Source organism: Lissotriton helveticus, chromosome 2_1 (genome assembly GCF_964261635.1).
Source record: "Lissotriton helveticus chromosome 2_1, aLisHel1.1, whole genome shotgun sequence".
In the NCBI taxonomy this organism is placed as follows: domain Eukaryota; kingdom Metazoa; phylum Chordata; class Amphibia; order Caudata; family Salamandridae; genus Lissotriton; species Lissotriton helveticus.
The window spans coordinates 1,298,251,180-1,298,323,268 of record NC_136059.1 but is presented as its reverse complement, the minus strand read 5'-3'; positions in this window follow the sequence as shown (position 1 = coordinate 1,298,323,268).

Sequence of the window (72,089 nt, the reverse complement as noted above, 5' to 3'; positions counted from 1 at the left end):
GATTTCTAAGAAAGTATACAAAATGTAGAAAGTTTAGCTAGATAGAAAGGTATAAAACCTGTCCTCATGGGCAGGAGGGTGCTTCTTCACTTTCCAGGCTCTGATTGACGTGACATGCTGTCGGACTTTTGGCGCACGTAAGGACAGCAGACTTTAAATGATTTTTCCTTTCTAGGTGGAGAGAAAATAGTCAGGGAAATAGATTTAGGGAATGGAAACTGTTATTTACTAATATTCATGCTTTCTGTTTTTGCCTTGAAAGTCTCAGTCTAATAAATAATTTCTTTATTAAAATGCTGCTTTCCTATTTGCTAATAAAATAAAGATTACTTAAAGTAAATGCTTATTTCTTGAAAATAAAGTTAATTAGATTTGAAAAGACAAGCTGGTCTTGTTTATTCATGGTCTAGTTACCATTAGTTGATTCATTCGCCTTAGTGGCCTAATTAAAATGATAAATGCTTAAAATCATAGTAATAAAAGCTAAACTGCAGTTGTTTATAAATATGTAAATAGTTTGTGAATAGTTTTGATTAATTAGGTCACATGATTCAGTCGTTCTGAAATTGTCTCGTTGGTTTATGGGTCTTTGTTAATGATTCATGATAAATGGTAAGTATTGTGGTGTTAGGTAACGTTGGTGAGACAATTTTTCAATCAGAGCGCTGGATCACCTCATTCGGTCTTTATAAAAGGTACAAGAGAAAACAATGTGTGTAGTGCTTTGGGTCGACACATTGTCACAGTGACAATTTACGAAAGGCGAAAAACAATCATTTATGTTAGTAAAGCTAATCAGGAGGTGAAATATGTCCATTCCAAAACGAATTCGAACAAACCTATGATAAGGTTGCATGTCAAACGTAACCAGCATTTTTTGTTTTTACACTAGGATTCAACAGTTCTGTGGATAGCCCTACCTTCTCAAGCAGTGACAGACATTTCACCTTTAATTCCCCTTCAAGTGATACATACCAGGGATTCAGGGTGGTCAAAATATTCTGGATGTACCACGCCCCTGAAGGTGTTTTTGATGTATTTCAGACAAGGTATTTAAAGGGCAAGAGGGTATTTGAGACAGACTCTGATAATATCATGATTAAGTCTGGTATGCTCAGATGCCAAAATCTTATGCCAAAGCAGAATTGGCTAGATCTTAACTATGTCTGTTAAGAAAGATGCAGCATGACATATGACTGCAGAGCTGCTACTAGGAACTTAGAGGAGATGCCTTAAAAAGCATTTCCCACCATTGTTATGGTTTGGCAATTGATATTACCTCCCACTCCCACCCGCTATACTACAGTGGGCAAACACTTGGCTTTGTAAATAGATAGCATCTGTTTGGCGCCTTCTTCCCAAGTTTCCTTCCAAACCTCAACAGGGCAGTCATACATTTCATGAACTGAATGGTTTCTAGCATTGATGGCTTGTGCCCATGAACCCTCCTTATCAAAATCCAAGTAGGAAAAGATTGCATTAGAACAGATCTCGGCGCTGCCTATAGTTATGCCTTTGCACTTAAAGGACCTGCTCCTGCACTTCATAATGCAAGTTTGACTATGATTGACTAATAGTCCTGAATCCTGTATAAAAATGGCAAAGTTATTGAGTAGACGCTGCAGACCCAAAGGTGTATGGGCCATGAGTGTGGCACTGTCAGCGAAGAGGAAAGCCGGGATTGGACAGTGACCAATTTGAAAGCGATCTCTACATGTGTTTGCTAGCACACTTACCAGGCTATTAACCGCATCGCTGCCGCGATAAGGGGGTGGGGCGGCCGCACGGCGGCCGCATGCTGGTAACGGAACCGCTCTGTCATCAGCCGAGGTTAGGCTGTGCTCATGACGGAGAGGTTCCGTCATGGCCCGCCCACTCAATAGAACGCCCAGCTCAGGCGCGGAATCCGCGCCGCACAGGCGCGGAGGCCAGGGCTATGATGGAACCGCTCCGTCATCAGCACAGCGCCACCGCAGCTGATGATGGAGCGGTTCCGTCATCAGCATAGAAAGGGTTAATGTGGGATGTAAATAAGAAGGGTGCAAGTGCGCAGCCCTGCCTTCCTTCTCTCTATGCTGAATGTTTGGTTGCATTCTCTCTTGACACCGTACCCAACCCTGGCCCTACTCCCGGCGTACAGCTCCCTAAGAAACTGTTCAATGGGTGAATCCACAACAAGATCAGGCATATTGGAACACACCTATTTGTGGCTAACAAAATCTAATGCAGAGGAGAGGTCTACAGATGCTAAAAACTTGTTACCATGTCTGAGCTAAACATACTAGAGTTAACAAGTTCCAACAAGTGCTTAGTAGATTCGCCGGCTCCTCCGCCAGTGGAGAACGCAGACCTGAGTATAATGTGATGTGCGCTTAGTGAGCCAATATTTATGAGTACACACCATTCTTAGCATCAGTGGCAAAAGAAAAAGGGAACATTGATTAACAATATCCCAAGTCAAAATAAAGCCTTCCCAAATGTAAGTTATTTTTAGGTTTGAAGATGGATAACACACCCACCAAGCATCAAGATCTGCATCTAGAGAAACAGAAGGAGAACACCAAATAGAGTGCCTCACAAAAATATAATGCTACTCATTTTGAAAATAACTTGTAACAAACTGGTATATTGACAGTTTATGACTTGATCGAAGTAAGAGAAAATGCTTATTGCATGTAGTAATATTCTAAAACCCATTTGACTTCCAAAATATGACACTGAACATGAACAAAATATTACAAATTATGTATTACTTTGTCTCACACCTCAAACTCATTGTCTCATTTGAACTGACTATAATTCTGTCTGCAAATTACTACTGCTAACCAGTGCTACAGTGCTTGTGCTCTCCCCTTAAAACATGGTAGAATTGGCTTATACCCAACTGGCATATTTATTTACTTAGGTACGGATAGGACTTGTGATTGTGTAGTGCCACACAGTGATTTTTTTGTACACTATCATCCCATATCTAAGACCAACTTGATTTTTTCTCTTTTTTCTTTCAATTTGGCATTTTTCCAAATGTTGATTCCTGCCTCACCTTCATAGACTTGGGACTCTTTTATTGTTGCACCTTGCCAGTACGGAAATAAATCCCAACTGCTTGTCATATTACACTCTGAAAGAGCCAAGGAGATTCTGCAAGGAGAGAGACTGACAATGGAGAAAGGTTCCACTAAGCAGGACAAGTGGCATGCACTATATTAGTTTTAATTCAGCAGTTGATATGGAGCATCAACAAAGGACTACTTCACAACTTTAGAGAGAGGGGAACTCATTTCACTTCAGTACCCAAAACCAGAAGACCAAAAGGGTGATGGCTCTGAGAAGGATGAGGCGGTGAAGGTAAGTGACTTATCAATGGCACCAGAGAGTGCGGGCCCACAGAGATGAAATACCCTTCTGAATCTGATCCCAAACCCTGTCTCCTGAGAAGTGGAAGGACGGACAGGCTAAGAGCACTCTGAGGCTACAGCTCGCACAACTGGTTACGGAGGAGAGAAGAGCTGAGACTGACAAAGCCCTAGTGGAGGAGAGGAGGGCTGAGAGGGCTTTAACCATGGAAAAACTTCAGATGGAGGCAAGGAAAGCTGCGACTGAGGGAGAAAGACCTTGCTGGCTCATGAACTGAGTCTCGAAGAGCTAGACTTAAAGGCAAAACAGCTGTTAGAGTCCATCAGGAATGGTGGCAGTAAAACTAGTGCCCAGTGCTGATGGTAGAGTCCAGATACCCTGAGACTTGGTGCTTTACTTCAAAGTATCTGGGAAGTCATTACTGATTGATGCTAAGAAGGGTAGTTCTGGCTCCCCCATCAGAGAGAGGGGGAGATACTGAGTGACCCAGACAGGTCCCACTATGGTGAGAGGGGAAAGGGTTCCCATTTCCATTCTAAATCTTGGCGGGGAGGCTATGGGGTGCAGACACCCAGGGTACCCTAATTCCAGGCCCAATGAGTGGGCTGACCTCTGACGGGGCACACACCAGGGGGCCTGGTCTGTACCGGGAAACCATCCACTTGTGGGAGCTTCACAGTGTCAGGAAATCTGTGTGAGGTGGCCAACATAGGCGTCCTACCAGTTTTGTTTTCTGGGGGTTACCACTGCCCAGCGGAGGGCACAGAGGCCCAGATAGAGAGGCAGGAGGTGGAAAAAGTCCACAGTGGGCGGATCAGTGGGGCTGCTAACTCTGAGAAGAGTGCACCCCAAGACTGATCCTGGAAAGGCCATTCCTATTGGGGGCTCTATACGCTTTCACAAGGAAAGAGAACTGGGTACTGTGCCTGGCAGATGCTTCCATTACACTGACAGAGTGTGTCTCTCTTGAGGGGATAGTGGTTCCTTCTGGACGCCCTGGCTTGCCAAGTGCATGTTAAGCCTAAGGATACAGACCCTGGGTTGAAGAATGTTCTTTTAAAATTTCACCCAGAAACTGGTGGGAGAGTGAAAAAAGGGTGCAAGACACCTATCTCTGGACACTGACTGACAGCTGTCAGTAGCGTCTGTTGGTTGTAGTCCTTATGGACAGAATTTTTCTTGGATTGGGGACAGAAGTCTTATCCAAAGGGTAGAATGGGCCACATCACTTTGTTGGCCAAGATGGTACTTCCTACCTACTGTGATGCTTCTGTGAGCAGGTTAATGGTAGGTGATGCACAGGTAGGGCCCAGAGTTGAGGAGAAGGGTTTCTCAGGCATCTATTCAGTGCCTCATGAGAGTATAGACAGAAGGATCCAATTGAGTTCAGAGAGGTGTAGAACTGTCAAATGCCTCTGCAGTAGAGGGGCACTGTGCACATTCTATGAAGTAAGCTGGAAACCCCATCAAGGTCTTGATTAGTCTCCCTGGCTTGAGGCTGGAGGGGGGTCATGTTGGCCCTGATATTTTCTACAGGGTCATCACCAAATATTTGGACTTCCTCCTCCTAGTTTTTAATTAATTCGTTTTTCTTGACCTTAGGACTCCAATGCTACAGTGCTTATGCTCTCTCCTTAAAACATTGCTAAATTGACTTATACATCATCGTCATAATAAATGTACTCATAAGTCCTTAGTAAGGTGCACAGCATGTGCCCAGGGCCAGTAATTTAAATGCCACTAGTGGGTCTGCAGAAGAAGATAGTTCCTGCAAGAATTATTTATACTCAATTCAGACTTCTACTGGTCATAGATATGATCCAAATACATAGCAACAACAATTCACTCATCAACTCTGACGATTATGTATTGTTATGAACGTTAATATATTTAAATAAAGATTACATCATCATAACATCAGATCCACTAACCAAATGTATAATACAGAACATGAATATTATATATATCAGTACAAATGTATAACAACGATGCCTTCTGATAGTCCCTGTAGTTAAACACTATCCATTCAATTTGGGAATTTAAACGAAGCGCAATAATCCTCCTGAGTATACAAAATAATAATTAGATAGTCCATATGGTTTAAATCATTCTTTTCCAATTTTTAAAGACGAAATGCAACACCCTATATTATTGATAATAGTGTTAGAGAGGACAAACTGTCAACATGTGGTTGTCAAATGGTGCAACAGGTGTTACTGATGCTATGTAATCAGATCAAATTTATGACCAGTAGAAGTCTGAATTGAATATGAAAAATTTCTCCAGGAACATATTGTCTTCTGTCTACTATATTACCCAGTTCTTTGGGGATATATTGGGTTGCCCTGTCTTGGAAAGCACCAGATGGTCTGCAGTGCTGATTGTGCCACCCACTTATGCAGTCCTTTAAACATGTTATTGGCTTGCCATTAGAGATACTGCGCAGTTTAAACTGCCTTTTTTACCTTGCAAAAGAAACCTTTTTCCAGGCCCAAACCATCCTTTCAATTGCATATACCTCACCCGCAGGGTAGGCCCTGCACAGCCCAGAGGACAGGGTCCAATGTATTTAAAACATTTGACGTGTAATTTTTAGTTTTACATGCTCTGGTATTTACAAACCCTTACATTTGTGTTTCTCTATTGCAAGGCTTATCTCTCTCATAGCATAACATTGGATTTGCCTTATTATATTTTATAAGTATAATTTCCCAATGGAAAGAGATAACCCCTTCAGGTGTGGTGTCTCTGAAATCACAATTTAATACCCTAACTTGTGGTGAAGTTTAATTTTAAATTGCAATTATGACAATGCCACTTTAAGAAAGTTGATATTGTCTTGCCTTAGCCATTTGGTGCCTGTAACCTGTCTCTGATCACATGATTGGGTGTAGTTTGCAGTTGGGCTTTGTGCATTCCTCCTAGACATCCACACACAATGGCAAGCTTAGGTGTGACTGCATATGTCATCACTGGCAGGATGGGTGTGAGAGCTGGGCACAGCCCCACTTATATTTGAATGGACTGCCTCTACACAAAGGGCATAATGACCCTGCATTGTCACTTCAGCCAGTGTGGAGCCGGGCAAGGAAGGCAGGGAAGTCCATGCACTTCATAGCCACTTCCTAAAAGCTTCTCCCACCTTCCTGACCCCGTGTATAAAAAAAGACCTCAGACACTAACTCTTCAGTACACTTCTGGACCTGTTCATACTCTAGCAAGAAGAAGGACTGCTGTGCTGCTGAAAGGACTGCCACTCTGCTGGACTATTATTCTGAAGGAGTTGCTGCCCTGCTGTGTTGAACTACTGCCTACAGCCCTCATGTTGGGGGGGGGGAGGACTGGACCTGGAACCAACCTTTAACCCAGGACCCCAGAGTAACTCAAAGGGCTAGTCTGCTGATCTCCTGATTTAAGCCTCAGTGACATACCAGACTCCTCTGAGTTCCTGACCCCCAAGAGGTGCCTCTCCGGTCCTGTAATCTTGGTGCGGCCCTAGAGCTGTTTCATTCAAGTCTTTGGGCTGTTTGCGACTGTGAACCGGCCCATTCACACCGAAAGCATGTGCAATATTCGGCAAGCCCGTCTCCTTACACAGCAAGCATCACTCGTCCAATGAGTATCAACAAAGCATAGTACCAGCCCACCAGTCTGTGAAGCCCATTCTACCGACAAGTAACACAATTTCTAACAAATTCAATACATTGGAATTAATGAACCAAAAGATGGCTAACAGGTCACCTTCAGCTCCTAAAAGCTTGTCTGTCACTGTGGAAACCAGAAAGGGAGAAAGACATACCTAACTGAAGAACAGAACCTCCTGTACCAGCCCGAATGCTCACTTTGTAGCGTGATATATTTGGAAATAAAACTTTTTAAATTAAAGGTGAGAACATAAAACAATAAACATAATAAAAGCCGCATCTGTAGGAATTAAAAAGTTAACAACCTGAGTAGGCATTGGGGGGTGGCAACCAAGCATCTCTAAACCTTTAAAGTCATTACTTTATTTCAGGTTCCCAGATACGTTCCAGAGGAAAGTTTGAAAACATGTCTAAGTACACACATTTACAGGTGTTAATAGGAAACATGTATCTCTATTCTTGTGCTTTGTTGGCAGGAGAAATGCTTGCATGGTCACAAAGGTACTATTGATATATCCATAGTGATCCAGGTAGCAACGATTTCATAGCTTTGATCGGACTGCTCTGATGAGACATCTGGTTTTTTTCATACTGACAAAGCAATTTCATAGAACTGTGTCTTTGCATCAACATTACCATAAATGCTCCTAAAACAAATATTATGCTTTAGCTTTGAAAACAATCCCTCACAATCAGAGGCAAAACCCTGAATGTAGTTCCCACCTCTGACTACCTTGGTAACAAGAACAATTTCACCAATAGGGAAACTTTGGTTTACCAGTGCTACAAAGTTTCTTGCTTATTGCTCGGACTACTCAAGGAATCTTAATATTCTACCAGTGGTTCTTTATTAACTTCCATTATGAAAAGTGGAGAAATACCACCTGATAATTCTACTCAATTCATGTGCAGGCACCTCCTAATTCATATGTAGATGTAAGTAGCTCATAACAGGGCAGCTTCAAATGCAACTTAGAAATTCCTTTTTCTGTGGGTCAAACTACAGGTCAACCTAATTACAGGGTTGATGGAAGCTCGTTTTATTGACTATTATGTCAAAACAATTGTAATTTCAACACCTGCGGTTTTGATTTAATGAGCTAGATTTTGACTATAAGAGAACTATGCTTGGTTTCCTATTTGCAAGAGTTGTGTGAGTACTAAAAGTTAATTTTCTAAGCAGTCAAAGAATGTTTATTTGTTGTAGGAAACTGTGTTGTTAGTTGTGCAAGATGTGAGGCCTACAATTTCACCTTACCGGAAATTAAGCACCCATTGAAGTTCTTGACTCTCTCAGGGTAATGGAACAGAACAGTCAAGGCCTACTCAGGGAAAGTATTGTGGGCTAGTAACCACCATTCACAAGCACGCAACAATACACTCAATAAATTATTGTCCAGTCTGTGCTGTTACTTCAGAAAAAAAAATCTACACACATTAAGTACTATACATTAATTTACAAATAAATACACAAGGCAGTTAGAAAATACTTTAGTTGACATCAAGAAATCACATTTGACCCCGAATGGGTCATGACCCCAAAATCACAGTACCTCCTCCTTTATCTGATTACACATCACAATATAAGGAGTCTCACTTCGGATGAGGCAAGTCTAATCAATCAATCAATCAATATAACCTTTAATTCGGCAATTACTGCCATAAAAGCACAATTTCATAATGAAACACAGAGTAAAATATACTATTAAAGTTAAAAAACAATGACGGTTGGACACTGAGTGGTAATATTTTTCCTAAAAAGTCTTGAGGTACAATGGGCAAAGAGACAGATAATAGTTTAAGGGGAGAAATCTCATCTTAAGGGGGGAATACATCATATGGGACATTTCATTAAAAATATAAAGAAGTAAGCCAAAAGACATAATTAAAAAACTTGATTAAAAACAGGTGTTAATTTATAACAATTAAAATCTGGGGGGAAAAGTTAAAATCGAGAGAGTCATTACCTTACACAGCCTTAACTTTTCACTAAACATCTGCGCTTACACGACATTGCCAAAAGAAACTTTGCTATAGCGACAACAAAAGCTGGGTGTGTGTCATACTTAAGTAGCCTGAGAACATCTCTAAAGTTCCTAATTCCAAAATTCCTACAGAGTTGGAGAACCCACTTTGATCTTGCAGCCTTTTAGACAGGGCAAAAGAGGATCACGTGGGCCTCTGTTTCTTCAGACTCATTACACCGAGGGCATAGTAATTTTTTAGCTCCATGCCAATTGTTAGAAAATGCATATAGTGGGAGCGTCCTGTGTCGAAATTGGAGGAACAGTTTCTTTGCTAGGGATGGTTGGATAAGATCTGAGCCCGGCTCCATTTTATAGAGTGGCTTTGCATCCAGAAGCCTAAAAGATAAGGTTGATGGCCGTGTCTCCCTTAAAATGGACATAAGATGACTTCATCAAGGAATCATCACATTAAAAGACAAGTGATCCTTATTTTAAAAGGTGGACACTGACTGTAAACACTTGCAGTCCATTTACCATGTGATTACCGCGGGTGAGAAACATGTAGTGAGATTCTATGTCAGGACCGGAGGCTTCAGAATATGCTTTTTACCTTCTTCGCTGATTTATTCACAAACTCACAGCAGCCAAAAAGCATATAACAACAGCCCTACCTCGAACAAAGGGTATGGGCAAAACAAAATGAATATGTCCATCAACTACAACTCCCATGAGCATCATAAGGCAGTCCATAATGTAGTCCTTCCTCAGTATCCACTGCAGTTAGGTAGGACGTCCCCTTCATGACCACTTTCTCTTTCTTCGCTGCTTCCCAGCCAGTTAAGTGGTTTTCTCCCTTTCTCCTCAATTTGTTGCATAATTGTGGATTATTGGGGGTTTTTTGTACTTAATATTGAATGTTTCTCTACTGTGGGGTTTGTTATGGTGCTCCGTTTTCCTTTGCAGAGCCTATTATAGTCGCGGGAGCATTTCTTGCCCCTACGCGATTTTGCCCGTTTTCGGCCGCCGCCGGCCACTAGGGGGAGCCAGAGCGTCTCGTTCTCCTCGGCGCGGTGTCTCGTCAGGGAGCCGCGCTGAGGAGAATGTTTCTGCCGTTACTCGCCCAGTCACCTCACCTTGACGCTCATTTGAGCCTGTATTAGCCCCACACTCGATGCTGACGCCCCGTTTGGGGTCCGTATTGCGGTTTGACCGCGCTGCCGCCTGCGGGCGTTCAAGGGCACTTGGTGTGTTTAAGGCTTCCTTCTGACAGCTTCTGGCGTGCAGGGAGGTGACAGAGGCCCGGTCTTGCAAAGAGGGCCGGCGCGCTAGTGGGGTGAGTGCCCCCCCTATATTCCCGGTTCCACTGGGCACCATCTGCTTGTAGGCTTGTTCTGCCCCAAATTCCTGTACAGGCTATAGCCTGCTGCCCTATCCTTCAGGCTGACTTTGGTCCCTTCTTAAAAACGTGGGACATTGTGGTAGTGCTAGGCACCGGAAAGAGATGGGGGACGAATATTACAAGGAAGAGGAGTCGCAGGGCTACCTCAATGATGATGAGTTTTACCAAGCCGTAGATACCTCTATTTATAGGTGCATTACAGAGATTGTGGGGCCTATGGAGGAACGCCTCTCGGCACGTATCATACAAGAGTGCGAGAGGGTGACTCAGGCACATCTAGGGGTCCCAGCTAGTCTTACGGCCCCGACAGGGAGTACTCCCCCTGCCCCTAAGAGACCCTGTAAGGAGGGGGTGTCGAGTGAGGCGCGCGGTGTGGACAAAGACGCCTTTGAGACGTTGCACGATGCATTCTTAGCTAAGGCGATAGATCCTGCCCCGTCGTCCTCCCCACCCCCGGGCCCCTCGGGAGCCGCCGCCAGTTCAGCTCCTTTGTCACCGGCGCAAACCTCCCCGGCGGACACCGATGATGACGAAGGGTGGGAGCGTTCTTGGCGGCCTTCGGGCTCCGCCGCCGAACTTCCTCAGGACAGTTCAGGTATGCTAGACCCGGATGAAATAATGCATCCGAGGTCAGAGGCCTGAACCCCTGGGGAGAAGGTGGCGAAGTTTGCCGCTGGCCGCCTCCTCAAGCCCTTAGAGAAGGAGGCGAGGAGCTGTTTGCGTGGGGAATGCCCCAGGCCTACGCTGGAGGGGAAGGTTGCCCTGACCCCAGAGTTAGACCCAAAAATGGCTACCTTTTTATCAAAATGTGTTAAGGACCCTCGGAAAGGCATTGACCGCTCCTGGCGGGCTTGCCAGGATAAGCTGTTAGATGCCATAGGCCCCATAACAAAAATTCTGGACATGGCTGAGGAGGCCAAGGTGTCCGGGCGGCCATCTCCCCTGAGGTCCTCCCCAACTGGGCGCAGAGAGTGGTGGTTTTCCTGGGGAACGCGAACTGCGCGCTGTCTACAGAACGCAGAAGGTCCCTCCTGATTAAATTAGACCCTAAGTTAGGGGATCTGGCCTCTTCTGAGGCAGGGGCAGTGGGCCAGGGGGGTCTCTTTGGAGAGCCGTTTAATAAAGAACTGGGGAAGTTCGTTAATACCTTTACGTCCCTAGATAGGGCCCAGTCAAATATCAAAAGAGTCTTCCACCAGCGTTTCTCCAGGGGGGGCGGTCGCGGAGGGGGCCGCGCGACCGGCCGTGGTGGTCAGCAAGCGGCCAACAGAAATCAAGGCTCGGGCGAGGGCAGTATAACGCCTCGCAAAACTACAACACCTTTTATCCTACCAGAGGACAACGCTTCCGTGGCCGTGGATTCAAGAATACTACTGGGAACTCCTCCAACGGTGAGTGTAATCTCGGCAGACCAGGTCCGCCTGGGGGGTCGACTGGCCCTGTTTCCAGAGGCCTGGGCCGCGATCACGGCGGATGCCTGGGTTTTACAGACTATCCGAGGTTTCCACGTGGAGTTTTACGATCAGCCCAGAGAGGTCAGGCCTCCTCCTCCTATAGTTTTCTCTTGTGCGGACGCACGTCTAGTCGGTTTCAGACTTGCTTCGCAAGGGTGCCATCTGCCTTTCCACTCGACACCCGGCGGGGTTTTTGAGCAACTTGTTCTTGGTGGACAAGGCAGATGGTGGGAAGCGTCCGGTTATCAACCTCAAAGAATTCAACGGTTGGTTGGTCTACCGGCACTTCAAGATGGAGGGTATCCATCTTTTGAGAGATGTGCTACTTCCGAACGATTGGATGATACGCCTAGACCTCAAGGATGCGTACCTTGTGGTTCCCATTCATCCCCGCACCGCCGCTTTCTGCAGTTCCGGTGGGGGGGTCAAGTGTTCGAGTTTACCGCCCTTCCTTTCGGGCTGTCTTCGGCCCCTTGGTGTTTCACCAAGCTTCTCCGGCCGGCGGTGGAGGTTTTGCGGAGCCAGGGTATCCAGGTGATAGTCTATCTGGACAACATCCTGCTGATGGCTCAGGGCCCCGAGAAGTTGGATCTTCAGCTGCGCCAAACGATATCCTTGCTCCAGGGGCTGGGGTTTGTGATCAACAGCAAAAAGTCTGTTCTAGTTCCGTCCCAGTCGGTGGTATTCCTCGGTTTTACCGTGGATTCAATGCAATGCACCCTAAGCCTTCCTTCCAGAAAGCTAGGAAAGATCCGCCACATCCTCCGCCAGACGATCTCGCGATCGCACACGTCTCTCCGTCAGATTGCCCGGGTGGTAGGTCTGCTGTCTTCCTCCATCCAGGCAATCTTTCCGGGGCCCCTGCACTACCGAGCCCTTCAACGCCTCAAGGCGCATCACCTCCGACGGGGCCTGACGTACAATCAAGTGGTTCCCCTATCGGACCAGGTGAAGGAGGAGATGAATTGGTGGCTCGCGCATATGGAGGCCTGGAACGGCCGGGCGATTTTCGGTCCTGTCCCGGACTTGGTGATAGAGTCCGACGCCAGCCGTGCGGGCTGGGGCGCTCGCTGTGGAGAGTTTTCCACAGGCGGCGCCTGGTCATCCGAGGAGCAAGAGCTCCATATCAACTGTCTGGAACTTTTGGCCGGGTCCTTCGCGGTGCGCTGCTGGACCAAGGACACAGTTCGTTCTTGCGTCTTACTTCGCATGGACAATATCTCGGCTGTGCGCTACATAAACCATTTGCGTGGCCCTCGCTCCAAGGTGCTTTCGGACTTCTGGAACTTTCTTGGGATTCTCCAATCCTACTCCCCCGGTTTCCGCGGCTTCTTCTCAGCGCGGACGGAGAACTTCATCACCTGCTCACTCAGAGCTCTCTTCACCTCATGGCGTGGAGGCTTTCGAGACCGGCTGAGGATTTCCTTTCAAAGGCCTGGGCGGGCAGCACGACAAAACGTTATCACTCTGCCTGGAATAAGTGGTCCTGCTGGTGTCTTCGACGAGACCTGGATCCCTTGGTCGCAGGCGTCGTTCCTGCATTGAACTATTTGGCGGAGTCGGCCACGGCAGGTCTTGCCTATCGTACTATTAATGCGATGCGGTCAGCGATCTCGGCGGGCCACCAGCCAGTGGCGTGGGCACCACTAGGAGAACATCCTTTTGTTTGTCGCCTCCTGCGTGGTATTCGCCTGTTTTTGCCTCCAGAACCGCGTTATTCGGTTCTTTGGGATGTTAACCCGGTGCTTAACCTTTTTTTGTCATGGCCGCCGAATAAGTATCTGTCCTTGAAGGAGCTTTCGGCGAAGTTGGCAATGCTCTTATGTCTGATTTCATGCAGACGAGTGTCGGATGTACGCGCCTTGGATATCACGGCGAGGGTTTTTTCCCCAGATGGGGTGGTCTTCACTTTGGGGCGTCGCACGAAGTGTGCTTCAAGGTTGATTTCTTATCCATACTTTGTGGACTCTCCCAAACTGTGTGTGGTTCAGTGTTTAAAGGTTTATGAGGACCTAACCTTGGAACTTCGCCCTCCGGGCGAACGACAGCTGCAGATCGCGCTGCGAAAGCCACACAAGGCTGTTTCTTATCCCACCATCGCCAGATGGGTACGGTGGATCATGCAGGAAGCAGGCATTGACACAAAACAGTTCGGTGCGCATTCTGCTAGAGGGGCCATGGCCTCGAAGGCGTTTTCCTTAGGAGCCATATTATAGGATCTGATGAGAGCCGCGGATTGGTCTTCGGACTCCACCTTTAAAAGGTTTTACTTCAAACCGGTGGTTGATATTGCTCATTTGGTGGTGAGTAAGCTTTAAACTAGCAGAATCTGAAGCCTCCGGTCCTGACATAGAATCGAAATTTGCCTAGCAGTGTAACGGTAAGTTTCAATTCTATTAAGGACACGGAGGCGAGGATTATCCCTCCCAATCCGTCTACGGAGATTTCCCTCCCGTACTGCAGTAAGTACTTAGGTTTTTCCAGTCTTATGGCGATGTGACTTGAATGTTGTACATTGTAGAATCTCTGGTCACGATCAGTCTCCCTTTCACTGCTGACGCTGTGGTATTTGTTGTAGGAAATTATGGCGCCAAGCAGGACCAATAGTGGAATAACGTGCCTCGCGCGAAGAAAGAGGAAGTGGTCATGAAGGGGACGTCCTACCTAACTGCAGTGGATACTGAGGAAGGACTACATTATGGACTGCCTTATGATGCTCATGGGAGTTGTAGTTGATGGACATATTCATTTTGTTTTGCCCATACCCTTTGTTCGAGGTAGGGCTGTTGTTATATGCTTTTTGGCTGCTGTGAGTTTGTGAATAAATCAGCGGAGAAGGTAAAAAGCACAATCCTCGCCTCCGTGTCCTTAATAGACTTGAAACTTACCGTTACACTGCTAGGCAAATTTCGATTCACCCACGGTAAAAAGTCCAAAACCAGGTGGTCGAAAAACAAAAAGAAAATCTGGGAGTAATTAATGGGCAAAACCCATTTACAACATGTGTGAAAAGGCTTCCTGTTATAATTGGGACTTGTTTTCCTTAACAGAAAGGAAGGATTGGCACGGAGGGAATACACTGATGGGTTGCCTCCTCTGCTGCTGAAATGGCAATACTTTAATTTAAGGCCGGGACTTTTTCACTCACACCTGTAAAATGTACATGAAAGTAAATTCAGGAAAAATTAGCAATTTCCATGCTGCAATTCTCTGTGCAATTTTTTCTTCATTGTCCTAGGGTTTTGCTGCTTTTGTACCTTGCAACAGGATGCAACAGCGACTCAACCCTTGAGATGCAATTTATCAAGCAATGCAGGGCCACCTCATGTGGCCCTGAGTAGCTTAATAAATCCAGAGTAACACAGATTTCTGTGTTGCATTACTGTGCCCCAGAGATGCATTCCATGGGTGGTACATGGGATTTCCCATGCAAAACCTAATGGGTTTTGATGCATTCCCTGATTTCCCATAAGTGGTAGAACTGGGACTGCGGCAAAACTAGTACAAATCCCCAGGTGAGATGTAACGAGGAGAAATATGTTTATTTCTCCTTGTTTTATCCTCTTTTTATGTGTGCAGCACACATAAAAAGGGTAAAATACCTTAGGAGATTGGTTTTGTGCAGGAGGGTGCCCCTTCCATCAGAAAACAACCCTGCTAACAACGCAGGCACTCCAAGCCATTTAGCTGCACCACACTGAGTAACTTTCAAAGCACAGGGATGTATCATATCTACAATAATATGATGGCTCCCTGTGCTCCCCCTGCACTTGCGCACCATTGGCTGTCATGCACCAATGCAGGCACCCTTGCACCATGGTGCAAAGGTGTGTGCGTGTTGGGGAGATTGTATTTGTGCTAGAAGTTACACCTTCCTGCACAAAAACAACCATAAGAGGTCATTTCCTCTTCCTATGCATGCTGCAAAATGCAGCCCGCATAGAAAGAGGAAAAAACGAGGAGAAATTAAAACATTTCTCCTTGTTGCGCCTCCCTACGCCTCCCTGGGGAGGCGTAGCATTCTGATGCATTTCCAGGTTTACAATTTATCATAGAAATGCAACTGAAGCCATGGGTGTAGCCTGGGAACAGCCACAGCAACACCCAGGCCATGCCCTTTTCATGCAAAGCGTTGTGTGTAAAGGGGCCACATTTTTAAGGTCACAAAAAGCCACTCAGGGTGACCTTATGTGTCCGTGTAAATAAGGGGAAGCAGGTTCCACCGCTGGTGCGTCACACAACACGACATACCGGCGGTGCAGAGGGCTTGTGAATAAGCCCCATGGTTTGTTGCTGTCCCCACAAGGGAGAGTAGATGATGCATCTTTCAATGATTTTCAAATGAATTCAAACATACATCCCCTATAACCTCGTCCTGTGAGAAAGAGGCGCCAAAATAATGCTGCAAAGGCTCTAGTTATTGCGCAGTGTGCTGAGAAATAAGAACCTAGGTAGCTTCCTCCCTAACTAAAGCGCGTCCAAGCCACTCAGGCATATCATTTTTACCCATTTATACATGACCTCGCTTTCACCTGCCTCCAAAGATGGAAGGCTGAGGATCAGCCCAGAGACTCAGTGGCAGTGCTGCCTCCAGGCACGCAGAAGATTCAAGTCCCTCAGTACTAAGGCGATTCATTTCATTTTCTTCCGGGACCTTTTTCGGCCTTTGCAAATTGCGTTCAATGTTGTTCATGACAGCATCATTCCGCTGTAAGTGCTATATTTCAGCGAGTACTGCCTTTTCGTAATCAGCGGTGTAAAGTGCACAGTAATATGCAGCTTTCGTGCGTATTGTGTATTTCTGTTTTGTTCTGCTTTGAATTCTCCTTCTTTTACGTTTTTTTGTATGATGCTTTGAATGTTTTTCGAATGACAATACGTAGAGTCGTATATAATCCCGAGAGAATTTCGTATCTTCACAATTCTCTCATTTGATAATCCCAATCCTAAAATGCTTGAAGAGTGGGCGCAAAACTCGGGTGCTTGCTGAAAGAATATGACGAGAATTGTGGTGAAATATGCGCGGTTGGACAGAGAAACCACTCTCTAAACATCATAGAGGAAATATGTGAATAATTCAAAACTAGACCTGAACAAGATGAAATGAACAAGTTAAAAAGAGACATAGAACAAAAACTTGAACGTTTAGATAATGATAATACAATCAGGAATCAAAGGAAGTATGATAGGGACATGGAGGACTATGCAACAGGTCAGATTTGGACATTCAGCAAAAGGTTTGAATTTACACGTAGAAGAACAGTCGGAATATTTGCAAAGACAATATGAGGACACTATCTCGGGGAAGGGTTCTGAAACTTCCGGGGGCAGTGATACATCAGATGGGAGTGAGGCTACAACCTCAGAAACTGGAAATACGACCTGTACTTTTTTAGAGCGGTGCCACCTCTTAAGGAAGAGGTGGAAAGCAAACCAACTACAGGTGAAAGGAAGAGATGAAGACGTGGCACAGGAACCAGAGAAAGAGGCGCCAACAGCAAAGACAAACAAGCATTTGCAATGCAATAGGTCTCTTGTATGCGAGAGTTAGAGCTATTGGCATTGTAAATGACAATGTCTTTTACTTATATATTTTGTTTTGAAGAGTAGTAGAGGTATGTGTTGTGTAGTGGAAATATGTGGGTTGTATTGGAATTGTTAGTTGTGGAATTGTGGAAAAAATGATGGGGAGAGAGCTGCACAGAATAGATCGAAACGAAGACATAGATAAAATAGTCAGTTTGTTTAGGAAGTGGTGAATATACTTGAGACAGAGGAGCAGAAAATGTGTGCGAAAGAGAGACAAACCCATACAAAGGGAGCACCGGTGTACACAGAAGACACACTGAGAAGAGGAGGATAGCATGGATGTATGGGAGGGAAAACTACAAAAGGTATGGGAAAGAAACTGTGCTTGAAGGCCTGAAGTTAACCATATGAGAGGCAGGGAGAGTACAGGACACCTGCTACACCAATGGATGCTACGCCAATGGAAGCATGCATGACGCATTAGAACTATGTCAGAATTTAGATGTATCCATCAGAACTTGCTCCCTTGCCAGGACTGTCTGCTGAAGGTCAGTCATTTAATAGTCTGGACGCACACTTTGTCAATCCATACAAAACAGCTCCACGTTCAGTGCTGACGTTTTCATATTCTGGAGATTACAAGAGCACACCCACCACTTGTCCTTACCCAAAGACTGAGGGTCAGCTGATAGTCCCTTCTCCTTCCTGCGCTGGATGAAACAGAGTGAATAAATAACATACTTTCCAGAGTGGAAGTAAATGAAGGCTTTTCAATGGTTTTCTGGATGCTTTCCTTTTGTGGCTTATAGGAAATGCATATTTGACGCAAATGTGCCCTTCTCAATGAAGGAGGTGGGGCTATGATATTCACATACAGAAATGCACACATTTTCCTAGAGAGCTTAATTGATGGCAATTATAGGTATGTTCATGTTATTTTGAGGACATTTTTAAGCAGTGGGCACTGTTGCTGTGGACGGTGCGTGTCTGGTCAGAAGACGATGCATTCTTTGTAACTGAGTAACCAGCTCTTATCTTCATGTTCAGATTCACTGTGCAAGTACGTATATGCACATGGACACGTAGCAAGCTATACTGTTTCTTGTGATCCACACTTCATGCGCTTGTATGTTTTTCATGAAAACAGAAATACCATATGAACAGAACCATCTGTGCATTGGAAATATTATATTCCGAAATGTATGCCTATTTTAGCCTCTGTATGACATGATGTTGAAGTAAAAAAAATAACTGTGGTGTATTGTGATGCTCTGCCCATTTTTTTAATGCTGTCGCACTTATATAGTTCTGCTGCCACTGGTGCAGCCCAAAGAGCTATTAACTACACATTAAAAATTCAAGTTGAGGATGCTTGTACTATTGGCATAGTGATTGCGGAGGTGCTCTTTGGACATATTGGAGTGTGTTCAAGTTGCTGTTGTGGTATTGTGGAGATGCAGCAGCATGCAGATAAAAAGATATGTAAGATGAACAGGTTTCTGGCCCAGTGTCATCGGAAATAGGGATAAGAGCTTCACGTTTTGAGTGTGCATTTATGGCTGCTTAGGTATGTTATTGTAGATGATTTGTGTGAAGATCAAAGATGTTCTGCAATGATGGTGAAGCAAACACTCAGCACTGCTTAGTGATGGACCATTTAGTAATCCAATCCTATGGGGCAAGCACATGGGATGTCCGAGAAAAAAGGAGACCATCACTGACCGAAACAAACCCACATAGCAACACTGGCTTTACCCCACCCTCTCCTCTGATGAGGACTGCATCGCAGCTGCCGACTCGGGCCTGCGGGCTAGTGTTCGAATCTTAGCGGCGGCTCAACATCCTGTGAATCTGGGCACATCACGTAATCGCTCCATGCTCACGTTAAATAATTCTACATATGTACATAAAAAATCAGCCGGACGGGGTAATTTAAATTAAACATAAATTAAACAAGCATTGGTCAATGCAGGAAAATGTGTTACGAGCATCAGAACTGGAGGAAAAGAAAGTGGCCCGCACAGGAACCAATGAAAAGCCAGGAAAGAGAGGGGGTGGGATGCAAACCCTTTGCAAGCGATACCTAAAAATTAAGCCCAATCCCCCTTACAAGGAAGCCCAAACCAAGTAAATATCCTAAGAGAAAAAGCCAAACTGTTGCTGGAGATCAAAAAGTGCAGAACGCCTAATAAAAATATACAAGCAATGGAGCAGGAGCCATGGTGGGGGAGGCACCAGTGCATAGGGCAGCAGTAGGACAACTGTGGCATTAAGAAGAGGTGGGAGGAAGAATGCTCATTTTGAATGTAAGCAGCTAGGGCGCTGAAGCTAAACACAGTTAAACATTAACAGAACAGGAAGCCAAGAAAAAAACGTCCCCCAAAGAACAGATAAAGAACCATAACGGAATACGACAGTACTAAGTCCTTGCTGTGTGGGAGGAACAGAAGAGAGAAAGGAGGGCCAAAGAGGCAGGGCTAACCATTATCAAGCGAAGGTTCTTAAAGGACACTTACATAGACAAATGAAAAGCAAGCAATTACAAAAAAGGGGATGGACTTGAAGCCCACAGACGAATTACAGCAGGTCTTGAAGAAACAGCACATGCGTTGTCCAGTTCGACTCGAAAGCAGGGATCCGATTGGAACACGGAAGGATCAGATGACAGGACAATAGTGGCAGGGTTAAATCCAAATCAGAATGTTATTAATTTATCACAGAGAACTTTAACTATAAGCGAATTGGAAGTGTTCAATTTTGGTCTATCCTTCTGAACTACAAGTGACTTTGACTACATAGACTAGAGTATATCACTTTCAATTCACTAGAAAATTTTAATTACGGAAAAGGTTCAAGGATAGGACTTCAAGCAAATACAATGTCCAAGAGAAACATTTGTCTATTCTGAAAGACACACTCAGGATTAGAAATTTGGACTTGATGGTAACATTACATGAGTTGGAAAACTGGATGAATTTGAGAATATTCATACAGAATCCCTCCTGGAAATCCTAGATGTAACCTTTGACAAATGATGTCCGCTCAGTTTAGATCTAAATCTTGCTTCATGCCTCAAATGACACATGACAATATTGATACTTTCAGGAGGTTATGATTAAAGATCTTACGATGAACTTGAAGGGGGGTAATAATCGAAAATGGTGCCAAATGAAAGTCTTTAGGACTCGGCCAAGAATAGTGAGACAGCTATAAGCTCTGCAGATAAAGGCGGCAATATTGTTAATTTGTCTAAACAATGTAAAATGAATGAATCTGTAAAACAACTGTCAGATGAGGGGAGTTATGCATGCATTAAACGCTTCGCTGCAGCTGGAATTCCCCTGTGCTGTGGGAGAATTCCATGCGTGCACAGTTTAGGCGGCCGGGGGCTGTCCTCCGCACACCCCCTCCATTACATCAGATGGCGGGGGGCCTTCCGATGCACGGAAGAGGCTAAACAGAAGAGGTACATCAACAATATTGTTATATTTTGAGATATGTTGGAAAATTGAAAAAAATCTGGTTATTATTGAATTGGAGATATTCTGTTTCTTAAAATGTGAGTTACCCCGAGTTCCAGTACTCTATCTGAACCATAAAAAAAATACCTAGGTCTACAATATACAAAATAATAATGAAATTGTAGACCTAGCTGTGAAGGAAGAGCCCTGTCTAAGGACGATTTCCCTCACCCACCATAAGTGGTATGCTTCATCATCGTGAAACTCCTCACACGGTGAGGGACTACAACACCGTCTCTGAAAAGCTGGAGCTTAGGGACGTTTTAGGGAAGTGAAATAATACCTTTAAGATGAGTTAAGGGTGAAGACAACAGTAGAGCCAAAACTAAATGAAACTAGTGATAACTAAAACTAGCTTCATGGTCCGCAAATACCTTTATTAGTGCATCGCTGGGTAAGGGTTAAAAACAGGTCACTGAAGGAAAATATTAATCCTGCTTCTTAGTGTCAAAAAAGGAAGGTCAACATGTGTCAGCCTATAGTCCTCATCAGAGGTGTTACGGCCTTTTTAGGACCCAAACTCTGTGCTTCCCGTTAGTATTGTGCTAAAGAATTAAATACAATAATACAAACTACAGTATATACAAAACCATTCAGTGATCCTGTGTGTATCCCTACTTCAGATTAAGAACCTGGTATGTTCTAACACTGACTTCCTTCATTATGAAGTGTGCCCTTGTGGCCATCAATAAAACATTTTTTAGTTTGAGGACTGCCTATACCTTCAAACATCCGGAACTTATATGGGCAGGACAGTAGCCCCAAGTCTGGCAAATTTGTACATGCACTTCTTTGAAACAGAGAAAGGACTAGTGCCAGACAATCCTTATCATTCCCACATGACCAGTGGAAGTGTTACATAGACAATATTTTTGTCATTCGGCATGGTGATGCTACTTTGATCACTTCCATTCACCAATGGTTGAACTCATTAAACCCACTTTTGGGGTTCACCTGTGAGGTTAGTAAAGAGTATCTCTCCTTTCTGGACCTACTCATTTTACCTTCTGCTGGAGTGTTACAAACAGAAGTGTATAAAAAAACGATGGCACAGAACGCTATATTACCTTACACAAGTTATCATCCAAAATCATTCAGACAGCCTTCCCTTTGGACAGACTTTACAGCTTTGGCGCAACTGTTCCAATGTTCATAAATATAAAACACATGCCATGGCATTGTCATCTCATTTGCTAGATAAACAGTATCTGTCTTCGCTTATATGGAAATCAGCTAAGAGAGTAAGAAATAACAATCGAGACATACTCCTAGATATCTGCCCACCAAAAGAATCCACAGTGAGACTAGTGTGCCTCAGCACATTCTGCAATTTATTGAGTCTGATCAAAAGGATCCGTCTTTAGTTACTAGAATATTTCGAACAAAGGGGAGAGGTCAATTCCACGCCCACTCTTTGCCTTCAAATGGAGCAGCAACCTGAAGGATAAACTGGTACATACAAGACCTACATTTACACCAGACAGAGCACACTCTGTGACAGGGCATTTTCCCTGTGGGTCCTGCAGTGTATGTGCACAGACCTCCACTGAGATTGGCATTGGCACAGCTAAACCCTGGGAACAATGACAACATACAAATTGTAACAGCGAAAGACTGATCTATCTTGTCTCTTGTCCTCGTGATCTAAGGTATGTTGGAATGACAACACGGAGTGTGAAAACTCAGATTATGGAGCACAAGAGTACTATCGGATGCAGAAAACAAGCAACCAAATGTACCACTCATTTTATTGAGAAGGGACTCCAAGCAGATGAACTAAGGTGGACAGTTCTTGATAAACCCATTATACCATCATATGTCACTAACATCAAACAATTTATTTTCATCAATTAACAAAAAAAGGTCTACAGACTACATAGTGACAGGGATGACCTGAATGAGGAGATCTTGAGGTCCTCTATTCCACAATTTTCTAAGCATTCCATGATCTTTACTATGAGGTAACACTTCAGGCAATGTCACATAGCTGATAAAACTAATGAATGTATTTTCAGACCCTGTAGCTAGTTTTAATTATAACAAGTTTCATTTGTTTTTTGCTCTGCTGCCCTCATCACCCATAGCTCATCTTAAAGGTATTTACTGAGCATCTCTTAAAACATCCCTAAGCTCCTCCCTTTCAGGGATGGGGTTGTAGGTCGCACTGTGACAATGCATCCTTATGTGAAGAGGTTCCCGATGATGAAACATGTTACCTATCGTGGGTGAGGGAAATCGTCCTTTAAAAAGGATATTCCATCATGGCTAGGTCAACAGTTTCACTAATATTATGTTCATTGTAGATCCAGATGTTTTTTTATTTTTCAAATGCATAGAGTTGGGGAGGCAACACCTGCTAGGCTTTATAGCTCCTTTGGCCCTCCTATATGAATAAGTACAGTACTCTACCCTCCGTTCCAAAGGTCATAAGGATCACCCAAACCCTCCTGGAAGACCTACAGTCTGTTTGATTTGCAGCCTTTTGAAGATTACATCGATATACATAAATTTTGTCTGAGACCATTTGTAACTACACTCCCATTATATGTGCACGATTCAAAGAATTTCATTAGGAGGATAGAAGGCAGACCTTGGGAAGAGGATGTTTTGCTCATGATCCTATAAGTAGTATTGTTGTACACCAGTATTAACCATGATACTGGCATTGAAGCATGTAGGCATTACTTATGAGCTAGACCTATGTGTCAGTATGCCCAAACAGAAATGACTATCAATGTGATAAGGTATTGTTTGGAGGATAACATCTTACTCTTCAATGAGGTTTATACAAACAGAGATGCAGAACTGTGGTGGGCACCTGCCTTGCCCTCCAGTTATGCAAATATTACCATGCTCTGGTGGGAGGAGCAGGTATTGTATCACCAGAAAACCAAGAACATATTAATAGAGTGATTTTGTGGCTCAGATACATTGATGCAATGTTTGTAATCTGGAGAAGAACAATAGTCTCAGTCTGTAAATTTGAAAGTACACAGAGTACGAACAAATATAACTTGAGATTCACTTGTGAAGTTAGTGCCAACAAGATTACATTCCTTAGTGTATAAGTGAGAGTAAATGATGATCATTTAGAAACGTAAATGTTCTGTAAAGAGACACCAGGGAATAATTTGTTACATGAAGTAATTGCCTTCTGGAATCATTGAAATGGAGCATCTCTTATGGAGAAATGCTGCATGCTAGACGAAATTGTAGCTCTGCACTGCATTATGAACAGGAGTTAGAAATAATGACTAGGGATTACTTGAGTGGGGAAATCCTTTATAGGATGTTGAACAAACCAAGAAATGAGGATCTAAATTTTTTTTGAGAATGTGCTATTCTGTGAAGACAAAAAGGGTTGACAATGTGCAGAATACTCGTACGATTACTTAGCTGCGTTCGATGGAGTAGATCGCACTATCCTATGGAGAAAACTGGTCCATTGGAACATCGACCCCTCTCTGCTAAGAGCGATACAATCTTTGTATCAAAACACCTGGGTAAGAATTAAACTCTCAAGTGACTCTGCAACTGACAAGATCGACACGAACCGTGGCTTAAAACAAGGGTGCGTGTTGGCACCTCTGCTGTTTAATTTATACACAGCAGACATGGAGATAGCCCTGTCGGGGGCCGCCTTAGCAACGCCAAAGATCGGGGCAACCAAAATCCATTTTATGCAATACGCGGATGACCTTGTAATCCTGGATCATACAAAAACAGGGCTTCCAAAGGCACTTACCGCCCTGGCAATATACAACAACAAAAACAAGCTGGTAGCTAACCCGACCAAGTCAAAAATAGTCATCTTCGGACACTATCCCAAAAAAAAAAGAACAAAATGGAGACTTGGCCATTTGACTTTGGACAGCAAACAGAAATACACGTATCTGGGGGTTTGCTACCATGAATCAGGGTTGTGTGGCACCCACCTAAAGAAAATTCAGGGTAAAGGGAAGACCATCACCTTCGCCCTATGCAAACTACAAGCCTCCTTACACAGCCCATCATCAACGGCTATTCAAAGAGTCCTCAAGGCCAAGTTAATGCCGGCCCTCAACTACGCACAACAGGCGTACCCGGGTAAACTGAACAAGGAGTTGGAAAAAATTCAATGCGGGGCATATAAGAGACTGTACCATTTACCAAAATGTATAAGAAACACTTTAATACGCCTGGAATTTTCACTCAATCAACAAATTCTGGAAGAGATGGCAGCCCTAAGCAAATATTATTACCTTACAACAGCGGCACGTGATAACACACTGAAGGCCGTCCTGAAACACATCTTCATGGAACCCGGGAACCCTTGGTCAGCTACCATTGAATCAGCAAAGACCCAACTTAACCTTGCGATCGAGTCGTGGAACCCAGACCTTGTCAACTACTCGACCATCAAATATGCGATCAAAAAGCAAGTGTGTGCTCGCTCCCGAGACTTGGACCTTGAGTCTCTTGCGAAAAGAGCCTTTCATGAGTCCCTATGCTTGCCACACACCGCGTATAACCCTCGAAATCATCTCATGCAGGCCGTGGGCCTTCCAGCCCTCCACAAGATCCTAGCCTGCAGACTGCACCCTCTCCCCCTCAAAGAACTATATCATCCGGGAAATACTGGCACGGGAGTTCGGGAATGTAGACTCTGCAATTACAAACGTGAGTCATTGGCCCATTTACTATTTTGCTGCCCTGCCCTACGTGCACCCCGCACCCTCTACCTCAGGCCCATCCTCAGGGACGTGGGGTCACGCACAGTCAAGGAGGCAATCCATCAATTATACACCCTGAGTACAGTACAACAGATGGCCTCGTTCGGAAAGTTTATACAACAGACCCGGACTGAGTTGATGGCAGCCAAGGGTGCTCAGGACTAGAGACTTTGCGGCGGGACACTGGGTGAACTTTTCATAAATGTCTGCCTGCAGAAATATCTTCGATTTTAACTTTTGTAATTTTATACTTTGGTCTTAATGTAATGGTTTTAAGTAACCACACAATAAAGTTATTCATTCATTCATTCATTCATTCATACTCGTATGATTACCACTTACAAGAAGAACTCCAAGAAAATACACAATATTCTTAGAAATAATTGTAAAATTGTAAAATGTGACACTCAAATTGGTAGTCAGGTCTCAACTCAGCCTAGGCTGACATTCCAAAGAAGTAGATCTGTAAGTGATCGGCTAGTGCACAGTGATTTTACGGAAAGACACTCAGGTACAGGTGTGATATCTGGCCATAAAGGCTTTACATATGTGGAAAAAATACGGTCTGTAAGGATAGTAAGAATGTTAAGACTTTTTCAAAACAAAGTGGAAGGGGCAGGGCAGAGAAAGATTTATAACTGTATCACATACAACATGACCTATGGTATACCGTCTTGGTTTGCCCCTGCAACAAACTCTATGTAGGCTTCACAATACAGCTTCTAAAAAAACGCATACTTTTAACACATGCAAGCTATTGCTAGCTATAAACAGAGCTGAACCACACTATTCTGTAGCATGCATCAACATCATTAATACTTTATTCAAATTTAAAAAGAAAATCATACAAGTGCAGCAGAAAATAGAACAACATCACAGTTATGCAAAAAAGGGTATGTAACCTTTACAACGAAACTTTTACAACGACCTACCATTACAACGCAACTTTTACAACGCATACTATTACAACGCATTGCTCTGGGGGGCGCTCTAGGATAGGGAATAGGTTAATTTACTATCCAATAACCTTCCCTACTATCCACGGGGACTGGAGTTGGAATAGTGAATTAAACTATTCACTATCCAGCACCCCAAAGCGCTATGCGTTGTAATGGTATGCGTGGAAAAACCGCGATGTAAAGGTAGGCGTTGTAAAAGTATGCGTTGTAACGTCATACATCCGCAAAAAAGCAATGCAAAAAATATAAACATTGACGTGAAATTGCATAAAAATGCCAAGAGGTGGATCATAAATAATGATCACTGTCGAGTTGATGTGTAAACCCCCATTAGAAACATTGATACATTATAACAGATTTTATGAGCAGCTAAACGTTGTAGATATAAAAATGCAGACCTAGCCTGATAGAAATCCAAAGATAAAAACTTGTTCTGAAGAGATTTATAAAAAGGAAACATCAGTACAAAATGCAAGGTGTCACATTTATAGAAAATATCATAAATACATGTAGCTGAATCGGAATACTTATATAAAGTACCTTTGGGATAGAGCAGCAGATGGAACAAACCAAATTTTAAAAAATGTCAAGAGATGACAGTGATGGGTAGGCATTTCATGTTGAATGTTTCGTCCCTTGGTCCACTGGGTTAAGCATTTCAGTATGACCCTACCTATGATCTTAACGTCTATCTCAACCAGAGAAATGGGCCTATGGTCTGTCCTATTTGCCTTCTTGAACACAGGTATAGTGACAGAATGATTCTATGACTCTAGGAGGGAAAAACTGATAGCAGCGTTAAAATATTGTGTGACAAGTGGGCCCACAGATCCACATGGGACTTAGATGGGTCACCTGGAACCACATTTGCCCTAGGAACCTTACTCACAGGCAAAGACACAATAGCATCTCTGACTTCTTCCCATTGTAAGGTTAGTGTAGGACTCTGTACCAGGGCAGAGAAGAAGAGAATAGATAATTCAACAGATATAAAATGGAAAAATGTTATTCCCAACCCTGAGCAGAATCATCACAGCTTGGTCGACTACCTTATCCCCCCGAAAAAAGGGTGGTTAACCACTTGCAAGAACTGGGTACTATCTTTAGGTGTGCTTTCCAAGTGAAGGTCCTCAAATAGCTCTGTCTTTAGTTCCTTCTTAATATTATTAACAACAGCTTTATACAATGCCCTGTAGCCTCTTACCTCCCCGCTATCCCCAGGCTTTTGTTTAAGCTTCACTAAAAGTGCCCTACCTGCATTAGTACAGTTATTATCAAACCAGGATCACTGTGCCGAAAAATCCTTCCTAGCAGGCCTTGAAGGGAAAGTATTAATATAAGACTCAATCTTGTCATATTCTAGTAGGATACTACAGCATGGGGCCTCTGAACTCAAAGAAGTCTGACTTTCCAAAAGGCAGGATGTAACTAATCGAGTAAGAAAAGTCTCAGGGATAATTTTGCACCACCTTAGCCTGCGCCCCTGTTCAATTTCCTTAACCTAAGATTTAAAGTAACCATAAGATTCAGACTGCCCTGTTTCCCAGTAGAAGCAAGCAATAAGTGGATTAGAGTTGCTGGCTACCTTCCAGTCTACTGAGAAAAAATTAAGGGAAGAGAACAGACCCACTGACACATAGATGTGATCAATATAAGATCCTTTACTAGAGCCCTTGAAAGTTGGGGCACTATTTCCTGCGCTCAGAATCTCTAAGCTCATAATATTCATCATATTAAATTCAGCCGACTAATCATTCATTATATCCCCTGAAGGGTATGCTTAAGACGAATATGGACCTGATGATCAACTTCCTCATTATCACCTGCCCCATATAAATAACAGGATTCAGAAAAGGGGGTGGTGATGAACAGAGTGCCTGAATTAAGCAGACCACTCTTACCCAGTCCAAAGATCAGGGCTTGATCCATCACCGTTTTTTAGCTCACTGCACCATCCCAGCTCAGAACTTGGCTATATGCAAATTAGTCTGTTCCTGTCCCAGTGCATGATGGGAACAGGGCAAACCAAACTACCAAGCCAATTCTTATACTGGGAAGGAAACAAGCTTCCGGGGACTGGTTTCTGCCATTTCAGGCATCTTCGGCCCGGCTTGCTTGAATCCTGATGGTGCAATGAGCAAGGGACTCACATCTGAGTATACCCTTCCACGCTTATGGTGGACAAAATGATTCAGAAAAGGGGGGTGGTGATGAACAGAGTGCCTGAATTAAGCAGACCACTCTTACCCAGTCCAAAGATCAGGGCTTGATCCATCACCGTTTTTTAGCTCACTGAACCATCCCAGCTCAGAACTTGGCTATATGCAAATTAGTCTGTTCCTGTCCCAGTGCATGATGGGAACAGGGCAAACCAAACTACCAAGCCAATTCTTATACTGGGAAGGAAACAAGCTTCCGGGGACCGGTTTCTGCCATTTCAGGCGTCTTCGGCCCGGCTTGCTTGAATCCTGATGGTGCAATGAGCAAGGGACTCACATCTGAGTATACCCTTCCACGCTTATGGTGGACAAAATGATTCAGAAAAGGGGGTGGTGATGAACAGAGTGCCTGAATTAAGCAGACCACTCTTACCCAGTCCAAAGATCAGGGCTTGATCCATCACCGTTTTTTAGCTCACTGCACCATCCCAGCTCAGAACTTGGCTATATGCAAATTAGTCTGTTCCTGTCCCAGTGCATGATGGGAACAGGGCAAACCAAACTACCAAGCCAATTCTTATACTGGGAAGGAAACAAGCTTCCGGGGACCGGTTTCTGCCATTTCAGGCGTCTTCGGCCCGGCTTGCTTGAATCCTGATGGTGCAATGAGCAAGGGACTCACATCTGAGTATACCCTTCCACGCTTATGGTGGACAAAATGATTCAGAAAAGGGGGGTGGTGATGAACAGAGTGCCTGAATTAAGCAGACCACTCTTACCCAGTCCAAAGATCAGGGCTTGATCCATCACCGTTTTTTAGCTCACTGCACCATCCCAGCTCAGAACTTGGCTATATGCAAATTAGTCTGTTCCTGTCCCAGTGCATGATGGGAACAGGGCAAACCAAACTACCAAGCCAATTCTTATACTGGGAAGGAAACAAGCTTCCGGGGACCGGTTTCTGCCATTTCAGGCGTCTTCGGCCCGGCTTGCTTGAATCCTGATGGTGCAATGAGCAAGGGACTCACATCTGAGTATACCCTTCCACGCTTATGGTGGACAAAATGATTCAGAAAAGGGGGTGGTGATGAACAGAGTGCCTGAATTAAGCAGACCACTCTTACCCAGTCCAAAGATCAGGGCTTGATCCATCACCGTTTTTTAGCTCACTGCACCATCCCAGCTCAGAACTTGGCTATATGCAAATTAGTCTGTTCCTGTCCCAGTGCATGATGGGAACAGGGCAAACCAAACTACCAAGCCAATTCTTATACTGGGAAGGAAACAAGCTTCCGGGGACCGGTTTCTGCCATTTCAGGCGTCTTCGGCCCGGCTTGCTTGAATCCTGATGGTGCAATGAGCAAGGGACTCACATCTGAGTATACCCTTCCACGCTTATGGTGGACAAAATGATTCAGAAAAGGGGGTGGTGATGAACAGAGTGCCTGAATTAAGCAGACCACTCTTACCCAGTCCAAAGATCAGGGCTTGATCCATCACCGTTTTTTAGCTCACTGCACCATCCCAGCTCAGAACTTGGCTATATGCAAATTAGTCTGTTCCTGTCCCAGTGCATGATGGGAACAGGGCAAACCAAACTACCAAGCCAATTCTTATACTGGGAAGGAAACAAGCTTCCGGGGACCGGTTTCTGCCATTTCAGGCGTCTTCGGCCCGGCTTGCTTGAATCCTGATGGTGCATTGAGCAAGGGACTCACATCTGAGTATACCCTTCCACGCTTATGGTGGACAAAATGATTCAGAAAAGGGGGTGGTGATGAACAGAGTGCCTGAATTAAGCAGACCACTCTTACCCAGTCCAAAGATCAGGGCTTGATCCATCACCGTTTTTTAGCTCACTGCACCATCCCAGCTCAGAACTTGGCTATATGCAAATTAGTCTGTTCCTGTCCCAGTGCATGATGGGAACAGGGCAAACCAAACTACCAAGCCAATTCTTATACTGGGAAGGAAACAAGCTTCCGGGGACTGGTTTCTGCCATTTCAGGCATCTTCGGCCCGGCTTGCTTGAATCCTGATGGTGCAATGAGCAAGGGACTCACATCTGAGTATACCCTTCCACGCTTATGGTGGACAAAATGATTCAGAAAAGGGGGGTGGTGATGAACAGAGTGCCTGAATTAAGCAGACCACTCTTACCCAGTCCAAAGATCAGGGCTTGATCCATCACCGTTTTTTAGCTCACTGAACCATCCCAGCTCAGAACTTGGCTATATGCAAATTAGTCTGTTCCTGTCCCAGTGCATGATGGGAACAGGGCAAACCAAACTACCAAGCCAATTCTTATACTTGGAAGGAAACAAGCTTCCGGGGACCGGTTTCTGCCATTTCAGGCGTCTTCGGCCCGGCTTGCTTGAATCCTGATGGTGCAATGAGCAAGGGACTCACATCTGAGTATACCCTTCCACGCTTATGGTGGACAAAATGATTCAGAAAAGGGGGTGGTGATGAACAGAGTGCCTGAATTAAGCAGACCACTCTTACCCAGTCCAAAGATCAGGGCTTGATCCATCACCGTTTTTTAGCTCACTGCACCATCCCAGCTCAGAACTTGGCTATATGCAAATTAGTCTGTTCCTGTCCCAGTGCATGATGGGAACAGGGCAAACCAAACTACCAAGCCAATTCTTATACTGGGAAGGAAACAAGCTTCCGGGGACCGGTTTCTGCCATTTCAGGCGTCTTCGGCCCGGCTTGCTTGAATCCTGATGGTGCAATGAGCAAGGGACTCACATCTGAGTATACCCTTCCACGCTTATGGTGGACAAAATGATTCAGAAAAGGGGGGTGGTGATGAACAGAGTGCCTGAATTAAGCAGACCACTCTTACCCAGTCCAAAGATCAGGGCTTGATCCATCACCGTTTTTTAGCTCACTGCACCATCCCAGCTCAGAACTTGGCTATATGCAAATTAGTCTGTTCCTGTCCCAGTGCATGATGGGAACAGGGCAAACCAAACTACCAAGCCAATTCTTATACTGGGAAGGAAACAAGCTTCCGGGGACCGGTTTCTGCCATTTCAGGCGTCTTCGGCCCGGCTTGCTTGAATCCTGATGGTGCAATGAGCAAGGGACTCACATCTGAGTATACCCTTCCACGCTTATGGTGGACAAAATGATTCAGAAAAGGGGGTGGTGATGAACAGAGTGCCTGAATTAAGCAGACCACTCTTACCCAGTCCAAAGATCAGGGCTTGATCCATCACCGTTTTTTAGCTCACTGCACCATCCCAGCTCAGAACTTGGCTATATGCAAATTAGTCTGTTCCTGTCCCAGTGCATGATGGGAACAGGGCAAACCAAACTACCAAGCCAATTCTTATACTGGGAAGGAAACAAGCTTCCGGGGACCGGTTTCTGCCATTTCAGGCGTCTTCGGCCCGGCTTGCTTGAATCCTGATGGTGCAATGAGCAAGGGACTCACATCTGAGTATACCCTTCCACGCTTATGGTGGACAAAATGATTCAGAAAAGGGGGTGGTGATGAACAGAGTGCCTGAATTAAGCAGACCACTCTTACCCAGTCCAAAGATCAGGGCTTGATCCATCACCGTTTTTTAGCTCACTGCACCATCCCAGCTCAGAACTTGGCTATATGCAAATTAGTCTGTTCCTGTCCCAGTGCATGATGGGAACAGGGCAAACCAAACTACCAAGCCAATTCTTATACTGGGAAGGAAACAAGCTTCCGGGGACCGGTTTCTGCCATTTCAGGCGTCTTCGGCCCGGCTTGCTTGAATCCTGATGGTGCATTGAGCAAGGGACTCACATCTGAGTATACCCTTCCACGCTTATGGTGGACAAAATGATTCAGAAAAGGGGGTGGTGATGAACAGAGTGCCTGAATTAAGCAGACCACTCTTACCCAGTCCAAAGATCAGGGCTTGATCCATCACCGTTTTTTAGCTCACTGCACCATCCCAGCTCAGAACTTGGCTATATGCAAATTAGTCTGTTCCTGTCCCAGTGCATGATGGGAACAGGGCAAACCAAACTACCAAGCCAATTCTTATACTGGGAAGGAAACAAGCTTCCGGGGACCGGTTTCTGCCATTTCAGGCGTCTTCGGCCCGGCTTGCTTGAATCCTGATGGTGCAATGAGCAAGGGACTCACATCTGAGTATACCCTTCCACGCTTATGGTGGACAAAATGATTCAGAAAAGGGGGGTGGTGATGAACAGAGTGCCTGAATTAAGCAGACCACTCTTACCCAGTCCAAAGATCAGGGCTTGATCCATCACCGTTTTTTAGCTCACTGCACCATCCCAGCTCAGAACTTGGCTATATGCAAATTAGTCTGTTCCTGTCCCAGTGCATGATGGGAACAGGGCAAACCAAACTACCAAGCCAATTCTTATACTGGGAAGGAAACAAGCTTCCGGGGACCGGTTTCTGCCATTTCAGGCGTCTTCGGCCCGGCTTGCTTGAATCCTGATGGTGCAATGAGCAAGGGACTCACATCTGAGTATACCCTTCCACGCTTATGGTGGACAAAATGATTCAGAAAAGGGGGTGGTGATGAACAGAGTGCCTGAATTAAGCAGACCACTCTTACCCAGTCCAAAGATCAGGGCTTGATCCATCACCGTTTTTTAGCTCACTGCACCATCCCAGCTCAGAACTTGGCCATATGCAAATTAGTCTGTTCCTGTCCCAGTGCATGATGGGAACAGGGCAAACCAAACTACCAAGCCAATTCTTATACTGGGAAGGAAACAAGCTTCCGGGGACCGGTTTCTGCCATTTCAGGCGTCTTCGGCCCGGCTTGCTTGAATCCTGATGGTGCAATGAGCAAGGGACTCACATCTGAGTATACCCTTCCACGCTTATGGTGGACAAAATGATTCAGAAAAGGGGGTGGTGATGAACAGAGTGCCTGAATTAAGCAGACCACTCTTACCCAGTCCAAAGATCAGGGCTTGATCCATCACCGTTTTTTAGCTCACTGCACCATCCCAGCTCAGAACTTGGCTATATGCAAATTAGTCTGTTCCTGTCCCAGTGCATGATGGGAACAGGGCAAACCAAACTACCAAGCCAAGTCTTATACTGGGAAGGAAACAAGCTTCCGGGGACCGGTTTCTGCCATTTCAGGCGTCTTCGGCCCGGCTTGCTTGAATCCTGATGGTGCAATGAGCAAGGGACTCACATCTGAGTATACCCTTCCACGCTTATGGTGGACAAAATGATTCAGAAAAGGGGGTGGTGATGAACAGAGTGCCTGAATTAAGCAGACCACTCTTACCCAGTCCAAAGATCAGGGCTTGATCCATCACCGTTTTTTAGCTCACTGCACCATCCCAGCTCAGAACTTGGCTATATGCAAATTAGTCTGTTCCTGTCCCAGTGCATGATGGGAACAGGGCAAACCAAACTACCAAGCCAATTCTTATACTGGGAAGGAAACAAGCTTCCGGGGACCGGTTTCTGCCATTTCAGGCGTCTTCGGCCCGGCTTGCTTGAATCCTGATGGTGCAATGAGCAAGGGACTCACATCTGAGTATACCCTTCCACGCTTATGGTGGACAAAATGATTCAGAAAAGGGGGTGGTGATGAACAGAGTGCCTGAATTAAGCAGACCACTCTTACCCAGTCCAAAGATCAGGGCTTGATCCATCACCGTTTTTTAGCTCACTGCACCATCCCAGCTCAGAACTTGGCTATATGCAAATTAGTCTGTTCCTGTCCCAGTGCATGATGGGAACAGGGCAAACCAAACTACCAAGCCAATTCTTATACTGGGAAGGAAACAAGCTTCCGGGGACCGGTTTCTGCCATTTCAGGCGTCTTCGGCCCGGCTTGCTTGAATCCTGATGGTGCAATGAGCAAGGGACTCACATCTGAGTATACCCTTCCACGCTTATGGTGGACAAAATGATTCAGAAAAGGGGGTGGTGATGAACAGAGTGCCTGAATTAAGCAGACCACTCTTACCCAGTCCAAAGATCAGGGCTTGATCCATCACCGTTTTTTAGCTCACTGCACCATCCCAGCTCAGAACTTGGCTATATGCAAATTAGTCTGTTCCTGTCCCAGTGCATGATGGGAACAGGGCAAACCAAACTACCAAGCCAATTCTTATACTGGGAAGGAAACAAGCTTCCGGGGACCGGTTTCTGCCATTTCAGGCGTCTTCGGCCCGGCTTGCTTGAATCCTGATGGTGCAATGAGCAAGGGACTCACATCTGAGTATACCCTTCCACGCTTATGGTGGACAAAATGATTCAGAAAAGGGGGTGGTGATGAACAGAGTGCCTGAATTAAGCAGACCACTCTTACCCAGTCCAAAGATCAGGGCTTGATCCATCACCGTTTTTTAGCTCACTGCACCATCCCAGCTCAGAACTTGGCTATATGCAAATTAGTCTGTTCCTGTCCCAGTGCATGATGGGAACAGGGCAAACCAAACTACCAAGCCAATTCTTATACTGGGAAGGAAACAAGCTTCCGGGGACCGGTTTCTGCCATTTCAGGCGTCTTCGGCCCGGCTTGCTTGAATCCTGATGGTGCAATGAGCAAGGGACTCACATCTGAGTATACCCTTCCACGCTTATGGTGGACAAAATGATTCAGAAAAGGGGGTGGTCCCCGGTAGCTTGTCTCCTTTCTGGTGAAGAATTGGCTTGGTAGTTTGGTCTGCCCTGTTCCCATGATGCACTGGGCCAGGGACAGACTAATTTGCATATAGCCAGGTTCTGAGCTGGGATGGGGCAGTGAGATAAATAACGGTGATGGATCAAGCCCTGATCTTTGGACTGGGTAAGAGTGGTCTGCTTAATTCAGACACTCTGTTCATCACCACCCCCTTTTCTGAATCGTTTTTGGCCACTATAGGTGTGGCAGGGTATACTCAGACATGAGTCCCTTTCTCACTGCTCCATCAGGATTCAAGCAAGCCGGGCCGAAGAGGCTGAAATGCCAGAAACCGGTCCCCGGTAGCTTGTCTCCTTTCTGGTGAAGAATTGGCTTGGTAGTTTGGTCTGCCCTGTTCCCATGATGCACTGGGCCAGGGACAGACTAATTTGCATATAGCCAGGTTCTGAGCTGGGATGGGGCAGTGAGATAAATAACGGTGATGGATCAAGCCCTGATCTTTGGACTGGGTAAGAGTGGTCTGCTTAATTCAGACACTCTGTTCATCACCACCCCCTTTTCTGAATCGTTTTTGGCCACTATAGGTGTGGCAGGGTATACTCAGACATGAGTCCCTTTCTCACTGCTCCATCAGGATTCAAGCAAGCCGGGCCGAAGAGGCTGAAATGCCAGAAACCGGTCCCCGGTAGTTTGTCTCCTTTCTGGTAAAGAATTGGCTTGGTAGTTTGGTCTGCCCTGTTCCCATGATGCACTGGGCCAGGGACAGACTAATTTGCATATAGCCAGGTTCTGAGCTGGGATGGGGCAGTGAGATAAATAACGGTGATGGATCAAGCCCTGATCTTTGGACTGGGTAAGAGTGGTCTGCTTAATTCAGACACTCTGTTCATCACCACCCCCTTTTCTGAATCGTTTTTGGCCACTATAGGTGTGGCAGGGTATACTCAGACATGAGTCCCTTTCTCACTGCTCCATCAGGATTCAAGCAAGCCGGGCCGAAGAGGCTGAAATGCCAGAAACCGGTCCCCGGTAGCTTGTCTCCTTTCTGGTGAAGAATTGGCTTGGTAGTTTGGTCTGCCCTGTTCCCATGATGCACTGGGCCAGGGACAGACTAATTTGCATATAGCCAGGTTCTGAGCTGGGATGGGGCAGTGAGATAAATAACGGTGATGGATCAAGCCCTGATCTTTGGACTGGGTAAGAGTGGTCTGCTTAATTCAGACACTCTGTTCATCACCACCCCCTTTTCTGAACCATATAAATAACAAGCAGTACAGGGATCCTGTTGCATGTCATTTTGGAGATTTTCACTTTTCCGGCAGCAACTCATTGAGATACCATGGGATAGGCAAAATCGACCATGACCCAGGGAGCAGAGGGTAACAGAGTCTTATTACTAAGAAGCAAAGAGTTCAAATAAATTATTAGTTTACAAGCTAAGAACCCCAACGGACTGAATATGGATGAGGAATTATCCATACATTTAGGGTATTAGAGCTTGAAAAGGATGTTTGCTGAATTTTCTGCCATCTCACTGTTCTGAAAACGTGATAAGACGTCTCAGAAACAACAATCCAAGAGCAAGTTGTGCACAAAGCAGATACGGACTCCGATTTGCTGGTGCTAATAGGTAAAGTTTATTGGAAGCTTGTGCACCCCATGACACGTTTCGGCCATGGCTTGTGGCCTTGATCACATGACACTTTACGTTTGTACAAAATATTTAAAGGAAACTTACACACCATGTGACTAGTGACGGCATCAATAGTCATAGAAGACACACTGTGACACCTACGGAAGAGTGACATATCGTACCTCCCCACAGTCGATATTTTATTGAGTGCAGACATTTATACATAAAAAATGCTGGATGTCAAAAACCAATACAAAGTAAGTATCCAACCCAAACAAAATATCAAAAAACCTCAGGTAGTGGCCTAATTTATTATGAATCCAGTGGTTTGCTACTATCATTAGTGAGAGCACAACCTTTTTGTTAAATTCCCCATACACACTCTAATAATGTCATGCTTCATCATACGGGCACCCTGGCTCCTGAAGGCCAGGGTGGGATCAACCGTTTTTCAAGGAGCTCTTAAGAGAAAAAGGTTTTAAAGAATATGAAACCACTATCACCTCCAGGTATTCCTTTAATATGGAGGGGCAGTGGTTATTAAAAACAAAAACACAGGTATTCTGTAGGATTCAATGGCCCTATGACACTATGTATGCCAACATGTTGCGGCCACTCTGGGGTCCTATGGGTTCATGGGGCTTTCATCAGGGCACAGGTGTACTTGATGTCCCTCCCTACGGTATAAAATCAAAACAATAATCTAAAAAATATTCAGATTATCAAGAGAACATCTATTGAATATACTTATCCTAATTTGTGAGCTCTCAGATCATGGTATCCAACCTAAAGACAAAAGATTAAATGTTTTTACAATGTATTTTGCCCATTATTTGACTCAATAGAACCAACTTAGTGCCACGATATCATAAGTTTGAAAATAGAGCGCAAATGTTCAATAGTTTCACAAGCGCATCGCATATTCATCATAATGCAGACAATATTACTATTTGTAATGTGCAATATTTTTATAGTGCATCAAATCTTTCCTCTCGACCCCGTACAGAGATGTCTTACCTACTCTCTGGGTCCAAAAAGGGGTCAAAATCAACTCCATGTAAGTGTACATGCACCCATTTTGCTGCTGAATGCATTTATCAGGACACATAAACAAAACATATTGCTAACCGGACTCGTAACGTCACACTCTCATTTTTATGAAGCCAGCAAAAGGAGGCGCCACAGTTATACAGTACCGAGGATAGTACAGAGAAGCCTGTCTGAGCCTCTTACGGGCTGAACAACATTATGAAAAAGTAACTCGGGATCCCACATAATATCAACAGAAAACAATTTTTTTATCCTACTAAGTGAGCATTTGAGAACAGATGGATTATGAAAAAATAAAGGGAGTTACTACGGACTATTGACCCCAGGACTCCGTTGTTCTATACACTACCCAAAATACACAAAGGGTGAAACCCCCCACTAGGAAGACCAATAGTGATGGGGATCGGCTCTCTATTAGAGCCACTGTCCCAATACACCAACAGTTTTTTACGCCCTCTGGCTACTGATATAAAGTCCTATGTATAGGATGCTAAACATTTGCTGAATATCCTTGCAAGTTGGAGTATGATCCCACCAAGAAAGCCTGGTGTGCTTTGACGTGGAAGCTTTGTACACCAGCATTCCTCAGGGAAGAGCCTACTTGTCATCGAAAATATTCTGTGGGCCCAGGATTGGACCTGGCAGGCACCAATTGAGTGGCTCAGGAACCTTATGAATCTGGCATTAACAGAAAATGTCTTCAGGTACGAAGACCAGCTGTACCTGCAGAAGCATGGGACCTCAACAGGTAATACTTTTGCTCCGAGCATCGCATGCCTGTATATGAGCCACTGAGAGAAAGTGAACATCTGAGCCAGACATCATTTCTCGGAAAACATCCAGACCTAGCTCTGGTACATCGATGATATACTTGTGGTATGGTATGGCGATCTGAAAGTGTTAACGAATTTGAGGAGTGGATAAACCATCTGAATCCATATATCTGCTTCACAATGACCACTGACAACCAGAAAGTGTCCTTTTTGGATGTAAACATCTTTGCAAAGGATGGCAAATTGGAGAGCTCCCTATACAAGAAACCTACAGATGGGAATAGCCTCTTCAGTTTAAGAGTTCCTATCCACAAGCCCTTAGGTAAAACCTCCTGGTTGGGCAGTTCTTAAGGATCCGTAGGAACTGTTCGGATCTAGAGACTTATAAGACCGAGGCTGCAATTCTATCCCAAAAACTAGAAGAAAGGCATTATCCCCGAAGGATAATTGAACAGGCCCAGAAGAGATCCCGGAATACACCAAGGGCCACCCTATTGGAAGATCATCAGAGACAGGGGACAGAGGTCCTGATCTGTGTTACCACCTTTAACTCGTCCACAAACCAAATCAAGAAAATCATAAACCAAAAGTGAAATATCTTAACATCAAATTAGCTGGCCTTCACGAAACCCACGTTTTCCTTAAAAAAGAATAAGAACCTCTGGAATTCTCTGGTAAAAATTGAGATACACCAACAGAAACCAAATAATCAGATGACACTATGGAACACACCTCAAGTAAAATGTCATTTTCCGCATGGAATGTGTATGACCTGTAAGTTCATGACCCATACTTCCCACATCGATTTATGACTCCCACGACTCTGGGAACAGCGTGATCATTCGAATTATAATACAGAGAACCGTATATACATGATCATCTGTCCCTGTGGACAGAAATATATCGGAATGACTTCAAGAAAGATCAAGATTTGGATGGGGGAATATCGAAGCACCATCCGCAGGGGAATTAATGTGACAAGATTGACTGCACATTACCTTGAATATCAGCATACAGACAATGATTTATAATGGACAGTCATTGAAAGGATGAAGGGTGGTCTGAACCTCTGTAGAAGATTGCTGATGAAAGAACAGAGATGGATATACTCACTTAAAACATGTGAAAATGGCGTGAATGACTCCATCCCGTGGGCCCTGCTAGGAAAGTAATAGAACTGTCCCTATACCATCTGACTAGAGGACCTTTCCTTCCCCAACAATTGAAGAATCTGAGTTATATATAAAAAAAGAGAGGGTAGGATCATTCACCTGGAGAAAATGTTGTTTGGGCCGAGTATATCATCTTTGTTGATAATGTCCTCATGTCATAATTCATAATGTATTCTCCCGGCATTCTATGTTACATTGTCCAATCAACAAAGTGGGGGGAGACAGTGGCATAGATTTATGACTCAACCTAGTAGCAGGAATAGACATAGCAAGGCATGCGTAATCCACCAAAAAACACGCTACAGGTCTGGGAACATTTAACATGATAATAACAATATCTGTTGCCAGATGAGACAAATCAAATCAAAAAATAATAAGAGGTCCCCAGACTAAATTAAGTAAAATAAGAGAGTTTTTTCCTATAATAAAATTATTTTACATGAGAACAAACTGGGAGCAGGAATATTTAATATCAGACTAGATTCCGATAACCAGAATAACATAGGGATGCTTATACCTCTCATACACGCTTCAGACAGAAGCGTTAACTACAATTCCTGGGGCTTTAAAAATGGCGCTGTTGTTTTTCTGACCGTCCTAGCGGCCGTGACGGCACTGTTGTAATTTGGCCTAATTAGATCACTTCCGGACTCCATCGGAAGATAGACTACGATTCCCAGAATATGGAGTCGTTATGGGCCTTTCCTCCTACTCAGGATATGACGACATTGGGGTGCACATGCCAATGGGAACGGCACACACCTGAGAAGAGTTATCATCTTTGATACGCCTTTAAAACTCCTGTGTTACCCCTATTCCACCACTCATTCCAGGGGGACGGAGCTGACTAGGTGATAAAGCGGGACCGTATCTTTGATGAAGTAAGTGCGGAAGGGTTAGGATGGCGGGAGGTATGATTTTACAAGCGATATGGAGGACTTGTTGATCTTTTTTACTCCACGCCCCGCCAGTATATTTATATGCTTTCTTCATCATAATAATCATTTTTTATTGTAGTGTTTGACTACAGAACATTGGCTTACCAACCCAGGCCGCAGTCAATCTCCCTCATACTCGAGAAGCCAAGTTAAACTTTTGTATTGGGCTTTGGTCGATGAGAACAACTTTTGGAAAAACGATCTTGGCAGCCTCACAAACGCTTTCATCTATCTGAAACCTAATTGTCACCTAGAAAGCTACTTTGATAATATTAAGGTCTCAGCTGACAGGAAGCCGTACACACAGTTTAGACACGGCAGCTTACCAATTAATGCTTTTATTAGCTTCTGGCAGAATAGCAGATCTCATCCTAAGGGCTGCCCTTCTTGTTCATGTCCACATGAATCCATTGGCCATGTACTTTTTTGCCTGTAAAGCATATGCTAAGCCAAGAAGCGAATGGTTAGCTCCTGTGTGCAGACAATTAGGGACCCAGAGCTCTAAAGACGCCCTACGGATACTAAAATCAGATGCCAGACCTCTTTTGGCATGTGCTAGTGCAAAATTTCTAGGCCACTCATGGGCGATCAGAAGGAGGGCACAACCCATAAGGATAACTTGCATGAATAGATAAAATAGGTTGTGCCCACCAATCAAGATTGTTCTGATCAAATAATGCTGCTTTCTAAATTTGATTGTTTTAGGATTCTATGTTATGCATTTTATCCAGGTTTCTATGATTAGTCTTGGCACCTTGCCTCTTTGATTAAGGGTTTAATGTGCAGGTTATCAATTTAGAAATTGAATTGTATAAATATTAACAATGCACTTGCACTTTTGCCACCTAATTATGTTAGTGAGACCGACGTCATGACCTCTGTGGATATTGTTTTACTTATATGATGCTGCATCCTTTTAATGTCAACTTGAGCGTTTTTATTTCTCATTTGCACATTGTTTACCGATATGCTCTTTTAATTGTAAATGGAATTTATGATCCCTATGGTCGCTTCTTTTATGGTTTGCTAAACCAAAATACAGAAATTTAATGACTACAAGATCGTCTCCTTCACCCCAGTCCCCGCGAGAAGCCTGCAGTCCTCCACGTTCCGGTAGGCACTTGCACATGAGTATGCTTACACACTGGGGCTGAACTTGAAAACATATATATATGTGACCTTTCTGGCACCACCAGTGAGAGTGTGTAGTTACGAGTCCGGTTAGGTGTATGTTTTGTTCATGTGTCGTGATATATGCATTCAGCAGCAATATTGGTGCATGTATACTAACATAAAGTGACCATGATTTTGACCCCTTTTTGGAACCAGAGAGTGGGTGGGATATCTCTGTACGGGGTCGAGATGAAAGAATTGATGCACTATAATAATATTGCACATTACAAATAGTAATATAGTCTGCATTACAAATGTGCGATGCGCTTGTGAGACTATTGAACATTTGAGCTCTATTTTCAAAGTTATAATATAGAATCACTAAGTTTGTTTTATTGAGTCAAATAATGAGCAAAATACATTGTAAAAAGTTTTTATCTTTTGTCTTTAGGTTGTATACAGTGATCTAAGAACACACAAATTAGCATACGTATATACAATAGATGTTCTCTTGATAATTTGAATAATTTTCGGATTATTGTTTTGATTTTATACCGTAGGGAGGGACATACAAATACACCTGTGCCCTGATGAAAGCCATGGACCCATAGGGCCCAAGAGTGGATGAAAACATGTTGGCATACATAGGGTCATAGGTCCATTGAATCCTACAGATACACATGTTCTTGTTTTTAATACCCACTTCCCCTCCATATTAAAGGGATACCTGGAGGTGATAGTGGTTTCTTAATCATTAAACCCCCCCTACATTTTTCTCGTAAGAGTCCCTGAAAAACGGTTGAGCCCACCCTGGCCTTTAGGAGCCAGGGTGCCCTATGATGAAGGATGACACTATTAGAGTGTGTGTGGGGAATTTAACAAAGAGGTTGTGCTCCCACTAATGGTAGTAGCAAACCACTGGATTTAGAATACATTACGCCACTGCCTGAGGTTTTTTGATATTTCATTTGGGTAGGATATGTATCCATTCCCACTTCCGTTGTGGAAGTGATAGAGCGCGCGAGGCCACCCGACCAATAATTTTCGCTGTTTCCGGCTTCAGGGCCCATATACTTTCAAATCACCATATACATTGACCAGGTGACTTCACGAGCTCTACCAATTTGTGTGTGTTCCCTACTATTGTTTCTCAGTGCACCCGACTTACCATCCACCGATGCGGGTACCTAATGACCACAATGAATCAGGGAGCTAGCTGTAAAAGGAAAGGCAACCAAATACAAACCCATCCAATAACATTCAAATATTGTTGAAATGACCACGGACAACTGGAAGTTTTAAAATGTTTATCTAAAGTTCATTGTTTTCGTTCATCAAATACACGAGAATGAGACATTCAATAACTAAGATAATATAAATGATATAACTATAGAGAAATAAAGACAGGGTAATCATTGAAATACTGACATAAAATCCAACGAGAAGATACTATGCAATTCAGTAATATTTAAGCATGGGCAGACTATGTATGTATAACTATAGGAGGGCCTATAAAGAGTAACACGCTAAGCTTAAAGTGAATGGACCTTTAAATAGTCTAGGTAAGGAGGTTCTAGACCATATCAGGAAATGACAAACTGCAATGCAAAATATAATTTCTAGCAAGTGAGAAGACATAGGAACAAATTTATGAGAAAAATGCAAATGACTTTCAATAGTTGCGGAAAGACATGGAAAAATAACATATGCCAAGGTGTCACTTTATTGTAGCAAAAGGTAGAAATATAGAAAGGTGCAAGTTTTAAGGAACTTAGAGCAGTATTTACCTAGACTGGTGTGGAAACCAAACCCTGGCCACGGGTCAGGTAAGGACAGGAAACCCTCAAGGAAGGATACCCCTCAAAGGACAGCAGATGCAGAATGGACACCCAAGACAGGACAGGATACCCTCGGATTGGGAATCAGGATAGGACCTCAGGACAGGACAGCAAACCATCAGGACAGGACCGCTCAGGACAGGACCGCACCCGCAGTTTGGAAGCAACGCCTGCGCTCCACCCTCTCTGCAGCTATCGATCGAGACCCCGATTGGGTCAGCGAATTCCCAGCAAAGTGCTTCGCCAGCACTTTAAGGTTCAGTAAAACCTTAGTCTATGGTCAAATTCGGACAGAGTGCTCCGCAGCTCTCTGTATCTTCAGTCACCTATTGAGTGCGATGGGTCAGTGACAGGTCAGCTAAACCAGACAAGTCGGACAATTTCCCTAGGTGAACCCAGGGTAGATATACTGTTTTGGGGCAGTGTACCACCCCCCAATGTTGCAAAGTGTCAGAATCCCTCAATTTGGATTGGTCCTAAGGTAGGATTTGGGTAACACACCAATCACAATACAACATTTCAAGCCTATATTTGCATGCTTGGGTACCGCCTAGTAAGATTGGGGTTCCCATGAGAAACTACACGGCAAACAGTAGCATAATATTACAATGTAACATATAAGGAGCCACATTCGCTGTTCTCGCAGGGCAGAGGTGACTTTCTCAGGAACATCTTGCACATCACTGCCAACTGGCTGTGTTCCATCAGTCAAGGTCCACTGTGCCTCAGAGTTTGCGCAGGCGCAGAAGGGACCTCCAATATGGCTCTCCTCTCTCTCAGACCCCCATTCCCCGCGGTACATGAAAAGTAAGCGAAAACAAATTAATACATAATAATGTCATCATGAAAACACATCACAGGGTTTGTACTTCTAACTTATCATCAAAAAATATACTTATGCAATCTACATGTTAGCTACATAGAAACGATGACAGTGGCAGTGGCACGAGCAGTACCACATTGGGCCAAGCTATGTATTACGCATGCGCATAAATTTCCCTCCACTTCTGCAGACGCGTCAGGACACGTGAGTGTGGCTGACGCATGCGCAGTAACTAAATACAAGCGGCGGCCATTTTAGGTGACTCGGGTAAATTATTTTAGTAAAACACATGTGCAAGCTTCGGGATCTTTATTCAAACTTAATATAAACGTTAGTAAAACATACATTTGTTACCTTATTACACATAAACGAGGTTCTTGACTTCGGCAAGCCGCAAAATATGCGAAGCTTTGCTTCATCAATCCCCTCTTTGATGATATTTACTATCATCACAAAATATAATGGAACCAGATGCCAACTTTCTTTCACACTTTATACAGCTCTATCTCTTCCAGCAATCGTTCTAACTTTTCTCTTTCAGTTCTGGTAGGGTGAGAAGTCTTCACCTTTTTGTATATCTGATCATTCACTTCCTCTAATTCGATCTCATCCACACTTCGTTTCACTCCTCTTGCATTTACCTCGTGCTTTTTGGTGCGCTTGCGGTATTTACAACAAATAAAAATGAATAATATGATAAGACCTATAATTCCAATTGGCATCAGTATCTTAAACAATAAGCTTTTACCTACGCTAGCAAGCCAATGACCTACATTTGAGAGACCATCTACCAGTCTCTTCCAGGCACTATCAACCTCGAGTGGTTTGAGTTCCTTTGTCAAATTAGTAATATTTTTCACATATCTTTTGATCTGTACACTTTTATCCGGAATATAAGTGCAACAATGTTGCGCCCTCAACATCCGGCAGACTCCGCCCTCTTTCGCTAATAAGGTATCAAGAGCAAGTCTGTTCTGCAAAACCATTGATCTAATCGCAACCATTTCGGTATTGATCAGCAGGAATCCATGAGCTGTCTCAGTAGACAATACATCCACTATAGTAGACAATTTGCAAATTCTGTGAGTGTTCAGAACCACTCCCACTCCAGGTATCAGTGCACTGAAAATACTACCCATAATTTCACCTATACTTTCTCTTTTACTACGCACTAAGCCATTAGTATTTTCATTGCTTCCAGCTTTTCCATTCACATGGTATATTTTCGGGAAGACAATGCCAAAATAGCAGCTTCCATACAAGTGATCCGGCAATTTGAAATAAGCCTTGTCCCCACAAATATAATAAATTCCAGGAAACACAGGCTCTGACCCATTTTTGAAACCCCAACCTCCAATTACCTTGTAATTATGTTCGCATTCACTGGAACCAATGCTTCCAAAACGAGTGTCCATTCAGGAGACTTGTATTTTTTGTTTTGTCTTTTTATTCGTTCACTCCTTCTTTTGGAAGAGTTTTCTCCTTGCTCTGCTATCCGCGCACTTCTCCTTGCTTCTGCACGTTTTTCTTCCACCGTCTTTATCCTTAGCCTCAATTTCTTTACGAACCTAGGCTCAAGGTTGTTTCTTTTCTTGAGTCTCTTAGTTGGTACTTGGACTTCGCTTTCTTCTCTTATCCTCTTCTTCTCTTTAGCTTGTGGCAATTCTGCTTCACTTTCTTCTTCTTCTTCCCCTATCTGGCTACTTCCAGGGCTAGCATCTAGTTCTTCTGCCTGGTTACTAATCTGGCCTTGTTCAGGAATATTTTGTTTTTGGCTTTCGATTGTCTCTGTTTCTGTTTCTGTTTCCTGAACCCGTTCTTCTAACCCTATCTGATCCTGTTCAAGCACTTCGATCTCTTGATTTTCTTCTGCTCGAACTATTATTCTATGTCTAAGCTGTCCCTTATCCACATCAGGAGTTAGTGGAGGCGTATCGAACACCTGTTCTGTCCCTGTCTGACCTTCTCCTTCCTCAGTTTTGATGTGAATCTCAAGCGGCTGAGGTTCTTCGCCTGTGCCTTGCTTTTCCTGACTAGTCCACTCTCTACCTTCACAAAGTCGCTCTCTTGTTCGGATGGGATCTTCGGTCAGATCAATCAATGGTATCCACTCTTCTGGCCATATGCTTGGCAGCTCGTCATCAGCTACTCCTGGCTCAGTTTCCTGGACCTCTTCAGCAGGCTGGATTCTTGGCAGTTCGTAGTCAACTACTCCTGGGCCAACGTCTGCTGTTCCTGCAGCTTGACTGGTGCTGGGCTGTTCGTTGTCAGCTGCTTCTGGTCTGGCTCCTGCAGAGTCTGTTTTTGATAGTTCCATTTACTTGTTCCACTATCCCAGAAGCCTCTGGATGATATGCACAGTGAAGTTTCTGCCTTATTCCAAAGGCCTTACAGAGTTCAGCCAGTATCTCATTCTGAAAATGTCCACCCTTATCTGATTCAATAATGAATGGCACCCCGAATCTAGGTATCAGTTCTTTTAGTAAACACTTCGCTACTGTCAGTGCGTCACTTTGGGGAGTAGGGTAAGCTTCTACCCACTTTGAAAATACGCAAACAATGACAAGTACATATCGCTTCCCTTCACAACGGGGCATGGTGATGAAATCAATCTGTATCCTTACAAAGGGACCCCCTGATCTCCCAATTTTGCTCAGTTCAACCATTGTCCTCTTGCCTGGGTTCATCTGTTGACATGACAGGCACCTCTGGCAGAGGGACTCTGCTACTTTCCTGAACTTCTTACTGTACCAAGTCTGTTGAAATACCAGATTCATGGCATCCCTACCAATGTGTGATCCCTCGTGTATTAATCTTGCCATTGTGCCAAGCAAGTGTCGGGGTAACACAGGCATACCAGTTGGGCCCAAAATGACACCATCCACACGTCTCGGTCTACACCCATCCTCCTTCCATTTCTCTCTTTCTTGCCAAGGGGCCGACTCCTGCCACTCTCTCACTTCATCCCAAGTAGGCACTTCTTCAAACACTTGAAGTTGGCAGCTGGCTCCGATCCCCCCTCGTTTAGGATTAACGATATAGTGATCTCTGGCGCACCATTGAGCCACTCGATCAGCATAATCGTTTCCCAGTGATACTTTGTCCATGCTCTTCTTATGAGCAACGCATTTTACCACTGCCAGTTCCTTTGGTAACTGGATGGCCTCTAAAAGGTCATGAACAACTTTTCCATTTCGAATGGGAGTACCTGAGGAAGTCAGGAATTCCCTCTGTAGCCACAATTGGCCAAAGTCATGCACAACTCCATAACAGTACTGACTGTCAGTATACACTGTTATGCGTAGGTTCTTCCCAATTTGGCAAGCTTTTATCATAGCAATCAATTCGGCTACTTGTGCAGACTTTATGTTATATAGATAACCTGCTTCTTCAATTTTGGTTAAGGAGACTACAGCATAGGCAGCACTCAGGCCTCCTAGTTCATGTCTTAGACAGGAACCATCCACAAATAATTCCATGTCATGCACAGGCAATGGAGTTTCTTTAATGTCTGGGCGTGGCTTGGTACTGAACTCTGTCAGATCGATGCAGTCATGTTCATCATCATCCCCACCTTCCATTTCCAGGGGGTCGGGGAGTAAAGTGGCAGGGTTCAGAATACCGCACCTAACAATGCTTACATTTGCTGCACCCACAAGAATCCTCTCGTATTTAGTCAGCCGACTAGGGGTGAGATACTGCGTTTTAGTTCTAGTCAATAAAATTACCACTCCATGTGAAACATACACAGTCACAGGATGTCCCATGACAATGGACTCACTCTGTTCCAAACTTGCGCAGGTAGCAGCTACTGCTTTCAGACAGCCTGGTAACCCAGCAGCTACTGGGTCCAAGGTGGCAGAGAAATAGGCCACAGGCCTTCTGGTCGTGCCATGTTCTTGAGTCAGGACTGACAATGCGCAATTATCGCGAGTGTCACAGAATAGGGCAAATTCTTTGGAATAATCTGGCATTCCCAATGCAGGGGCTGTACACAGACAATTTTTCAGTCTTGTGAAGGCCATTAGGCTTTCATCGTCCCATTCTACAATATCTGGCATTCCTCTCGTGGTCATTTTTATCAAAGGCCTGGCTAAGACTGCAAATCCCAGAATCCACTGCCTGCAGTACCCTAGTACACCCAGGAACATTCTGATTTCTTTTTGAGTACGGGGCAACTGCATCTTTTGAATTATTCTCACTCTTTCGGATGTGACTTTTCTGACACCCTTTTCTATCTGGTGTCCTAGATATTTCACTGATTTTGCACAGAACTGTAGTTTGTCAGGGGCCACTTTATGCCCTTTCTCACACAGATGATTTAGTAGGGCAATGGTGTCAACTACACAGTCCCTATGACTTTTAGACGCCAATAGGAGGTCGTCTATGTACTGCACTAGGACAGAGTTCCCAGGTAAGATCAAAGTCTCTAGACATTTTTTCAAAATCTGATTAAAAATAGAGGGGCTCTCTGTATACCCTTGAGGGACCCGGTTCCAGCAATACACGTGACCTTCGAAGGCAAATGAGAAAAGAAATTTGCTGTCGGGGTGCAAGGGTATCGAAAAGAACGCATGACACAAATCAATCACAGTGAACCACTCAGCATCCCAAGGAATCTGGTACAATATCACTGCTGGGTTCGGGACAATAGGGCAACAGGGAACTACAATTTTGTTTACCTTTCTCAGGTCTTGCACTACCCTGTACTTGCCACTAGGCTTCTTGATACCCATAATCGGTGAGTTGCATGGGCTACTCATCACTTCCTGTATGATGTTTCCTTCTAGTAACTTTTTTATTTCCAGTGTGACACCGGCTTTCACTTCAGCATTCATTCGGTAGGGCTTGGTGTTAGGGTATACTGCATTGTCCTTGATGGCTATCTGTATGGGGTCTACATCCTTCATTAATCCTACATCTTTTCCAGTGAAGTCCCACACCTCTGGCTTTACTGCTTCTTGGAGTTCTTGGGGCAAGTCTTGCAGGGTCAATCGTTTAATTTCCGAGTCAGGTCTGAGCAACAATAATTTATAAATGCCATCTTCATCCGGGGTCTGAATTTCAACCCCTTTTGGTGTGCAAAAGATGGTACAGTTCATTTTGCACAGCAAATCACGGCCCAGTAGATTCACTGGACTGGTGTCACAGACGACAAATCTATGCATTTGTTTAAAATTTCCAATTGAAATCTCCATTGGTTCGGTAACAGGAGTACTAATCAATTGATTAGATACACCCACTACTTGGATATTTTCTCCCGAGAGGGGTAGGTTTGGGACGTCCACTGTTCTTACAGTAGAACGGGTAGCGCCAGTGTCCAACAGAAAGGTTACATCATTTCTGTCAACCTTTCCTTCAATGTATGGTCCAGACTGGTCTACCGGCAAGGAAGCGCCAAGTACGCACTCCTCGTCCTCCCCTCTCAGGCCCCGTCAGTACTGATCATTACAAAGGAAGGTATCATTCAGCAGATACTGCGAAGTTGCTGTATTTCTGTTCTCACCGCTTTCCCAAACTTCTATCTCCTCACCCTCTCCCTGTTTCTTTATTCCTTGGGTACTCTTCACTAGGCCAGGCTATAGCTATTTTACACTCGGTCCATAGATCTACAGGAACCACGATGTCGAAAAACCCATCCAGGTCTTTCCACAGACATTTCTGTACCTTCACGAACCTTTCCACCTGCCTGTACCAGTCTACTGGTTTCTCTCGTAATTTTGGAAAATCGTTTGTAAAGGACACAATATCCTGTCTGGACCAAGGGACATGCACATACTTCCCTCCGGGTACTTCGCGCATGGGGCATAACTGCTCAGGTTTTTCTACCTCCCTTAAAGCAAACTCAGGAGTCGCTTGTCTGGAGCGAGCCTCTTCTTTCTTTCTCGCCCACCTACTTCTCCATCTTTCCACATCTCCCAATTTTTGCAGTACCCCCAATAATTCTTTAATCTGCAACTTTTTCCCTGCCACATTCAGGTGCTCTATATCTTTGTCTGAGAAGTCTGCTCTGTACGGTTTCTGCAAGGGCTTGGATTTTGAAATATCTACCCCCATACTGGCTGCGGCGTCTGTCAGTTTTTCGTGTAGCACTCTGGTGTTCCTTGTAAAGCTTTTACACATAAACGACAATTCTTCTTCAGAGTAGGTATTCAATCTATCCAACCCCACATTTCCTGCCATTAATTCTTCTATTTCTACCCTCAGCTTATAGAGGTCTAAAGGTTTCGTTTGCGGAGTCTGTTTCTCTAATTCGCGACTCCAACTTTCAATTTCATCCGGAGTTACCAGAGAGACATTCCTAGTACCTGTTGCTGACTCTAATTTAATTTCTTTCGTATTAAAAGGGTTATGCCTCTGCTGCATTCCCTTTCCGGTCTGTTTGTTTGGCAAGTCCAAGAACGCAACTTCAGACTCGCACTCACTGGACTGATCATCTATGATTATTGGTTCCTGTCTCGGGGGTGCCATGACTGGGGTCATAACTGGAGTAATCGGATTTCCCTGACCATTTCCGTATAACGGAACCACTGGTCCAATAGTTACTGGAATAGTCAACGCCTCAGGACTGGTATTTAACTGGGAGATTTTCTGAATTATTTCTGTCCTTTGTCTAGCTAGAGCCTCTTGCTCCTTTTCCACTAGTATCCTTCTTAAAGTCGTGTCATGTAAAATTTGTGGGGTCAATGGAGGAGTAAAACTCGGGGCAGTAGGGTGCGTTTCACTTGGTCCCCCACCATAATTCGGTTTTGGGAACAAGGTTCCGGTGTTAAAGGACCTGCGCTCTTCCTCATATGGAGGTTGAACAAAAGGCAGTCCTGAACTCGATGGTTTCTCTTCGTTTTCATACATAGGTCTGGGAAGGAACACTTTTGTACGTGAATATTTTTCTTCCTGGCTTGCGGGCACTTTGGGATATATATCCCTTGTTTCCGCCGGTTCGGGTTTCTCAAAATAGGGCAATACTTGACCACCCCCTCCCAGTCCTAATGATCTGTCTTCTTCCTTTAGAAAGTGGCGACGGGGAGCATCTCCTACACTGGAAGGACGGACCCCCTCATTATAAGGTGGCGGACTTCGGGTACAGATGTCATCTATCAATTCATCATCTGACTCCCCAAGGGCCCCCCAATGCTTACACTTTTCGGTACTTTTCTCACCCGCTGCAGGATTATGACATGCCGGCATCATGGGAAACAGACCCTCAACAATCATACTCTGCCTCCACTGCTTCATCCTTTTATCCCTGGACTCCTGTTTTTGCCTGGGGTACCATTTGGTCAGACCTTTGTCCATTCGGGGTCTTTCTCTTTCAAAAGCCTCTATTTCCCATTCCTCTAATGCCTCATACTGCGTTAGTCTCGGTCTGGGATGCAGTTCATTCATTCGGGTTCTTAAATTAAATAAGATCCTACCATTGAAAGTGCCTCCTAACGGAAAAGCCAATACTCCGTCATCTTTTGTGTACTTCACCCAATTCTCCAACCACACACAGGTGTTGTACCCTCGGTCAAACATCATGAATGAGGCAGGAGTATTGGGTGGTGGGACAAGAACCCCTTCTCTAGATTTAATCGGTTTGTCCGTTTTGAAATAATTTTTCACCTTACTTACAAGGGACATTTTTCTCTTTGTTCCGTACATAATATCGTATCTATTAGTCTTCCACTGATCCCTTTCAAACCCTAGGTGCCTTGGATCAGGTCGAGTTCCTGTAGTCTGCGAGTGCCACATACGACTTCTACGCTAAACCTTGTTTACAAACTACCTCCAATCAGAACGCGCTTCAGAAATCCGTGCAACCAATGGGTGCGCGACTCTAAATAATTTCCGCCAATGGGTGCGCGGCCCCTTCGTGAGACAGTTCCCACGCTCTGGCGCTCACCCCTCCTTTACAATTTCAGCTCCGCTACCCACCCGCTGCTTCTACCAATCCCAGCGCGGCACAGAGTGACGTCAGAGGCGCTTCGCGACTGACTCCCTCCCTTCACAAGGTAACGGAAACTTTCTTTCTTTTAAAGTGCTCAGTGCTTGGTTATTTTACAACAAATACACATTCGCCACAGTGCTTAAGTGTCTAGACAGAGAAAGAGTTATTTTACTGCAAGTAAACTACTTCCATTTACTTTTCACGCGCTGCGGGTAGATCTCTTCCGCCTACCCTTCACTCTAGCATCGGTGAACCTGTTATTCCCCTAAACTCATCCACTTCTCCGGGATATATCTGAGTCTAAGGTTTCTCAGCGGACCCCTTTGGTTTCACCCAAGCTCCGAGGAACCTGCTACTCTTCCGATGTGACCCTTACTAGGTTACGCCACTATGGGAATTTTGCCAATGAACCCCGTTACTGACACTTATTCCCACCTGTATTCAGAAAACCCTAGTTAGTGCTTCCCGGTTATCTTAACCTGCACCTAACTTTCCTCAAGCCTGTGACCTCAGGACAATGGATTCTATTCACCACTTGCCCTTTCAATTCCCCGGGGAGTTCGGACAACAAGAAACAATACGGTTTACTAACGCATGGATTAATACATATAACAATATAAGAACAAGAATAATAACAATACAATAATTCATGAATTCAAAGGCAACACACTTCAAGAGACTGATCAGATCCCCTGGAATGGCCGCTCTTATAGCAGCATCAATGTACTAGCAGCTACCGACTTGACTAGACTAACTAGTCCTACCTAACCTTTAGCTAGTCCCTAACCATACCTCTGCTTACCAGAAAAACTGATAGAGCGCGCGAGGCCACCCGACCAATAATTTTCGCCGTTTCCGGCTTCAGGGCCCATATACTTTCAAATCACCATATACATTGACCAGGTGACTTCACGAGCTCTACCAATTTGTGTGTGTTCCCTACTATTGTTTCTCAGTGCACCCGACTTACCATCCACCGATGCGGGTACCTAATGACCACAATGAATCAGGGAGCTAGCTGTAAAAGGAAAGGCAACCAAATACAAACCCAACCAATAACATTCAAATATTGTTGAAATGACCACGGACAACTGGAAGTTTTAAAATGTTTATCTAAAGTTCATTGTTTTCGTTCATCAAATACACGACAATGAGACATTCAATAACTAAGATAATATAAATGATATAACTATAGAGAAATAAAGACAGGGTAATCATTGAAATACTGACATAAAATCCAACGAGAAGATACTATGCAATTCAGTAATATTTAAGCATGGGCAGACTATGTATGTATAACTATAGGAGGGCCTATAAAGAGTAACACGCTAAGCTTAAAGTGAATGGACCTTTAAATAGTCTAGGTAAGGAGGTTCTAGACCATATCAGGAAATGACAAACTGCAATGCAAAATATAATTTCTAGCAAGTGAGAAGACATAGGAACAAATTTATGAGAAAAATGCAAATGACTTTCAATAGTTGCGGAAAGACATGGAAAAATAACATATGCCAAGGTGTCACTTTATTGTAGCAAAAGGTAGAAATATAGAAAGGTGCAAGTTTTAAGGAACTTAGAGCAGTATTTACCTAGACTGGTGTGGAAACCAAACCCTGGCCACGGGTCAGGTAAGGACAGGAAACCCTCAAGGAAGGATACCCCTCAAAGGACAGCAGATGCAGAATGGACACCCAAGACAGGACAGGATACCCTCGGATTGGGAATCAGGATAGGACCTCAGGACAGGACAGCAAACCCTCAGGACAGGACCGCTCAGGACAGGACCGCACCCGCAGTTTGGAAGCAACGCCTGCGCTCCACCCTCTCTGCAGCTATCGATCGAGACCCCGATTGGGTCAGCGAACTCCCAGCAAAGTGCTTCGCCAGCACTTTAAGGTTCAGTAAAACCTTAGTCTATGGTCAAATTCGGACAGAGTGCTCCGCAGCTCTCTGTATCTTCAGTCACCTATTGAGTGCGATGGGTCAGTGACAGGTCAGCTAAACCAGACAAGTCGGACAATTTCCCTAGGTGAACCCAGGGTAGATATACTGTTTTGGGGCAGTGTACCACCCCCCAATGTTGCAAAGTGTCAGAATCCCTCAATTTGGATTGGTCCTAAGGTAGGATTTGGGTAACACACCAATCACATTACAACATTTCAAGCCTATATTTGCATGCTTGGGTACCGCCTAGTAAGATTGGGGTTCCCATGAGAAACTACACGGCAAACAGTAGCATAATATTACAATGTAACATATAAGGAGCCACATTCGCTGTTCTCGCAGGGCAGAGGTGACTTTCTCAGGAACATCTTGCACATCACTGCCAACTGGCTGTGTTCCATCAGTCAAGGTCCACTGTGCCTCAGAGTTTGCGCAGGCGCAGAAGGGACCTCCAATATGGCTCTCCTCTCTCTCAGACCCCCATTCCCCGCGGTACATGAAAAGTAAGCGAAAACAAATTAATACATAATAATGTCATCATGAAAACACATCACAGGGTTTGTACTTCTAACTTATCATCAAAAAATATACTTATGCAATCTACAAGTTAGCTACATAGAAACGATGACAGTGGCAGTGGCACGAGCAGTACCACATTGGGCCAAGCTATGTATTACGCACGCGCATAAATTTCCCTCCACTTCTGCAGACGCGTCAGGACACGTGAGTGTGGCTGACGCATGCGCAGTAACTAAATACAAGCGGCGGCCATTTTAGGTGACTCGGGTAAATTATTTTAGTAAAACACATGTGCAAGCTTCGGGATCTTTATTCAAACTTAATATAAACGTTAGTAAAACATACATTTGTTACCTTATTACACATAAACGAGGTTCTTGACTTCGGCAAGCCGCAAAATATGCGAAGCTTTGCTTCATCAGAAGTACCTCTCTACCCTTGAGGCCCTGGGGTAAATATTGAACTGTCAAAAACCAATATCATCAAAATGGTAGCATGAATAATGTACACATTGTAAGACCTATTGATATATCCACACTCATATTAATGTGCAATGTTATAGCTAACATGGATAGAGATGACTACTAGGCTATATATATTTAAATAAAATACATACAAATCATGAGTAAAATGTACAAATACATATTATAATTTGCAAATTCCAATATGTGGACATCTTATGTGCAAATTAGCAAATAGCCTACATACATGTTATATTGCACTTATTCTCAGCTACAGTACAATGATAAAGTTCCACATTAAAGTGCTATTGGTGCTAATGTGCAAATTCGCAATAGCCAGCATTTATTTATTTATTTATTTATTTAAAGAGTTTTATATAGCGCTGGCTAGACCCGAAGGTATCAGAGCGCTTTACATGAGAATCAACAATGTAACAGAACAAGTACGACAAATTACACAGTACATCAAAAAAATATATATATATAAATTCACTTAAAAAACCATAGGTTATAGACCATATATAGTTAGGAATTAGCATTTAAAAAACCTTATTTTACTCACACAAAACCATTGAAATTCCATATATAGTTAGTTGTACTAACTATATATCGCGCACCCGCAATCCACTGCTGATCATGTCACATATTACATCATTCATGACATGGTCAGTGACATCACTGATGACATCACTGATGACATCTCAAATGACATCACTGATGACATCACTGATGACATCTCAAATGACATCACTGATGACATCACATCACAACTGAATGAGTGGATGTATAAGTGTCTGAATGAAGGTTTTAGTAGGTGCGTGACTGACTGTATGAGTGAGTGATTAAATGTGTCTCACTGAATGCATAGGTTAGTGACTAAACTGTCTTAATTTGTGCATCATTATGTCTGGTATTCTGTAAACTGCTGCATGTGTTGATCAGTAGCTATATGAGTAACTATATGGGTTATTGATTGATTGTCCAAGTATTTGTATGGGAGACTGAGTGTGTGTGTGGCTGGCTGGGAGATGTGTGACTCTGTGCAGATCAATGTGTTCTTGTATCAATGATTTATAAGAGAGTAAGTATGTGTTAGAATATGTTTGAAAATGTAAGGTACTCTGGGGTATATTATCAACAACTAGCGATAATTTTTGTCTCTAACTTGTTTAGAGACAAAAATTATCGCCGCACATCGGCGGGTTTATCGCAAATGCGATAAAAAACGCCCGCAATGCATGAATATCGCTGAAAAGTCAGCGATATTCATGCATTATCGAGCAAATGCTCTTAGCCATGTTATCCACCTCCCATTGGATAACATGGCTAAGAACTGCTCAGGGCAGGTGTTAGCTTTTGGAGATATTCGCCCTTAGCGCAAATATCTCCAAAAGTTGGTAATAGGAGATAGCGATGTTAGCGACTGTTTCCAGTCGCTAACATCTTGGCACGCCCACTTTGCATATCATTAGTGATAAATATCACTGACATGCAAAGTGGGGCCCATGATGGTCGCTATCTCCTATTAGCTGTCGCTAACTGGTGTTAGCGACAGCTTGGTAATAGGGAGATAATTTTATCTCCGCTTTCTTGGCTTTTAAAGCCAAAAAAGCGGAGATAAAACCCCTTGATAATATACCCCTCTATGTTTAACTGTATAGATTAGAAAATGGAAGTGTGATTGATTCTTTACAGGACTGACTAGGTGTGTGAGTAACTCCAAGGATGAGTGGCAGAGTGTGAGTGTCTGTATAGGGTGTATGAGTGCATATGATAGTGTTGTAAAGATGAGTGATTGTATGTATGAATGATTGTATGGGTGAATGAGTTAATGTGTGTGTAGACGTAGGAATCAGTGAGTGCGTATGTAGTAACTAGTATTGGTGTGTCAATTGTTTAAAAAAATATATTCTGTATTTAACACTGGGTGTAACAGAGGTTATATTAAAGTGTGAGGAGATGCATTGTATTGTCACATGAATGATATCATCAGTGATGTGACCATTGATGTCAAATGAGATGTCATCAGTGATGTCATTTGAGATGTTATCAGTGATGTCATTTGAGATGTTATCAGTGATGTCATCAGTGATGTCATTTGAGATGTCATCAGTGATGTCATCAGTGATGTCATTTGAGATGTCATCAGTGATGTCATCAGTGATGTCATTTGAGATGTCATCAGTGATGTCATCAGTGATGTCACTGACCATGTCATGAATGATGTAATATGTGACATGATCAGCAGTGGATTGCAGGTGCGCGATATATAGTTAGTACAACTAACTATATATGGAATTTCAATGGTTTTGTGTGAGTAAAATAAGGTTTTGTAAATGCTAATTCCTAACTATATATGGTCTATAACCTATGGTTTTTTCAGTGAATTTCATTGGTTTTTTAAAAGCTAATATCTATAGCTGTAAAATGTATTCTTCTTTAAATCCAAAAATATATTTTATATGTTTATTAATAAAAAAAAATTAATATTTTTTTTGTTTCGCTCCCGGTCCGCGAACGGGGAAGCTTCCCGTTAGCTCAATTTGATTCCGCGACCCGGTCCGCGAACCGGTAAGAAATCAACATAGTGACGGTATCGCGTTGCCGCGTAATGCGTCTTATGACGTACTGCGTTAGCGCACCCGGAAGTGCCCCGGGGCGCGGACCGAGGCGCGAAACGCAGCTCCCCGGAGGCGATCTGCGGCGCGAAAGCGCGACGTATCGCGTTGCCACGAAATGCGTCTTGTGACGTATCGCGTTAGCGCACCCGGAAGTGTCCCGGGGCGCGGACCGAGGCGCGAAGCGGAGCGACCCGGAAGCTAACCGGGGAGCGTTCCGCAGCGCGTAACATAAGCGTGAGAGGTCATGTGACTTGTTAATAAAACTTTTCATTGGTTCATTTCACTTTTGGTTTCATAATGATGGAAGGCTAGGTCAGGTGACTTAAAAATAACACTTTTCATTGGTTGAGAAGTATTGTTTTTTCCCAAATGATGAAAACCCCTCCTTCTTTCCTCACTCTGACTTTCATCATTGTGAGAGGAAGACCTATTTTGCTTGTTGGAAAATGGCTTCATTGGTAGCTTCAGCTGGTGGACCCCCACCACCACCTCCTCATGGGAAGAGAGGACCACCTCCCCAGGTCCTGACCAACACTGAGGAGGAAGAGGAAGAAATGGATGAGGAGGGAGAAGAACCACAATTTTTAGAAGAGTTGCCCCGGGTTTCCAGAAAGAAAGCCAGTTTCATCTGGCAGTTTTTTTCAATACCTCGTGGCCAAAAAAAAGTCAATGCGAGGTATGTCACCTGCCTCATATGCAAGGAACAATTGTCCAGAGGGACGGACAAAAAATATAGCTATGGAAATTACACAATGCACAGGCACATGACAAGGGAACATCCCCTAAATTACAGCCGGGCGGAAATAAGGGATATGCACGACAATCCAAGACCAACTCCTGTGGCCAGACCAGCAATACCGATTTCTCTAACACCAGAAGAGGCACGGGAAACTGTGCCAAATATTCAAGAAAATTTTGGGCACATGATTCACTTATGTATGCACTGTCGTGCATTATTAGCTTGTGGCAACATGAGCATCAATGCACTCAACCTGGCGTATGAACACCATGATTGCCCTAACTGCCCCCAGTAATTTTTTTTTGCTCCTGTTGAGCCCTTTTCAACGCCTGTTTTTTGTTGTTCCCCCCCCAAAAAAAACCAAAAAATATATAAAATCGTTCAAAAAATACAAAAAAAAAAAAATGTTCAAAAAATAAAAAAATATATAAAACAACAAAAATATAAAAAAAAAAGTTCTTTTCAGAACTACCTTCCCTTTCCAAAAAAATTGCTAGAATGTTTAGCACTCTGGCAAGCTCTATTTCTTTTGGTTCGCTTCCGGGTTAGCTTCCCGGTACGCAGACCGGGAGCTAACCAAAAAAATAAAAAAAAAATAAAAAAGTGTAAGTATAAGGAAAGGAAACAGAGAGTGATGTTAAAAGAAAGACAGCTATAGGGAGTAAAGAAGAGATACTGTTTAATAGATCTATTTACCGAAGAAAAGACAGAAGAGGGTATAATTGTGAAAAACAAAATAGATAACGAAGTGAAAGAAAAAAAAAGAGAGTATAACATTAACAAAGAAGAGTTTCTTGGAGAATGTGAGTGAATGTTCAAAATAAGATTAAAACATGAGGAATAACAGAGAGAAAAAATAGAAAACAGAAAACAAAAAATAACAGAAAAAGATTAATTGAAACAGCAAAGAAATGTAATTAACATAGAGCCATATCATCAACATAGGCAATACAAGTTTTGCAGCTTTTATTGGCAGAAATGTGTCGCTAAAGCTGCTTTTGTGGCAGAAAACTGCCACTAAAACCACTTTTGCACCAGTTTTCTGCCAATAAAAAGAGCAATAATTTTATTGGCTGTGTTCATAATATTCCCCTTAGTGTGCTTCAACTACACAGAGAAAGCATTATGAACAAGTAGTGATAGAGTGATCAGTCAAAGACACTAAGAGTAATAGAGACGCAGTGAGTGAACAAGAGTGAGGAACTATGAGAAGAGAGGGACTGAGAAAAAGAGTGGAAGGAGTTGAGTAAGTAGGTAATAGAGAAAGGAATGAGGGAAGTAGCAAAGGCAGGAAACTGAGGGTTAAAGAAATGAAGCAGTGGAACTAATAGTAGTTAAATGTGATAGAAATGTAACGAAAACAGTACAAAATATTTACCTTATAATTGTCGTTAAATTACTCACTTTTTGTTTTTATACTTTCAATCTGTGAAAGAGAGAACAAACATTTGAAAAATATTAAAACATGTATTTAAAAATTAGAAAAGACAAGGGAAAAGATTGAAGGACAAACAGTTTTTCAACAACTTTGACACTTAGAGAAGCTTCTGCTTCTCCAGGCCCCCTACACAGTCCTAAAGATATACATTTTAAACTAACAGTATCTTGATGCAGATGAAGTGAGGCCTATCTTAAAACATGGTGCATCTTTTGCATTGCTGTTGTTTCAGAAAAGTGTCGCAAGACACTAAAATTTTAAATAATTGCTTCACGGTGCCAATAAGATGTCTACTATCCAGAGGTTTGTTTCAGGTGAGGCCTACTCAGGGTTGCAGATGAGATTTACACTTGTTGAAGAGTACAGAGGAGATAATACATGTGAATGTCTACCAATGAAGTGAGTCATGTCCACTGCACTCTTCAACAAAGTCCAAACCTCCTATGTTTCCTTGGACAGACCTAAACTTGATCTGCACAATGTGATTCGTAATGATAGGAAACACAGGTGATGTAATTGAAATACGTGCAATTTATTTTGCTCATTTCACAATCACATCACTTGTGTTTCCTTTGCTTAGGTATCTCATTGTGCAGATGTAGTCTAGCATATGAAAGAATACGCAGAAGTGCAGCACTGCATGCAACAACTTTGACACTTACAGAAGCCTCACCTTCTCCATGCCTCCTACACAGTTCTACATATACATCATAAATGCAAACAGTACAGAATTAATTATACATGTTAAATGGTTTATTTTTGCTGTTCTCAGAATGTATCAAAATTCACTAAAAACAGTGACTTGAAGGTATTCATCATATAACAGCGGGGAAAAAAAAACACAATCAAAATGATTGTGTTTAAAAAACCCATACAACATCAGAAATCAAAATTCAGAACTCCTTAAAGTTAACTTACTTTCCATGACGTCCAAGGATGTCCTATGAACAGCTTACACTCTTTTGTGCTGTTATTACTTTCAGCCCGCCACTTTCTGAAAGAAAATCTCCATCGTTTTTAAAAACACGTTACATGCAATAAATGACTTCTTGCTCTCTACCACAAGTTTCCACAAGGCCAAATCTGGTCAGAGCCATTTATGACTCTTGGATTTCTTGTAAGCCAATCCCGTCATTTGGCATTTCCGCAACTTTCAGAATTAAAATGTTGAAGATCATTTTCACAATCCTGGAATAGTAATATCTTTCCCTTCTTGCTCAGTCATGTTCTACATTTCCTATGACACTGATACTGCTTACTATGAAGCAGACTTACACTACCTCTATGACTACTACAATTATTTAATTCTCTACATCACTTTTAATCACAAAGCAATGTAAAACAGTAAACAGCATTGCAGACTTACATTCCCTCTACTCCATGTTTTGATTGGCTGCTTCAATTAGCTTATAAAAAGAAACGGTTTTTCTGAAGTCATTCAAAGTGCACGTATTTCTCCATGACGTCCATTTGAATTTAAAAACATTTGTATAGCGCACTTTTACCATGCATTAAAGTTGTCAATTTTGTTCCATCAGGCCTACATCGTTGGAACATTAAAATGACATACTGGCCATATGTTCGTATAAATAATGTGGACATCATTTCAGATTTACATTGGCTACACTCCATGTTGTGATCAGCTGCTTTTACTAGCTTATTAAAGGAGACTGATTTACTGTCTGGCAAAGTTAAATATATAAATCTTTCTGAGTCTACACTAGTAGTACTTGATACCATACAGTTCTCGCAGTCATGCTGCCATTGATAAGAAAGCCCAAACAGCTGATCTACATCTACACCTTCAGCATGTAATACATCAAGCATATACATTAAAAACTCCTGACAATCTTGCTGAATATTTTGAGAGAATTGTGTTTGGCCTGAACATCTGTCTAACAGATTTCGAATTTCAGACACACTTTCTATGTTTCTTCTATCAGTGCTACATTTCTCTAACACAGAATTTAACAAACTGCAAAATCTTTGATCAGAATTGACCACAATCTCTTCTTTTACATTTTCTAGAGAAAACAAAACATTAACCACTACATTAGCATAGCAGTTGACACCAGAACTGTTTTCAAATTGAAAACCAACAACATCTTCAACAGAATCCTTTTTGTTTCTGCTAGTAATTTTAGGTTCATCGACTTTTCGTCTTTTTGCTACAACCTCCCCAGTATTGGTCACATTTCTTCGTTTCCGGCCTACCACACGTTTCTCAAACAAAGGATACTGAGGCAAATGTGGCGCATACTCTCTTCTTAACCTATTGTATTCCTTAACACAATCTAGATCAGCACAAATGTTTGTGACATCACACTCAATCAAGTACAATCCCGATAAAGTTCTAACTCGTGACAATGCCACATATGCCATACCCTCCTTGAACACAGAACTGCCAATATTCACCAATGCACTGTCTACACTTAAACCTTGCGATTTATGGATTGTCACCGCATATGCCAAGCAAACAGGAAACTGCTTACGGCGAACATATAAGTCTTTTACAAGCAAAAATCTAGCAGAACAACGAGCAATCAGCTGTACTTCCTCAATGCCATCAAATTTAATTTTTAAAAATTCAATTCCATCTCTATTTCTGTATTTCACAAAATCAACAACATTACCCATTGATCCATTTACCAGACCTCTTTCAACATGTAAATTCCTTCTTAAAATTATACGGCAGTTCAAGCACACATTCAGAGTCTTTTCAAAACCTGCAGTTTTAGATATACTCTTCTCTAATGAATCCAATTTTGTTTTCAGATTCTCAGACAAAATAATTGTTGATCCCATATGCTCTACTCTGTCAATAGCTTCCAGTTTCACAATCTCTTGCTTTTCTAAATGCAACATTTTGTTGTTAAATTTGGCACATTCTGCAAGAGTTGGCATCAAACATATTCCAGATTTCTTCTCAGTAATTTTCTGAAAAATATTCTCAGGCACAACATCTTGTTCTGGATATAAATTTGACAGTAATCGTGCATGTAAAGCTTCTTTCCCATGCTCGGTCACTTTTCCAATTCTAACATCTTGTAGAATAGTCTTGTAAACTTCATCCTTCGCCTGACGCATATTTTCATGCAGTTCAGCATAATTGAAGTTTAACCATATATTGACGTTGCCAATGCTGCCTAGGCACTTCCTGGTATCTTCATGCGTGAGCATTTTGAACACAGGTTGCCCTTTCACTGGTGTCAGCTGCAGAAGATCTCCGAAAACAATGATGTGTTTGCCACCAAATAACACATCATACTCTGTTTTGAGAACTTCTTGCATCCTCAAATGCACAAAGGCAAGCATGACATTGGAAACCATGCTTACTTCGTCAATGATAAGAAGTTTCATTTTCCTCAAGATTCTTGAAACTTCAAAACAAGCATCTCCAGATAGCTTGTGATATTGTAATTTGTTGTCATGCTCCACTGGCAGCATCAGTAAACGATGTAAAGTAATCCCTTTAATATTATGTGCTGCCAGTCCAGTTGGAGCAGTGACAACACAAGACAGCGATGACTCTGTCCTTTCCTGCAAATAGCATGAAATTGCTTTAATGAGGAAACTTTTTCCAGTTCCCGCTTCTCCACTTACGTACAGTCGGACAGGCTTCAACGACGTACATGAGCACTCTTTCTTATCATGACTTAATCCATGATCAATTTGCATGGTAACTTCGTCATATATTTTCCTCTGCTCAACGTTGAGTTGTCTTTCCAACTCTTCTAAGTTAACCGCATCCTCTTGAGCATGTGCCATGGCTCTTTCCACTTCATTCATAGCAGTGGCAGCTTCATTTTCGATAACAGGTCCTCCTAGTGGATCCTGACTCAATGAAGCAGAACTCTGACTGTCCTGAGAACTGTCTCTGGCAATCTCGGCTGCAATCGTTGCTTCCTGCTCAATTTCCGCATTCAACATTTCTACATATTTGGGAAAAGCAGGACATTCTATGGTCTCCTTGGCGGCATTGAAAGAGTCTTCGTAACAGAGGAAATCTCCAAGCAGTGCCTCTTCTGCACGCCAAGGCTTGAAAAGTTGCAAAAGTGCTAAATAGAAAAACTCCTTTTTTTCAGGAGATTCGCCACTCAATTTTCGATGGTTTACCAAGTGGCATTTTCTTTGCTTGACCAGACATCCCTCACTTCCTATTACAGCATACACTCCTTTCTCAGTATCTTCTTTGATGTTCCTCTTGAATATGTAATTTTGAAGAACCTCATACAGACAAACATTCTCGAGGTGAATGCTTCGATTTGGATAATATGTATCCAACATATTGGTCTTCAAAATGTCGGTACTGTTTGGCTCCTTTTCCGCCAAATACTCAATTTCCCGCACAGGTTTGAGAACTCGATTACGCGTTGCAGCAAGACCAAGACTCGCCCAAACGATACTCCTGGACTTGGCATAGAGACTTGCTGAAGACAACCGGTCAGAACATTCGTACGCTCCGATTTCTCGATGCGACAACATTTTCAGACTGAAACTGTACAACTTCTTGCTGAGGCTCTTTTCATGGGAAATGTCCTCCCACATATCCTTCAATTCTGTCTTCTCTTTTTTGGTGATGTAAGACGTCACATACCGAGCCACAGCCATACAGTTATCAGCCACAAACTGTATATCCATGTTAGCATTCCACATGGACAAAATCACCGGGTTGTAGTCGTTGATGTACTTGGACTCTTCGTTCCTCTTCAAATTGTAAGTGTTTTTAGGTGATTTCTTCATGACATTGTGTCGCAGCGAAGACATCAAACTGTTTACTCTTCCTTTAGAAATCACCGGTCGTGGAAAGCCGAAACGACATTTAGTGTAGAACTTGTCCTTGTTTCGGAATTTACGACGGCAGTACTTTCCACATCGATGGCTTTGGAAACGCAGAACTTTTTCTCTTAGGCTTTTCTTCTCCTTTGCGTTTGGAACAGCACACGTAGAATACTGTTGGATGAAACTCATCACTGAGTCTTCTGGATCCGTTCCAAATTTAGGTGCATCCTTGATCCACAGCAACATATGTATATGAGGAGCACCTCTTGCTTGGTACTCCTTTCTCCAGAAGAAATCCAACACCTCTCCAAGAGGTGGATTCTTCTTATTCATGATTATTATTATTATTATTATTATTAAAACTTATATAGCGCACAGCTACCCTGAGGCATCCCGGCGCTATGAAAGACATCATAGCTTCAAATCTATGATTGAAGTACCTACATACATTGACTGGATCCAAAGAGCACAGTTCTCCGGGTGTCTTGAATTCGATGTTATCTACGTTAGCATTTGCCTCTCGTAGAAATTCAAGTAAGTCTTCCCAGCCATACTCGGCACAGCTCAGAGTGAGGAACCATGTGGGAGTACCTAAGTTCCTCAACATACATTTTAAATCACCATGACGACGGTACCAGTACTCATTAGTACCACGCTGACACGCCATGAGATTAATCAGGTGAGAATCCAAAATACTGTCTTGGACATTGACTTTATCCATAAAGTCACTTGCCGAGATGTTTTGCATGTGTATACCACTTTTCAAGATGTGGTTCACTGCATATGACAGTCCAGACAGATCGCTTTCAAACAGGAGATGAAACAAATAAGGAATGCATTGTCGAAACCTAGCATCTCCTGCATACAATCGCAAAGTCCGGTATTCAGAAGCAGGAATTTGATGAGGTCGCTCATCATATCTTCCTCCCTGACCTGTTGGAAAAAGCTGTGGGAAACACCGAGCTTCCAAACTTTCCTCCCAAACACTAATGGGACTCCCTTTGGCTTGTTTCATTTGAAACAACTCAATAGCATTCCCCATGACTTCCTTGGAATGCAAAGGATGAACACTATAATGTTCATATATTTCTTCACTAGTAGAGGGTTCTACTTTCTCAATTTGACCAGCACACAAATCGCTATCCTCTTCCTCACTTACTTCCTCTTCTGCAACATATACATTCTTATAGTATTTATTATTTTTTTTCAAATACAATGTTGCCTTTTTAACTTTCCTAACATCTACTAAATCTTGCCATATTTTCTTATTCTTTGTCGGAACCCCATTAACTAAGATAACCAGAGGTTCCTCTTCCACTTTTTCTACTCCAATTGTGTTAATGTTTTTCTTCAAATCTAGAGGCAAATAAACAACTCTTCCCTTTAATCCTCTCTGTAAATCTGATGGAGGCAATTTCCCTGTCTTTGGCTCCATTCTTACAATAGCCTGAAAGGGATGGATACTTTGAATCAAAATAGATTCATAAGTATTTAAATCCTTCAATTCAGAAGGAATCTCAACCAATTCCAGATTATTATGAACTGCTCTAGCAGGCATCTGGTTTTGATTTAATTTGCAACAACAATAACTACACACACGTTGATCCAATCCCAAATCAAAACAATTTTCTACCATCAAGTATGTTGCGAAATCCTTCCATTCACTAATATTTTCCCTTTCACTTTTTGCATATAAATCCACTAACTTAGTCTGATTCTTATAATAAGTGTGTCGACAACACACACAAGTGAAATTAGGCCTCTCACTTGATTTCACCTCAAACGTCGCAATTTCCCTCTGGAAATTATCTGTACTGGAAACCTGTACACTATCTTCCACATGACCCTCTTCTTCTTGCTCAATTTCAACATTCTCCTCTTTACTTCCAAAGTAACAAAACTCAATTTCTTCACATATATTCTTCACATCTATTTCAGAACCATGCAAAAGAGCAGCGCATAATTGTTTAAGCATAATTGCTGGACTCTTAGCATAATACAACATTTTAACTAATTTCCTCACTTTATTATGATGCACTGCTAGCATCCTGAAATGATGAAAAACACTCTGTCATACTCTCCTGGAAAGACAAGCCAGTGAATGACCATGCAAACCTGTCACTTCTCTTACTCTGCAAGGATCTAATTCTTGCAACAACCTTATTTTCTGCTTCAAACTTTTCTTATTAAATGACCGTACAAAATCACAAAGCAAATTGATGGAATCCTGTCGCACACTGCAAATACTACTACACTTCCAGGTGTACACAGGACCCTTAGCACGTCTTCCTAAAACCTCATTACCTAACACCTCTTCTGCCTCTGTTGTCACAAGTTTTTCTTTTTCAACTGGACAACCATCTTTCACTTCATAAGCACGACCACTGGTGTCAACTGCATGCACCAAATCATTATCCTGGAAATAACTCTCCTCATTAAAAAATGCCTCACAGCTTGAACTATGCATCCATTCTCCAGAAAAAACTTCACAAAAATTACTACGATTAACTATTCTCTTCCATCTACTATTTCTTTTGAAATCATAAATTGCCTTGTTTAGCTTCCTAATTCTATTGATTATCAAAATAAATAACTTACGTTTAATTTCAAATGCCTGATCAATAACTTTCTCAACTTTTTTTTTCTCTTATAAAAAACCAGTTTCTGTTGACCTTTCTTAATATTTTTTAACAAATTGCCAATTATCCTGTTGCGGAACATTCGTTTACGAATCTCCCTAAACTGTTGTTTCCTTCTACTATCATGCACAGAGTTATCTCTTGCTCTAGCAGTAACATTTTTGATTGGCCTTTCCTTTCCATTTGAATTCCTTCTCGTTTTATGGACTGAAACATTTTCTGTAGTAATATTTTTTTTACTACACATATTTCTTATGAAATATTTTGTGCTCTTACCCGGTGCTTTCTTCGTGACTTGACAAATCTTTTTGTTAGAGGACTGCTGCTTATTTTCTTTCACCTGCTGTCTTTGACGTTTTGCAGCCTTTCTCTGTCTTTCTATTGTTGGCATGGTGAAATCTTGAAATGATCTGCAGTTGAATCTGTGGTAAAATATAATAAAAAATGTTATTAACCATTATTACCAAACAGTAAAACAATAACAGTGATCAAAAACTTAACACACTACTTGACATTTTAAATAGAAGATTTTTTAGTCCTTGCAAATTTACAATACAGAAATAGCAGAAAAGAAATGACATTTATATTTATGTTACCTATGCTATTTTATATGTGAATCTGATCTAATTTTATGAGCATATTTTAATATTTTATTGAAGACACTACACATAACCTGCTTTTGAAGGTGTCTTTATTTTTAAATTAAACGGTTTACCTTTTTACTTTTTATTAATTATAAATTTTAAAAATAAATGTTTATATTTCCATAGGCTCAAGCAGGTCAGCTTCCCATCCTATGTCATATAATTCGGAGAAATCTGCATCCTCATCACGCTCTTCTTCATCCTCAGGATTTAAATCATCCAAGGGATCAACATCCACTGATGTTTCAATTACAAGTTCAATGATGAGGTCAAAATCAACTGATTGCAGATTGTCGCTCATGTTGAGGTTGTCTTTATCTTTAAAGAAAGATAACAACAATGAGATGTTGCAGAGTAAGAGACAAATCTCAGAGATTATAATAGTAAAATTGTTTAACAAGAGTAATATTTTGCAGCTATTATTTAGCCATGTCCAACAATGCTGAGCAGGTGAAGACTATGTCTAAATTTTCAGTGAACAGGACTCATCTCTTCTTAACCTTGGATAAGCCTCACCGACTCTGTGTGTCCTGCACATACTTAAATGTAAAGGGGCAGATTTATGTTAAATGGCACATCCCCAGGCATGCACCAGTTAACGTGCACCACTACTCTGCCACCCATGGTGTGCCGTATTTACAATCAGATAGGAGAAAGCTTCGTCAAAACCCTGCGCCTGCTTTAAGCAGGCATAGGTCTTGACGCAACATTGTGGAGATGGGGCACCCCTGAACCTTGCTTGAGCTGCATTGCACTTGCGATACAACTCCAGCAATCACTACCTTTACAGCACAGATACGTCACGCATCTGTGCCATTTTTGCCCCATGATGCCCCGCATTCTAAATGCAGCACACCATGGGTGGCGGAACAGCGGCGCAGGATGACTGACACATCCCTGGTGATGCACCAGTCATCATAAATCTATCCCTAAGCTTCTTATCTTGTTACAGATGAAACTATTTTGCATTTCCTAAATAGCGAATTTTAAGGAATAAATAGCAATTCTTTACCATTCTTAATTTGCAATGAGCAAATTGCTAATTGCAAGTTACCCATTCATTTCCATGGGCTAGGAGGCTCATAGGAATGAAGGTTTAATTTGCGATTAGCAATTTGCTCATCACAAATTAGGAATTTTTCCAATGGTGCAGGGGTGTCTCAAGAACACCCTGCTGCACCCCTGAAAAAGAAATTTGGGGGCATATGGCACACATACATGCCCTAAGGGCATGTGTTGGCGTCATATGGGACCTTTTGTTTTTTTGAAAAAAAGCTTTTTGAAAAGAATTCACAAATTACCACCAATTTACCACAATAGTTTCCAAATCCTTAATGTCATTTTTTACATATTTTTTGTTTGATACATTGCATTTAAGTAATCACAAAATTTGCAAATCCTTCAGTGCAATTGCAAAATAAGGAATAGCAAATTTTGCTACTCCTTATTTTGCATCAAACTTGTTTGATACATACCATTTGTCTAATAAACATTCGCAAAGGCCGAAATTCGTAGAATTTTGATCTTTGCGAATGCTAATTAGCTTGATACATATGGCCCCAAGTGAGGCCTGTCTTGCGACATGGTGCATCTTTTGCATCACTGCTGCATCAGTTTCATGTGGTACGTTTTTTTTACACCATGACATATCTGCCTAAATGCATCAATTTGTAATGTTGTCGCCTCATAGCAAATCTTTTGCACCACCGCTGCATCATAAAAGTGACGCACAGTGGCACAAAAGAGGCATACACCTATCATAAATCTGTCCCTAGCATTTTAAATGATTAATCCAGGATGACGATAAAGTGTGGCCTATCCAGAGGTTTGTTTAAGGTGAGGCCTACTCAGGATTGCAGATTAAAGTTACGCTTGATGAAGAATACAGAGGAGATAATACATGTAAAGGCCTACCAATGAAGTAAGTAATGTGCACTTTATTGCGCCAGTCATCATAAATGTATCCCTAAGCTTCTTATCTTGTTACAGATGAACCACCATATGTACCATCAAACTATTTTGCATTTCCTAAATAGCAAATTTTAAGGAATAAATAGCAATACTTTACCATTCCTAATTTGCAATAAGCAAATTGCTAATTGCAAATTAGCACCGCCGCTGCATCATAAAAGTGACGCACAGTGGCACAAAAGAGGCATACACCTATCATAAATCTGTCCCTAGCATTTTAAATGATTAATCCAGGATGACGATAAAGTGTGGCCTATCCAGAGGTTTGTTTAAGGTGCGGCCTACTCAGGATTGCAGATTAAAGTTACGCTTGATGAAGAATACAGAGGAGATAATACATGTAAAGGCCTACCAATGAAGTAAGTAATGTGCACTTTATTGCGCCAGTCATCATAAATGTATCCCTAAGCTTCTTATCTTGTTACAGATGAACCACCATATGTACCATCAAACTATTTAGCATTTCCTAAATAGCAAATTTTAAGGAATAAATAGCAATTCTTTACCATTCCTAATTTGCAATGAGCAAATTGCTAATTGCAAATTACCCATTCATTTCCATGGGCTAGGAGGCTCATAGGAATGAACGTTGCAATTTGCGATTAGCAATTAGCTCATCACAAAATAGGAATTTTTTCAAGCGTGCAGGGGTATCTCAAGAACACCCTGCTGCACCCCTGAAAAAGAAATTTGGGGGCATATGGCACACATACATGCCCTAAGGGCATGTATGGGCGTCATATGGGACCTTTTGTTTTTTGGAAAAAAATGCTTTTTGAAAAGAATTCGCAAATTACCACAAACTAGAAGTTGGTGGTAGTTTCCAAATCCTTAATATCATTTTTTACATATTTTTTGTTTGATACATTGCATTTAAGGAATCGCAAAATTTGCAAATCCTTCAGTGCAATCGCAAAATAAGGAATAGCAAATTTTGAATTAAGGACATTTTAAGTCATTTCCACATGTGCAGTGTTTTCAAATTATGATTTGAAAATCGTTTTTGGGGAAAAGTAATGGTTTGCAAATTTATGACAAGGACATAATGGTGTATGCTTCTCTATAAGGCATTTCAGTGTCTCTGATGTCATTTTTCCCATATTACATTATAAGACCTTTCCCCATGTAGCACATTCCTTGTAAATATGCTCCCACCTGTGCATGGCGAATTTAGATTTTGACTGTTTGAGTCACATAGCCATGTTAAAAGTGACCCAAAAAAATTGCAAACGTTTTAAAAAAACACATTCATGTGTCTTAAGGACATTTTAAGTCATTTCCCCATGGACAGTGTTTTCTAAGTGGCGCAAAAGAGGCATACACCTATCATAAATCTGTCCCTAGCATTTTAAATGATTAATTCAGGATGACAATAAGATGTGGCCTATCCAGAGGTTTGTTTAAAGTGAGGCCGACTCAGGATTGCAGATTAAAGTTACGCTTGATGAAGAATACAGAGGACATAATACATGTAAAGCTCTACCAATGAAGTAAGTGATGTCCACTTCATTGCGCCAGTCATCATAAATGTATCCCTAAGCTTCTTATCTTGTTAGACATCAACCGCCATATGTATCATATAACTATTTTGCATTTCCAAAATAGCGAATTTTAAGAAATAAATAGCGATTCTTTACCATTCCAAATTTGCGATGAGCAAATTGCTAATTGCAAATTACCCATTCATTTCCATGGGCTAGGAGGCTCATAGGAATGAAGGTTGCAATTTGCGATTAGCAATTA